Source organism: Lathyrus oleraceus, chromosome 7, assembly GCF_024323335.1.
Source record: "Lathyrus oleraceus cultivar Zhongwan6 chromosome 7, CAAS_Psat_ZW6_1.0, whole genome shotgun sequence".
NCBI lineage: Eukaryota > Viridiplantae > Streptophyta > Magnoliopsida > Fabales > Fabaceae > Lathyrus > Lathyrus oleraceus.
In genome coordinates, this window is record NC_066585.1 from 231,358,046 (window position 1) to 231,430,134 (window position 72,089).

General features: G+C 37.2%; 3 protein-coding genes across 5 annotated transcripts; 1 reads left to right on the forward strand and 2 right to left on the reverse strand.

Moving 5' to 3' along the window:
• Positions 1-6,778: 6,778 nt before the first annotated feature.
• LOC127103107 (uncharacterized) lies at positions 6,779-31,616 on the reverse strand. The gene is made up of 2 exons (XM_051040394.1): positions 30,963-31,616; positions 6,779-7,048 (listed from the first exon to the last, which is right to left on the reverse strand). The coding sequence occupies exons 1-2, from the start codon at positions 31,614-31,616 to the stop codon at positions 6,779-6,781; spliced, it is 924 nt and encodes a 307-aa protein (XP_050896351.1).
• A 12,133-nt stretch (positions 31,617-43,749) lies between these two features.
• On the forward strand, positions 43,750-47,332 carry LOC127100782 (LOB domain-containing protein 4). Its single transcript, XM_051038056.1, has 2 exons — positions 43,750-44,074; positions 46,412-47,332. The coding sequence occupies exons 1-2, from the start codon at positions 43,901-43,903 to the stop codon at positions 46,748-46,750; spliced, it is 513 nt and encodes a 170-aa protein (XP_050894013.1). The 5' UTR covers positions 43,750-43,900; the 3' UTR covers positions 46,751-47,332.
• An 828-nt stretch (positions 47,333-48,160) lies between these two features.
• LOC127100783 (cyclin-T1-3) lies at positions 48,161-55,089 on the reverse strand. Of its 3 annotated transcripts, none has more exons than XM_051038057.1 (7): positions 54,897-55,089; positions 52,796-53,067; positions 52,272-52,353; positions 50,804-50,938; positions 50,161-50,336; positions 49,919-50,070; positions 48,161-49,635 (listed from the first exon to the last, which is right to left on the reverse strand). In XM_051038057.1, the coding sequence occupies exons 2-7, from the start codon at positions 52,996-52,998 to the stop codon at positions 48,575-48,577; spliced, it is 1,809 nt and encodes a 602-aa protein (XP_050894014.1). In that variant the 5' UTR covers positions 52,999-53,067; positions 54,897-55,089; the 3' UTR covers positions 48,161-48,574. The 3 variants fall into 3 exon arrangements, with proteins under 3 accessions (XP_050894014.1, XP_050894015.1, XP_050894016.1); XM_051038058.1 differs by having other exon boundaries at positions 54,918-55,068; XM_051038059.1 differs by lacking the exon at positions 50,804-50,938.
• Positions 55,090-72,089: the final 17,000 nt, after the last annotated feature.

A 72,089-nucleotide genomic window follows, 5' to 3' on the forward strand; every position in this document is an offset into this window, starting at 1 on the left:
TGGATCCTGCGCCACCATCTTCACGTTAGTTGACACTGGATCTTTTTCGAACCCCAGAGGTTCGTCATCATAAATGGCGTCAAGCTTTTGGTGTTGCCATTCGCCCATCTGGTTGTTATCATAATCTTCTGCAACGTCTCTTTGCGGACATTGTTCGTTGGAATTTTCTTTGTTGGCTTCGACAGCCATATATTTTACTTTGGCCTCAAGGGCCTCTTTGAGTTTGTTTTCGGCTATGTAAGCCGTGATTCTTTCGAGCGCTGATTCTTTACTCGTCATCATCAAATTCGCTTCCCCATCCTGTTGGCGCTATATGAGTAGTTCCCCACATGTAAGATTCGCCAATTACTTCTTTGTCCCACTGAAAACCATGTGTAGGATGAAGGTACATGGAGCAGTAGGGGTTGTCTGTTGCTTTTAGGTCGAACTCGGATGGGCTGCACGGAGGTATGTGAGCCAGGTTCTTGTCGAAACTTCCACTGTTGACATTGTTCACTTCTATCATGAAATAACTTTGATCAACTTCAATGTTTTCGACAATCCCGTCTGGTCTCCAAATAGCTATTCGCTGATGCATTGAAGAAGGTACGGCTCCTACACCATGAATCCACTCCTTTCCAAGTAGTAAGTTGTAATTCGCCCTTGAAGCAATGACCATGAACATTGTTGGCCTTGTTATGGTTCCAACAGTCAAATCCACTTGGATAACGCCCATAGTGGTTCCTACTTTTCCTTCATAGTTCGACAACACCATGTTGTGAGGTTTTGCGTCTGAATCATCCTTCCCAATCTTCTTTAGCATGAAATGAGGCATCAAATTTACTGCTGCTCCGCCATCTACCAGTATCTTGTTTACACCAACATTATCAACCTTTCCTTTTATGAATAAAGGCTTTAAATGTGCCTTCATGGAATCATCTGGCCTTTCGAAGAAAGCATTATGTTATTCGACGCAACCATTGTTCATGACGTAGTAGCAAACGGGCCTATGTACCATTGTTTCCTCTTCCATCTCATCTTCCTCGTCTTCGACCTCCATGATTCTATCATAATCTTTAGGGAGGACAGAAACCACGTTGCAAATCACATTAAAGGACGCTTCTGAGTCAGATTCGAAGTTGCCAGTTATTTCGTCGTCTTCTTGCACCTTCTCTTTGGACACCACTGGTTCGACCCCCGCTGCCAGAATTGATCTGGTGGGAGGGCTCCTCTCTGTTCACTATCTGAGCATTGTCGCTGGATTCTGCTTTATCTTTGCTGTCAGCACCTTTTCCAATCACGCTTTTTTATGCAGTTTCTTTTTTTGTCCTCTTCTGCCTCTGGAATCTTCTCCATTGGGATCTTGACATAGGGTTTTTTCCTTTGTAGTTTTCTGAAGGATATGGTCTTAGCTTGTGCTTCTCCACCTCCTTCTTACCTTCCATCGAAGTGCCTCTCTGAACTTCAAAATTTCTCCATTTTTTTTATCCTTGAGCATCTCTAATGGGTTGAACCCATTTGTCATCCGTTGCTTTGTTGGATGGTTTGTAAGTGTTTTGGTGTCTTTCTCCACGCCTCCATTGGTGATGATCACTTTTTCTTGGGTCATATCCTGTTGTCCCCCAATTTTCTTTTCTCTTGGCTTTATCCACCGCTTCCAGATTGGTTGCTGCCTTCCTGTCGAAGATTGCACTGCAACGTGGGCATAACATCACTTCAGTTCCCATCTTTTGGCACCTCTTGATGAATTCCACTAGATTTTCCTCTTCTTTAGGATATTCCAGCCTTTGATACTCCTTTTGACGGCGATCTTCATCCACTTCTGCCTGGTTTCTCTGAGATATTTCCACCATGTTCACCTTAACATTCCATCCGTCAGCAATGCTTAATTTGTTCATTTTTTTAATAAGTCTTTCTTCTTCGACTTTGACATCTCTTGGTATCTGGTCAAACTCCTTTTCTGGGCAGCAACACCAAGATATGTTCCTGGGACCATGTTTGCAGCAACATTTGTTCGAATTTCTTTTGGGGTCCTCCATTACCCTACGTAGGATTCCAGCGGTCACAGGCTTCATAGGACCATCGACAGCTTCTGCTTTGATTCTTGCGACCTCTTTATTGAAAGGTCCCATAGTGTTGACGCAGTTTGCGACATCACCTATCCTCATTTGGTCAGGATCAAGGCCTTCAGTAGCCTTGTTTCCAATAGTGAGGTCTTCAGTAACCTTCTTTTTGATGATAGGGAGATTGTCAGTTGTCTCAGTTGTTTTTTCATTGTTGCTCGAAGGTAAATCCCCCCACCCGGTTGGTTCGATTGAGTTGATGTCGAAATGAGAACTTGCAGGCGCAGTGTATTTCGCGAGATAATCGTACTTCCCACTTTGCTGTCCCAAGCAATCCCAATTTGCTCCTTGTCGATCTACAACATCTTCAGCAATATTGTCATTGTCCTTTTTGTCGAAACCTTCAGTAGTTTCCATCTTTTTTTGGTCGTCAAAGCCTTCAGTAACTTCAACTTTGTTCTGGTTTGTAAGATCATCAGCAATCTCAACCATGTTGATATTGGTGTCGAAACCTCCAGCAGCTTCCACCATTTCCAAATTGCCGTCAGGAGCAACTTCGACCTCCACCATATTCACAATGGACGGTTCGGTATAATGGGCTTCGACTGGCTGCATGGGATTCGAATCAATCCTCATCTGTTGTTTTGGCTTATCACCAAACTTCAGCCTTCCGTCACGGATAGCATTTTGAACGAGATCCCTGAAAAGGAAACAACGAGACGTTTTATGGCCCAGAAAGTTATGGTATTTACAAAAACCTCTCTTTTTCTGTTGTTCCACAGGCGGTTCTTTAGCGCCTGGTGGTTTTATTAATTGACCATCTTTAACCAATAAGTCAAAAATCTCGTCACATTTGGTGATGTCGAATGTATAAGTTCTTTTAGGAAACTTATCATTGGTTTCGACTGGATTTCCGTTCGACGGAGTTAGTACTTTACACGAATATGATGGGCCTTGCTTCAGTTCTGCTAGGTCAATCTCTTGTTCGTCGAAGTTACTTGGTTCGTTTTCGTCATATTCATCATCTTGACATACCCCTACATAGGCCACCCTTTCTTTCTTTTTTTATTTGCTCTAAATTTTTCATCCCTTAACCTTTCGACTTGTCTCACCCTATCTGCTAATTGCGCCATATCCCTTAAATACTGAGTGTCCAGTTTCTTTCTTATAGAATAATCTAGACCCCCTGCGGCCATTTCGACTAACTCATGTTCTGGCACCCGAGTGAAACATCTAGCCTTTAGCAACCTGAACCTATTTAAATAATCATCTATTGGTTCTGAGTGTTTTCTCTTAACACTGGCTAATTCCTTCAGACTTATTTTGGTTTGTACCATGTAAAATTGTTCATGGAATAACCTCTCTAATTGGGTCCACGTATACACTGAGTTTGCAGGCAAGGATGTGAACCAAGTAAACGCGTTTTTCGTCAAGGAACTAGGAAAGTATTTTAGTTTCAAATTTTCATTACGGGCTATCTCTCCTGCTTCGATTAGATAATGTGCTACATGTTCTATGGTGGATTCACTAGTATCCCCTGAGAACTTGGTGAACTTAGGAACTTTCCATCTTGGGGGCAATTCTTCTTGCAGAATATATTTCGACAGTGAGGAAGCGTAACCGGGCCTTTGTAATCCTACGTTTACCCCATTTTATGTCATTATCGTTTCGACCATGGCTGCTAAATTGTTTTCGGCAGGCAAGTTATTATATCGGACTCGCTGTTGCAACACAGCATCAGCGTCTTGGCCTCTCTGGATTACTATCCTTCTAGGCTCTTGTGGAACAGGAATTTCGACACGAGGCTGTTCTACTACTTCCTCTTGGTTTCTGACGTTTTCCTGGGGATTATCTGAAGGTATTTGATTTATTGTAGGCTCTTCTTGGACCGCCACCACTGGGTCCTAAACCACTTGTTCTCTGTGTCGAGTTTGAGGGACCCCAAAAAAATCAGCAATGCGCGTCATCTATGCTGCCAACAATTGGTTTGTTTGGGTGGTGTTTTGTATTAGAGGATTAAACACCGCCCTCATTTGTTGTGTCAACATCTGGACCATATCATGATTACTTTCGTCCATTTGTTGTCTAATTACTTGCGCATAATTATTTGTTATTGCTGGCATGTAAAGTGGTTGTTGGTTTAGCCTACTCATGTTTCCCCCATATCCTGCCCCTTGTAATGGTGAAGACATATTGGCCATAGAATCAGAATATAATACCGGCGAATTGTGTAAATTTGCCATTACCGAAGTTGGCATTCCAAATGGTTATTCCCTACCAGGCAGAGGCATGGTGAAATTTGTCACAAAAGGCCTAGAAGTGTTTCCTATAGGAGGAGGTGTCCCAACAGGCATTTGTTGCGCCCTAATGGATGAACTAGGCGCATTTTGCGAAATTGAAACCGCTGGTATTGACCCTGTTGATGAACGCACAGCCTCTGAGACAGGGATTGATCCCACATTTCCTCCTGTCGAAGGGATAGGGTTGGATACTGGGATGACTTCATTTGGATTAGGATTATTTGGATTATTTGGCTGACTCGCCATTTTCCTTACTCTCGTTCTTTTAGGTCTTTCTACATCAGATACGGCTAATTTACCGCTTCTTAGTCTCATACAACGAAGAAGAAACCTTGGCTAAGGATTGTTTAAGTTTTATATTTTTGCACTAGTCCCACTGGGCATGCCAATTTGTTCGCTGTTGATTTTGGCGAACAACCTCTAGTTTTCCAAAACTTGTCGAATTGGGTTACTTGCAGGATCAACCATACAAATCCTAGGACATGTGAAAATTTAAACAACTTTGTAAATCTTTAGAACCACCTTTGTGTCTTTTATTTGGTTTACTAAGTCTTTCATGTACGAAAGATAACTGGCGAAAAGTAAATGTAAACTTAACAAGACTAAGATAAATGGCGAAAAGTAAATGGCGAAGAATAAACTGCATAAAGTAAATGCAAAGGATAAACGACTGGTAAATGTAAAGGAAAATTGGTAAAGAATTTTGAAATTTATAAGATAAAACGTTAAAGAAATGGTGTTTGTTCACACATACATTTTCCAGATAAGACTCTTTTCTCTCACACGGGTACTTTGAGTATTTTGCAGGAATTTTTGTACAAGTTTTTCACCCACTATTCTGGTAACAACTATCCTATTTATATACAAACAAAATAACTGTCACTAACGAATAAATCCTAAAACTATGACACTTGGCTCTCTGCATAACTTCCTTTCGCCAGGTGCTTCCACGCGTCCTCTGCCAATATGTCACAACTCTTTTAAATTTGAATTTTCACTTTACGTCGAAACGACGCGTCTCCTCAGACTTGTCGAATTGTGGAAATACCACAACATCATCCATACTTGTCAAAGACGTCTTTTCATCTGCAGACCTCTTCTCTTGTCGAAATGTCGAACCAATTATCTGTCGAAGTGTCGAACAAGCATCTCCATTTGTCGAAAACACTATTCTGCTGTTGATTTCATGGCGTCAAAAATACAAATCCTCAACCACATGCTCTCTTTGTTTCAACCATATCAGACTGTCTTGATGAAAGGCTTCAAGTTTATCCTTCCAATGTTAAGCATATTCTCTGGAATCCTCTGTCTCTTGACATTTCTCGACTCATATTCTAGGTGTGACTCGGGAAGCTTATGTGACTCTTTCCTTAAGTCGGCGCTCTTGCTCCACTTGGGCCTCGGAGTTGTGAAGTGAGATAGTGAGGTCATGTATTTTAGCTTCTAATGCCTCTCTCACTTCTTTCTTCTCTTATAATGCACGTAGCCACCAACGCTTATTCTTTTGGCATTCTTTCTCAACCTGTTTTAATTGCTCTTTGATAGTTTCTAAGTAGAGGTCATCTTGTTCCATGCCTATTTTTACTTTCGTCCTCTTATGCTCTTCTTTATCGACCCTTTCCTCATTTGCCTCGAGTTGGGTCTTTTTCCGCTCTAGTTCTCACTTCACCCAATTCCTTTCATTTGTGACTTGCTGAAGGCTTAGCTGCAACTTTTTGTTTTCTCCTCCAAGTCTTGCTATAGTAGCCCTTAGTGCTTCCACCTCTTCAATGGAGATAGGAACAGGTTCTGGTGGTGGAGGTTGGGTAGGAGGATCAAGGATGAATGGCAACTTAACCTCTTGACTTCTCTTCGTGACCCACTGGTAATATGGTTCCTTATCCCCTATAATACTTTTCCTTTGTCTTGTCTTCTGAAGTGAACATCTCCCCAAGCTCGGATGATCTTCTTCATCATAATGGGGTCTTATATATATCATGAAACACAAAGCCTTCCAACAACTGATCATCTGATATGTACGTTATAGGATGGCCTAATTTCCTCATTGCTAGGACTGGATTATAGTTAATGCAACCCTTCGACTCTATCAATGGTACATTCGAAAAATTTCCACAACTAGTTATCACATTCCCAAAGTTTAACCCTTGGGGGTTCCAAATAATTACCTTTTTTGTGAGTCCTACCAGCTTCTGAGACCAATCGTATCCATCCATCTTTTCAATCATATCAGTATCTTTGAACACATGAGAGACAAACCATTTATAAAGGAGTAGAGTGCAACACAACATCAATCCCCCCTTCTTCTCAAAGCGTAAGTGCAAGGTATAATAAACATCTGCAAAAGTGCGGGTACATGATCTTCATCTTTAACCTTAATGGCCCAAAACACACTAATAGCTTCTACGTCCATCAATTTTTACATATTAGGAAATAATACTAGTCCCAAATGAGTAAGGCCATAATTGTATCATAGGCTTCCCATTTTTGGGCTCTAGCAAAAACCTGAGCAGTCTTCTCCAAGTATTCCTGAGGAATTCCTTGTACCTTTCCCCAAACCTTGATGTTAGGAACTAAATCTTCAACCGGAATGTCCAATACTTCTGCAAGCTCCTTGGGTTTTGGGAATTGACCCAATCCCTTATAAGGTCTTTTCTTCTCTTTAGCAGAATCCAATATTTTTCCAAATTCCTCCGATGTTAGGGCCAACTGGAAGTCTCATAAGAGGAAACTTCTGAGTGGTGGATCATAAAACTGGGCTAGTGCGGTAATATCATCCTTTTGTACAAGCATAGACAACAAGCTTAAAATCTTCCCATACTTGAGCGTGAATGCATCTAGACGGACATTAGTCAACCCATCTCTGAATGTAATGAAGTCCCTTACACATGGTACTTTGGCTTTAATTTGGAATGTTTTTATCTTTCTTGGCTCCATCTACTCTTGAATGCTTAATCAATGGAAAATTATGAAATTTCCTGAAAATGAAAAATGTATAAATGATTTTTCTATGTGAATAATGAATGCAATATGATGTTTATGCAATAACAGGGATCCAGGTTTCATATACATCAAATGGTACATCCTATACGTAGGTTCTACGTTCTCTACCCCACACACAAAAGATGGATCCTAAGGTTATACTTTCCAAGAAAGAACATAGAGTCATGGATTATGTTTAGAATCTCATCGCAATACTGGGCTAGTTACATCATGATGAAAGTTCTGAACTAATATACTCTAAGTGGGACCTTTATATTGTTCGAACGGAATGTAGACCCCTAAGTTCAATACTACACAATCATCGACCTTACTAACAGGCTTCCGGTTAAGGAGAGATTCCTAGAGTCACAGATCATATTTAAAATTTCCTCACAATAATGGGCTAGCCACATCATGATGGAAATTCAAAACAGATCTACTCTAGGTGGAGTCTTCATATTGTTCCAACGGGGTGTAGACCCCTCGGTTCAATACTACACAACTTAAGATTCTAATTTTTTTTCTCAAAGCTCAGGTACAGATTTTATCTCATAACATGCATCAACCCATAGACCACCCATCATAGTATCAGAGTAAATCACATATAGCATAAATAATACAAAAGATACAGAGAAACAACATGGAAAAAAGAAACAACATTTTAACATTCATTACAAATTAAACATAATTAGTCTTGACTCTCTCTTGCTTAGATCATAGTCCCCAACAGAGTCTCCAGCTGTCGCATCTTAAAAAATATGATCCCTCGCGATGGTCGCGGAAAAAAAATGATTCGAACAGAGTCGCCACCGAACTTTATTTATTCCGATGAAGGAATGTGAAAATATCGACCTTTAAATAGAATGATGGTCGTCGCAACCATATTCGGGTTCAAGAGTCGATTACGCAAGGGGAAGGTACTAGCACCCCTCACGTCCGTTGTACTCAACGGGAACCTTTTAGTTAAAATTGCGATTTGAATGTTAGTGAATTTTATTTATTTTCTTCAAGTGAATATAAGATTGAGAAGAGAAATGAAATGATATCCTCAAAAGGGGAAAATGGGAGGTTTTTTATTAGTGTGCCTGCTAAGATCTTGCAATCTCGTGCCTATGTATCCTTATAGTATAATAAGGAAATCAAAGCATTCGTAGTTTGGGGAACTACGGTTTGTTGGTGTCTTTTAATGAATGAGTGTTTAGACCACGTTCTAAGGATTAAACATTAGCTTGTTCACTCGCGGTGGAGACTTAAGCGCTAGTTTGTATACGCATTAGAAAGGGCTAAACAATGTTCTTTCTGAAAAGAGTTAAGTTATTGGTTGCACGGGGGCAAAAAATTAATTTTAGTGTATTTGGTATTTTCAAGAACGACAAAAATTAAGCAATATGGTTGACATCAATCATTCAATTATTCGAGGAATAGTAAGGTGAACGTCTCATACTCCCTTTTCGTTCAAATTATTATTGAAAATTGTTTGTGGAAATCGAATATGTGCGGTGGTGAGGCGAGCGCCTCCCACTTTCTTATTCAAGGAATAATGAGGCGAGCGACACTCATTCCTTTATCCAAGTTTATTTAAAGTATTTTAATCGGAAGACAAAAATTTGAGCAATATGGCGAGCGCCAATTATTCAAATATTTGAGAAATAGTAAAGCGAACGCCTCTCATTCCCCTTTTCATCCGAAGTTTTAAATAAAAAAATAAAGTTCTTAAAAATGTTTGATTTGGCAAATTAATAGAATTAATCAGGTTTAGATGATAATGCTTGGTGTTGGACCAAGATAAATCACCATTACAATCATTTCAATATTTAACTTGATTATGATGATGATCGAAAGACAAAATTAAGGACATGATTAATTAGTATAGGAACACATGATTATGAATATAAAATAAGTGAGTAATGAAACTAATCAAATAATTTTGGTTAAATCAATTACTTAGACTATTCAAAATTAATCATTTTAGTCAATTGATTGAAGTGTTAACCCAATTATTTAATTAAAAATTATAATAAGAAAAATAATTAGTAAAATAAATTAATAGATAAAATTAGGATTAACTAGTTATAACATAAAACAAAGTGGAGGAAAAGAATGGGCCAGCAAGGTGGAGGTGCAAATAGTATGGGCGAAGGGGCCCAATAGCCATAGGCCCACATAAACTCTAAGAAGTCAAACAAAAAAGAGAAAAAGAAAAGCGAAAGGTTCGCCTCTTTTCTCCCCTTGTTGGCCGCGTAGGATATTGACAGACTCAAAGAATTAATTCACATTTATATCTCCCATGGCCATCTCTTAAAAATCATGAAAATAAATAATCATCATTTAAAAAAAATCAATTCAAAAATACTGCCATGACCAATTGACTGATTCAACAATTAATGGATAGGGAGATAAATCAACCACGTGGGCGCCACCTCCAAAGTAATAGACCAATTGAAAATAAATTATCACCAATTCCAAACACTGATTAAATGTTGTAATTATTATAATAAACAAAAAATGAATAATAAAAATAAAAAATCATAAGGTGAATCGTTAAAGCATAAACATCAATCAAACAATATCAGACACACTCTCTCTGCTCATGAATTCTCTCTCTCTCTCTCTCTCTCTCTCTCTCTCTCTCTCTCTCTCTCTCTCTCTCTCTCTCTCTCTCTCTCTCTCTCTCTCTCTCTGCTACATTCACTCAAAAAAAAATTCTCCTACTTTAATCTTCCTCTCTAAAAACTGCATCACCCATCAACAACCATTAATCCACAACAAATAGAAAAACCATCTACAAAATCAAACAAACATGTGATCCAAACAAAAATCTCAAATTAACAAAACCGAAAATGAACATCAAGAATCCTAAGCATGGAAATAAGGATTTTCAGTATAAATTGAAGTAACACACACGGGGGAAGATTTTACACAAGTGCAACAACAAGGACCAAATGAGTAAATGCAAAAAGATTGATGAAAACTACCTGATCAGACTTCTCACAAATTTTAGAATTCTACGACTTTATGAATTTTTTGGCAAAAATATTCCAGATTCCGGCAACCCCCCCCCCCCCCCTAGGTACAAACGCTTTTTTTTATTTTTATTTTAGCTTCTAATTTCCGCTTTGAATCCTTCTCTTACTTAATCTTCTTCTGAAACCGTATATGTGTTTTCGATTATTCCTTGGCTTGCGTGGGTCTAGCTCAAATGATTCAAATTTTTGGTTAGAAACTCTGAATATTCTGGATTTGGAGTTTTAATGAATGGATGTCGGGAAGAAAAATCAACAGAGTAACATTACCAATTTCTTCCCCCCTTTTGCTCGTGAATCAGTAACCTTATTTATAGATAGTGAAATAGAGTTTCTGAGAAAATAAGATACATGTGAGAAAAATGTTTACTCGTGTGAATTTCAATGAAATTTTGTCATCTGTATGAAAACTGTGATGAGGTGTCTTTAGAGAGAATCAATCTGTTGTGAAAGTTTTTTGTGAATCCCCGATTTTGTGGGATTACTTGTGAGTGGAATTGAAACCAATTTCCATTGCTGACAAATACTTTTGTTGTGATTGCTTGTACGTTTTTTTGCTTTTTTTTTGTTTCAACCTTGGTCCCCTCTTGTACACTATGTATGTCCTGCTACAATTCTATGTATACCCTCTTGTACGTGTATTTTTATATTAAGATATGATGATGTTTGATTAAGTTATTGGAGTTGATTTTTCTTCTTCTTCAAACGGGTTCTTTGACGAATTTTCTAGAGATTTTTATACTTTTACGATCATCTCTTCTTGTTTTAATAGTTTGTATCAACTTATTTAGTTTCTCTATGATTTCTTCCTTCTTGGATTTTTCCTAAAAATTATAAACATTATCGCCTCTTGATTTAAGAGTTAGATCAGATTTCAGATTCCAGTTCTTAACTCTTAGATATTTGTTAGCGATGAATGTTCTCACATGGATTTCAAAATTTCTAAAGGTTCAAAAACATTTATGAACTAAACATTCACATTCATTTTATTTTCCTCGTGTGTTCATTCACTCTTGTTCGATACTTGAAGATACTCCATAAATCATTTCAAGATTATCCCACATTTCCTTGGCAGAATTACAATTAAGGTCATAAAGAATTTTATTTTCATCTAAATACATAACTAAAAATTTTTTTGTTTTAAAATCAATTTCAAACTTTCTCTTTTCCTCTTCGGTCTAAAGAAAATTAGGTTTCTCTACTACTTCATCATTAATACAGTGGGCAGGGATAAATAGACCATTGACTATTGTTTCCCAAAATTCAAGATCAAAACTTTGAATTAATATTTTAAATCTATCTTTCCATAATTCAAATACATCACCATTAAATAGTGGAGGTGTGTTTAGCAAAGTTCTCTGGTAAAAAGAAGCGTTGGAAGTCATCTTCCTTCTGAGACGGTTAGTCTTTAAACAGGAGTTAGGATCTAATACACAAGAGAGGGATGAGTATTGGAGGTTTGAAAAACGATGATTCAAAACAAATTCATTTGAAGAACCAGAGTTTAAAAACCATTTTATAAAATAACTGAGAATGCAATGAAAATGATCTTGAGAGTATCCAATATGCTTAATAGCTTTTAAAAGGTTATGCTCATGAACCCCCTTATACAAGGAAATGAAGTTTCAGGCTAACTTCTAACCAAACAACGAACGAGGATTGAAGAAGTTCATCTTCACACCAAACAATATTTTGCATAGGTTGGTCTTGAACCAAGACTGAGTTTTGAGTTGGCTATCCTATAGACCGAACCAGTGTTTTATACATGTTGACCACTAACAAAACCGAGATTTTTATCGGGTTGGTCTTGAACCTACTGAGTTTTTACACTAGCTTGAACTCTGAAGTCAAGTGAAATTTTACACCGGGTTGATCTAGGGCCAATTAAGCTTTTAATTGGGCTAAGCTCAAAAACCATTGTGGAGATTTTCACTAGATAATTTTCATGAAAAAAAAGAGAGATTTTTCTTCAATGGCAGATCTCACAAAACAAATAGGACACAAAGATAAATCCCCAAATACAAATAAGAGATTTTAAAATGGTTTAGCTCCCAGCCAAAATAATGACTTCCTGAGGAAGAATTATTTACTTAATATAAAAATATACTCATGGTAAATTTATCGTTTTGCCCTCATCCAGAACAATATTTTCACTATACTCAAGAGTACTCTCAAAGCATTATGGCTAAAATATTTAAGAAATTAAGAAATATTTAGATAGGTAGTGATAGAAATTAAATGTGATATTTTTCCCGTTTTCTAGATGTGAAAAAGTGGTAGATAAACTTTATATTTATAGGCAAAGGCATGGTAAATTTGGAAACAATCCATGGGCCAAATAAATGCTCTAATCTATTAGGATCATTGATTAGGAAGTGCAAATAATCGATTGTAGAGGCCCAAAATGTAATATTTTGATATATAGTCATTATCAATCATTAAGATATTATCTCAATTAATTATAGACTCAATTATCCATCATTTAATCAATTGGGCCAAAGATCTAATTGACTAGATAGTTATAAAAAGTCCTCTAATCAATTGAACACTCCCCTAATTAACTGGCTAGGCCTAAAAAAACATTTTTTGTGATATTATTAAAAGACGAGAGGCCTCTCAAGGGTTTTTAATGTGTGTGTGTGTGTGTGTGTGTGTGTGTTTGTGTGTGTGTGTGTGTGTGTGTGTATGTGTGTGTGTGTGTGTGTGAGAGTGTGTGATTTATCCATAATATTTCCATAAATTCCCTTGAGTCTTTACAATATATTTATTGCTCAAACAGACACGATCAGATGAGCTTTCATGCTTCCTGTCTTTTACACTTTGCAGCTTTAGGTATTGGTATCATTATCTTCGACTTTAGAATCACAAAAGAATCTTGAGTCTTCTTGATGAGGCTTAATTTATCTCCATGTTGTTTATCATCATTTGAAAGTTGAGAGATCAAACCATCGGTGATCCTTGATATCAGAGTCTTCACTTGAATTTTGTTGGACTATAATGTTGACTTTAAACAAATATCTTGATCAACCATCTTGTGTATATTTGACCTCTTGATCTATCTTCAGTGGTTGCTTGAATTTAAGTGTTTTCATCATCAAAAATAAGTAGTTATTGACTTGTATCTTTGTTATCCATAAGTCTCACCATCTTGGATCATTTCTTGACTATACCTATAAGAACTTGGTTAAAAAATAAGAAGTTATTAGTCGCTTGTGCTTGCTTAGCGCTCCCGTGAACATGTCCTAGCAAGCCTTGCTTGTAGAAAGTTGGTCTTGGTAAGGTATTTATGTGTTGCTTGGTGGTTTTTCAGTCCTTTTCACTTATTTTTGATAAATATGCAAGTAGAAAGTCTAAACAAGTGTTTTAACACTTTTCATAGATAAATCAGGGGGTTTTGTATTTATTTCTTGTAAAATAAGTCAATAAGTGCCTATAAATTTTAGTAATTATGGCACTTATAAGAATCCATTAAGGATGAATAACTAGTCCCCTTAGATTAGGTTTCATATAGATGATTCTATCCTAAACATGTGATTTTATATATTTTTTGTGGTTGTTTGTGTAATGACTCTATGATATTAGCTATATAGTTCCATTGATGTTTAATGTTATCTCTTGTCTTTAGAATTGGGAGAATTGATCTAGAGGGGAATGAGACTGAGCGATAATTTGTCTATCTGGTTGGTAGGATAATGAGATTATAATGATCGTTTTAATTACAACGAGGATAATCTTCATTTGTATAGTTTTACGCGCTATTAAACTTTATTCTTAGAAATTGGAGACTCCAAGTACCTAGGATGTTTCTTTGATGAAGCATGTATCCTTGCAATTGTATACTCCTAATAATACCTGGGAGGTTTTTAAATATAGTTTTTTTATTTGTAAAACTAACTTCTTATTTATGTCCTATAAAACCTCCGTCTTAGCGACTAGATACTCCCATTACGTGGGAGGTTTCTTTAAGGAAGTGGGTTGCCTTATGATTGGAGACTCCTGGTACCTAGAAGATTGTTGGGACTTAATTTTGTGTTTTGTACAAGTTCATACATAAATAAATCAAAGTTGTTATAGGAGTAATCGTAGGAATTCTCATATGTATGGATAGAAAATTCGAAAGGGAAGTTTGATGTTTTTAATTATATTTTTTAAACATAGTCATTATTCTCTAGTTTACTATTAGCAACAACAGATCAAATGTTCTTAGCACAATCCACCCCCCCCCCCCCTTTTCATTACTCACTTATCTCGTTATCATCACAAGTGTATTAATCTTGTACTTGTGTAAGGATATACACAATCTTTGTGGAAACGATGATAAAACTCATAACCTTTTGGTTTTTGTGGACACAATTACTACGACACTATTTTCCTCCCAAACGTATATAATCAGATGACTATAAAGGTGGTTGGTGGGTACTTCATAAATCATGATGTGAGGCATAAACAAATGTCTAAGGGCCTAATATTGAACCAGACAAGGGTGATATTGTATATGCCTTGTGTTCAATATAGGCGTGATGGAAAAAGGGTAATTGTACATATAATAATTGTCACCAGAAATTTGTCATATCACATAACATTTTCAGAACTTGGCTAGAAGTGATGTGTTGCTAGATATCATTCATTATTTATTATATTAAATGTGTGTGGTCCTATCATGATTAAAGTACGAACGTCGTAGGAAATTGAACACCGATTGAGAGATGAGATACACATGGCCAAAAGGGGTGTGAGTATCACTATGGAAAATATAGGTTCTAGGAAAGCCACCACAAGAAGTCTAGAGGGAGTCAATCATGTCCCTAGCCCTAGGTTCACATATGGCGAGCAGTGGCAAAATCGTAAAATCCAGGAGAAACACTTGTCATTAATAACAAGGTCTAATAACACTGAAGGGAAGAGTAAAAGAAAAAAGAAGTGAAGGCATATCCATTGTAATCACTGCAAAAGCACATAATGTAAATATTTATAAGCCCTAGCCTGATTTCATCAAACCAAGCTTGGGGGGCAACTGTTCTTACCGGGATTAATGGCAAAAATAAAATCGGCCCATTATCTTACAAGCCTCTGGATTTGGATCATGGAAATCCCTGGAGATTTTATCCAACCACCCCTCTAGTTAAACTTGGCACTCTCCTCCCACCCCCCCCCCCCCCCCAATTATTTTTTCATGATGACAAAAATGTCGTTATCATTATTTACCCCATCTCAAATTTGCATTTGTCGGAAAAAATTCACTCTCAAAGAAACTATAAAAAGCAAAATATCCAGAATATTTAAAAAATCATATTGTGTTTTTGACTGATACAGTTCAAGTTTTGCATTTTTAGCAGAATCTTAAAAACTCAATATGAGTTATTATCAGATTTTTAAAAATCAAGTATGTTTTTTTACCGAAATATTTTTTAAAAAATCCAGTAAAATGCAAATATCTCATATATTTGTAAACTTTCAGTGACATCCCGGATATTTAGAAAGTTTGGTATACCGGATTTTTACTTAAACCCTAAAAAATCGGGCAGTTCAATTTAACATACAGTCCTTATGCGCGCCTAAGATGGATGGTTTTGCTATAGATTTTACCCAGTTCTTCACTACTGATTTTGTATGTTTGTATTGCATATTATTTTATATCTTATGACAAATTCAATTGACCTTTGGTATCTCTAGCATAAATCATTCATTCATTATATATTTTAATTAACGGATGTTTCCCATCTGGGCCAATGTGTTATTGTGGGCATAGTATATTGATAAACATCATGGTATTATTGTTGTTAATGTTTGTTTTGATACAACAAATGGGCTCAAATGGAGGAAAGATAAATTTATTATGGGTTGTGAGAGAGATGGAAACTACAAAAGCCAAAATTCCTCTCAAGTCACTTTTAGTAGAAAATTTAAATGTCCATTTATGTTGAGATATGTGTCAAGTGATAGTGATTGGAAGGTAACTGTTAGATGTGGTGTTAACAATCATGAACTAGCTATGGATTTAGTGGGTTGTGATATATTAGATCGATTAAAACCTCATGAAATACAATTTTTGAATGAAATTAGAAAATACAATTTGGCACCCAGGTACATAGTTGTCTCTTTGGAAGATAGAGATCGAGATAACTTGATGAGCATTACACATATCTATAAGGCAAGATATATATATCAGACAAGCAAGAGAGGTCATTCACGAAAATGCAACATTTTCTGAAACTAATTTATGATGAGAAATACATGTACTGAACCTAAAACAGGGAGGAATCAAATGTTATTGCTGATATATTTTGGACACATCTTAATTCTAAGAGGTTGCTGAACATGTTTCATTTGGTATTGATTTTTGATTATACATATAAAACAAACAAGTATCAGCTTCCTCAAATATGTAACTTTTCCTTTATATTCACTAATGTTATTGTTGATATATTGTGGACACGTTCTAATTTTGTGAAGTTGTTGAACATGTTTCATATTGTTTTGATTTTTTACTATACATGCAAAACAAACACGTATCGACTCCTACTACTTGAGATCATTAGTGTTACGTCAACGAAGTTGACAATTTAGTTTGGATTTTCCTATTTGTAATACGAAAGGGAGGAAAAGTTGACACGGGCACTAGAGAAGTTGAAGGATTTATTCACATCTAAGAAGTTGATTCCCAATGAATTGGTAACAAATCGGGAACTTGCCCTGATGGATGTCATGGAATTTGTGTTCTCATCCTCAATTCATATGTTATGTGTGTTCCATATTACAAAAAATGTTAGCATGAAGTTCAAGGAGTATGTTGAATCTAATAGGCAGGAACATGTTATGGATTTATCGGGGGGAAAGTCATGTATTCAAATAGTGAGTCTGAGTTTAAGGAACACTTGAAACATTTTTAGGTTGTATGAGTAGATATCCCTTTATTTCTTGATTATCTGCACCAAACATGGTTGACACTCTATATAGAAAAGCTTGTTAGTGCATAGACTAATTGAGTATTGCATTTAGGGAACACGACAACAAAGAGGAACATTCTTGTCAATTTGATTTTATTACATAAATATTTATCGACTTAGTTATTACATATTTCTATATTCTTGTTTTATAGGGTTCAGACTACTCATCGGATACTCAAAAACATGTTGAGAACTAGTCAAGGATATTTGTGCAGAAGTTGGGATGTTGTGAACACAATGTTGAAGTTGGAAATAGGTGCAATTAAAGTATCATTTCAAAATAAATGTTGCTAACATTTAGCATCAATGTAACACTTCATTTTACTCGAGATTGAATAGCTTTGAATCAAGACAGTGTATGCAATACATTGCAAAGGAGATGGAAATGATAATATTTGTTGGTTCTAACAAAGTTGTATGTGGTTGCTTCATTAGGACAATGCATGGGTTACCTTGTATGTGTGAACTTACAGGTCTTCAAATACAAGGCTACATTGTTCCATTAGAATCTGAAATTCTAGTTATCAGACTTTAGATGTCACACGGGTTGTTATGACATCCAATTCTGCACAGACAGGAATTATGCAGAACTTAAACGTAAGTGCAGTAAATAACACAAGTAATTGTTTACCCAGTTCAGTCCAACATGACCTACATCTGGGGGCTACCAAGCCAGGGAGGAAATCCACTATTAGTAGTATCAATTCAAAGCTAAACTCACCCGTTTACAACTTATCACTTAATCCCTACCCAATGCAATTTCAATCTTACACTAAGATCAGAGTTCCTACTCACTCCCCCTCAATCACCTCAGTGATTACTACCTTTAATCAATATTAAAGACAATTTGAAGTCACACTTCAAACAACTCTTGATTGTGCTTCACAGCTTTAATCGAGATACACAGCACTCACGCTTAAAAGCTTTGAGCGACACAACACTTACAACTCAATGAACACCCTATGCCACAGCAATCATCTACTTGATAATGGCTTGGCTTACAAGATACGTCTAATACAAGACTCACAAAAATACAGCAGTGAAGTATGATGGACACACAAAATCTTCACGCCTCAAAATCCCCGAAACTGAATGAAGGAACGCCTTCCTTTTATATTGCAGTACCTGGGCTTTTGCACCTGTATTCTCCTGAATTTAAGGTCACGCGAGTTCCCATAAATTCAACATTTAGGTTACTAACAAATAGGCTATTTGTTAGGTTCATTAAATGTAGCTTGGTTGTTGATTTCCTGGATTTTCTCTCAGCTGTTGAATCCCTGAAGAATAGCCTGAGAAAAAGCTGAAACAGAAAACTGAACATCCTACAATATAGCATATGCTGTCAGGAATGAATGTCACGAGATTCAGCTTGACATCAAGGTCCATATGCTGAGTCTGTTTTTCCAGAAAACAGACTGTACAATTTTGCTGACCTGTACATGATCAAAATGACCATACTACAGTAACAGCTTACATTAATAAATGTCAAAGTGTCCAATTTAACATTTACACATTTTGCCTTAAGTTAGTTCTGTTATTCTCTTGAAGAACAGACTAAGTAACATGCTGAAGTATAGCAGAACACCACTCTGTCTAATGTTCAGTAGCTGCTGTCAATGATGAATGTCATAACATCCAGTTTAACATTCAGTCAGTAGGCCTTATGCCAGGTCTGGTCTTCCCTTGATAACCAGACTGGAAATAAATACTAAGTTCTAACAGAACACCAGCTGTTCTATTCCTTAGTATCTGCTGACAGGTATGAATGTCACAGCATCCAGTTTGACATTCCATAAATCCTGTGTTAGCTAATCCTGCAGTAACTACTTAAGTGTGTCATGACTTCAGTCAAGACATCAGAGTACAGTTAGATATTCTAACCTACAATGTAGTCACACATACATACCATGTCATGACATCAGTCAAGACATTAGTAACCAGCTAGTGTTTTACCATATAATGCAGCCAATTAAGCACCTACAAACTCCCCCTTTGGCAAATTTTTGGCTAAAACACTTTGATCCCCATAACAGAGTTCATAGCAGCGGAATCACACACCTAGCAGGAAATAAGCCTAGCTAATACACTCAGAGTGGCAGCACACTCACACACATGGAAGTTAAATAAAAACTTCACAAAGCAGCACACATGAGCTGCTGCAGGGGGGAAGTTAAATAAAAACTTCACACACAGCAGCATACAAACAGAAGCTAAATACACACTTCATCACACATCAGCTACAGTAGAGGAAAACTTCAATCTGTCATGAATGAGAACCTGTTTTAACAAAGTTTAACAAAGTAAACTTCTGTTGTCCTGGGGTATCAGTTATCACTCCCCCTTTTTGTCCAAAAATATTGCCAAAGCAACACTTTAAATTACAAATCCATAAATAGTAAGTAGAATTACACAAATGACAGAAAACACACAAATACAAGTACTTAATCCTCAGCCTCATCATCAGCCTCCTCTTCAGAGCTGGCCTCCTCCTCATCCTCAGAACTTTGCCTATCAGTTCCATCCGTGTCCTCAGCAGAAGTCTCCAATTGCAAGATGAGCTTTTCCAAAGCATGTTGTCATACGGTGAACTGACTTTTATTGGATTTGTAATCGCAATGTCGCGGTTAGCAAGAGTCGCCACCGACTTTTCTTTTATCCCTTAAGGAAAGGTGGAAAAGAACAGGAAAGACCTTAATTTTAAATTCTTAGGTTCGGGAGGTACTTTATACAAAGGGAAGGTATTAGCACCCTTTGTATCCATGGTTATCCATGGGCTCTTAATTGCTCAATCATTTATGTTTTCTTTGTTTGAAAAAAAAAGTGGTTGAGAAATGTATGAAAAATGTTTTGAAAAGGAGAATTTAACTTTGTAATGATTCTTGCATGAATGTATACAAAGTGGTTATCTCATTTAGTTTTTTGAAAGTAGTTTAGAAAAATATAACTTGGCAATGATCCTAGTACGGATGTATGCTAAGTGGTGATTTTCCAAAAGAAGACGTTTGAAAGGCGTGGGGTGTGAAAAGCATTTTTTTGTTAAGAATGAGCAATTAAGGTTATACCTGTCCGAGGTCTTTCTGGGCATTTCCCATCCTTATGAGGGTAAAACTGTCCTTACTATTGAGAAGTAAGTAGTTTTATCCTGGGGATGTATAAGGGTCATCGTAGGGTCATCGATAGGTCATTGAAGGCAACAGTTGTGAAGATACCTTAGCATTCGAAGGGACTATCATCATTTAACCGTAGGCTACACCGAAGGGTCATCGAGGGACAGAATGGTATTTTCGAAGGCAACATCCGAGGGACTATGATGATTTTACCGAAGGGTCTTTGCTAAGGATATCCCCATATTCGAGGGACATGACCGTAATATTGTAATCGTGGGGTAATAGAGAGAGGTCCGATATCATTAATTTAAAGTCCATGTTTTAAGTTCATTAGGTAATTATGGTGAATTTCCACATTAAAACCAATTAAAACCAACACATTAAAATCAATCAATACATTAAAAATCGACACATTAAAATTAATTGGTAATCAATATGAATCTTCACATTAAAGTGAAGTAATTTGGACTCCATCTCCACGAAAGTCTCTCGCACGTAAGGGTACCTAGCCGGCCACTTCATTGGGGATATGGAAGCTTTTACATCATTCAACGCACGGGTTAGAGCATAAGGATAAAATATGATTTAATTAATACCATACAATGCCATAAAATAACAGTTAGAGTTCAGGCCAAATGATGCAACAATAATGAAATACACATAAAATGGAACAGCAAAGGGACAAAGCAGCCACTGTCCCGTTCGCTGCTGCCTCGCCTAGCGAAGGCTCAGCGAAGGCTCGCTGCAGACTCGCCTAGCGATGAGCTAGCGAGCGACCACGGGTTTGGAATTTCAGAACAGCATGACTCCAGCATATTACATATCTTATCACATTCAATTACAGCAATAACAGGGTCCAATATTCATGATGTTCAGACACATTTAAGCTTGCATGCAAAGTATGAACTCGTATCCAAAAATTCAATATATCATGCGGTGTTATGCATTTAGAGCTTATGGAATGAAGACATAAAACGGTAATGATACACAAACCTGTTAGCAACCTAGGGATGATGCTGAATTGACGGATCCTTGCTGGTGTCGGGTTGCGTTGGGCAGTGGTAACTCCGGTGCGGATACGTGGCCGTCAAAGTTCCCGTGCTAGGGTTTCCGTCCGTCTTTCTCTGCTTTTCCGTGTTGGTTCTCCGTTTTTCGTCCGCCTCTCCGTTGTCTTTTTCGTGGCAGAAGAGCATGTATTTATAGTAGTGGCAATAGTGACCTAATGGGCTTGAAATGAGGTCCAAAATTTCCAATTTTCGCAAGCTTCGCTAGGCGAAGGAATTACTCGCCTAGCGAGCAAATTAGGTTTGGGCTTTTTCTGGACCTGACGCTTCGCTGGGCGAGTGGCATGCTGAGATACTCGCTAGGCGAAGGAGCTGCTCGCCTAGCGAGCAAGCTACTTTGGACCGCCTGTGGATTGGGCCTGTAGTGAGCTGGGCTTTTGTCCGTTTGGCATCAGTGCCTTGCGGAACAAGTCAGAGGGTCTAGGAAAATGCTTTGTAATACCAACGGGCAAATTTTGGGGTATGACAGCTGCCCCTGTTCAATATTCTTGAACCGAGAGAGTAGAATGGTAGGTGTCGTTCGTGGTCTGGAGGTGAAAGATTATTGAACACTTAGAATGCCCCAAAAATTTGCACATGTTCATTTGTCTTGACGGAGATGGGCTTAAAGATGCCATCCAAGAAACTTGCTGAGGAGATTTCCAGATTGTGTCGTACGTTAGACGATACCTAGAGACATGGGTGTCACACCGGGTCATAAATCAGACCGTATAGTGAACCATCCATTATGCTGTTGACTTCGTTGGGGAGTCAGAGTATGCTATACTGCTGGGGATGAGGGATCAGAATGGATCGTACGCTAGATCGTATCTGAGTTGCAGAATGAGCCGTTCATTAGGCAGATGACTTTGCTGGAAAGGGAGTAGTCGTATACTAGACTACCATTCAGGAATGTACCTGTCCGAAGGTAGCACCTGAGAAAGGGAGTAGCCGTATACTCGACTACCATTCAGGAATGTACCTGTCCGAAGGTAGCACCTGAGAAAGGGAGTAGCCATATACTAGACTACCATTCAGGAATGTACCTGTCCGAAGGTAGCACCTGAGAAAAGGAGTAGCCGTATACTAGACTACCATTCAGGAATGTACCTGTCCGAAGGTAGCACCTGAGAAAGGGAGTAGCCGTATACTAGACTACCATTCAGGAATGTACCTGTCCGAAGGTAGCACCTGAGAAAGGGAGTAGCCATATACTAGACTACCATTCAGGAATGTACCTGTCCGAAGGTAGCACCTGAGAAAAGGAGTAGCCGTATACTAGACTACCATTCAGGAATGTACCTGTCCGAAGGTAGCACCTGAGGAAAGGAGTAGCCGTATACTAGACTACCATTCAGGAATGTACCTGTCCGAAGGTAGCACCCGAGAAAGGGAGTAGCCGTATACTAGACTACCATTCAGGAATGTACCTGTCCGAAGGTAGCACCTGAGAAAGGGAGTAGCCGTATACTAGACTACCATTCAGGAATGTACCTGTCCGAAGGTAGCACCTGAGAAAGATGAAGGTTTAACTTGGTCGTACATTAAACCGTATTTGAGCAGCATCTGGTCTAACTTGATCGTACATTAGACTGTATCTGATGCCTGGAAGGTCTAACTTGGTCGTACATTAGACTGTATTTGAGTTGTTGAAGGAGTCATATGTTGAGATGAATCCGGATGAACCGTATGTTAGGTTGTATCTGTATACATTGTATTTGCAATAAATGTTTGGGATGGGCTTAAAGATGCCATCGCTAGGAGGATATCGAAGTGTTGTCAGAATGAATGTTCCCATGAATCGCATCTGGAATGTGTATCTGAATCTTGTCTGTGATTGATAAAGGCGTCTACCTGAATGAGCCTTTTACTTTGACTATATCAGGAGGATAATTAACCTGCAAAGAAAGGTTAGCTTTATGCCATGTCATGATGCATGAGATGTTTTATGCTTTCGAAAATAAATGCGAATGTTGTATGCATGCGTATGTTGTGAAACGATGTAATGAATGAGTTATGCGTATGAGAAGTTCTGCTTGGGGACTCTACTGGGGAAAATAAATCCCCATCTACTGATTGGAGATATTCGTGTGGAGGACCCTCTCTCGGCTGGGGGTTCTGATTTCTGTCTGATGGTAGAGATATTCAACAGAGCCTGGCTAGGGATGGGTGAGATGATCAATCTGCCTGGTGAGGCCGACCTCTGTTGGGGAATAGCTGGCTGTGCCGGGGAATACCGCCAATTTCTTCTGGGAAAAACAGGCTTGCTGGGGAAGAGAATTGGTAGCGGATTCATTGGAAGCATGGTTAGACCTTATCCTCGATCCTGAAGTCTTGTAGTAATTGCTATTGCTATTCTATGCATGTATTTTTGGTAAACATCAGTCATATTCAAATGCACATATTAATTCAAATTAAATCAATGGACATTTACGCAACCAAAACAGAAAAGTAAAAACAAAAGCATCTTTTTTTTTGAAAGAGGGTTGTATTGATTTTGAAAGGAGGCCTATAAACAGGCAATTTGTGTACAAGGAGACAGAAATCCTAGTAAGAGGAAATTGTCGAAAACAAAGAGAAAGCTATGTGGAAAAAGTCCTATTGATTTTAAGTCTACTACCGCCATTATGTCTTCAAGCATCTCATCCCCTGCTGTCGGATAGAAGTGATTGGCTTGGTCAGTCCCTGGAACTTGGATGAAAGTTGATTGAGAACGGGACATAGTCATGCGCTTAAATCCCTAATTTTTGCCTGGACCGCCTTTTCAGGTTTTCAGTCCACCAGGATACCCTTTTTTGCCCAAGCCGCCTTTTCAGGTTTTCGACTTGCCGGGTGTACATTTTTATATGTTTATCCCTAATTTTTGCCCGAACCCTTTTGGTTCGCCGGGATGCCCTTACTTTTGCCTAGGTACGTCGACCTAGCGGGTCTCTTTTATGCGTAGTATTTTTTTAACTATGTCCGCGTTCACAGGATGCGGGAAATCTTCGCCATCCATTGTAGCAAGTATCATGGCTCCACCCGAGAATACCTTCTTAACCACAAATGGCCCTTCGTATGTGGGAGTCCACTTGCCTCTGGGGTCACCTTGTGGTAGAATGATACGCTTGATCACCAAGTCGCCTACCTGATATACCTATCTCTTGACTCTTTTGTTGAATGCTTGGGTCATGCGCTTCTGATATATCTGCCCGTGACAAACAGCCGCAAGTCTCTTCTCGTCCATCAAGTTTATTTGATCGAGTCGAGTCTGAATCCATTCATCTTCGTCTAAGCCCGCCTCTTTCATGATTCTTAGAGAGGGAATCTGAACTTCCACTGGTAAAACGGCTTCCATTCCATAGACTAAAGAGAAAGGGGTTGCCCCTGTCGAAGTGCGGTAACCATGAAGAGCAAGAGGTAACATCTCCTGCCGGTCTTTGTATGTTACTGTTATATTCTTGATATTGTTAGCAGCCTCCACGGCGCCGTTCGTCTTTGGCCGGTACGGAGAAGAGTTATGGTGCTTTATTTTGAACTGCGTGTAGAGTTCAGCTTAGTACCATTATCAGTGATAACTCTCTCCGGAGACAGCAGGTTTCTCAAGTAGATATTTGATAGAATCCATCTTAGAAATCAATAAAGTGGTATGATTCAACATATACTGTCTTAGTCGGCGAGCAGCCTAAGCCAAAGCACAGTAAGCTTTCTCGAGCTGTGAGTATCTTGTTTCACAGTCGGTGCCTTTTGCTAAGGCAGTGTATGGCATGCTCTTTTCGACCAGACTCGTCATGTTGCCTCAGCACACCCTATTGAATTTTCTAACACGGTCAAATACATGATTAGAGGTCTTCCTTCAACTGGTAGCATTAGAATTGGAGGTTCTTGGAGATATTTCTTGATTTTGTCATTCATCATTCCATACCATCTCTTGATTTTTCTTTTTTGGTTATTTGAAGATGGGTTTGCAGGTAGCAGTCAAATGTGGGATGAATCGGGCAATGTAATTCGAGTGCCCCAAGAAACCTCTGACTTCTTTCTTGTCTATTTCAGTACCCATTGCAATTTCAATTGATTCCTCCTGCGGCTGTATGGTCTTTTCTTCTTGTAGTAACAGTCTGACAAGTTCACCAGGGACTTCACAATCTTCCTCGCTTCCATCCCCGGCTTGGTAGATCGGATTTTCAAAGTCATACTGAACAAAAGCAGAACTATTATCAACAGGATCCAGAGTGGATATGGGTCGGAAAACTGTTACGTGCGTGTGTGCAAGAAAACATAGCTTGTTTTGAAAAAAATGACAGGAAAGATAAAGAGCGCAATATTTGAATGCAAAAAGTCCATTGATTTATTGAATATGAATATGCTTATGAAATGACAAAACCCTTGAAAAATTAGCTATTATGCCCCGGGTATAGACACAATGCTTTGAAACACAAAAATAGCAATAACAATTACTCCTGACTAAAGGAAATCGGGATAGTGTCTTCAGCCTTCCAATTATTGGGTCCGTCACCAATTGTTGGGAAAATCCAGCTATCCAAGTCATAATCGTTATCAGTATCTTCCACAGCATTGACAGTCTCGTCATGATTAGGCAGAGGGGCAGTGATGCCATTAGGAGTCTCCGGAGGATCAAAGATAGTCGCCTGTATCTTCCCACTTCGAATGCCACTTTCAACATGTTCACCTGTTAATATAAGTTCAGTGAAACCCAATGAGGAACTCCTCAATAGATGGCTGTAGAATGGGCCAGTCAGTGTGCTCATGAACATGTCCACTAATTCTCGATCAGTCATAGGGGGTTTGACTCTGCCAGCCAAATCTCTCCACTTTTGAGCATATTCTTTGAAACTTTCTTTAGATCCCATAGTCATATTCTGCAACTGTAGCCGAGTAGGCGCTAGTTCAGAATTATACTGGTACTGTTTATAGAAAGCAGTTGCTAAATCAGTCCATGTGTGGATGTCAGAGCTCTCGAGCTGATAATACCACTCCAATTGTGTGCCAGACAGACTCTCTTGGAAGAAATGGATCCAGAGCTTCTTATTAGTGGTATACGGCTGAATCTTTCTCACGTAAGCTCTCAGATGCATCTGAGGACAAGATGCCCCATCATACTGAGTGAAAGCGGGGACCTTGAATTTGCGAGGAATGATCACATCGGAGACTAGACCCAAACTTTCAAAATCCAGATCGGGCGCCTTCTGACCTTCCATAGCTAGCATGCGTTCTTCCAGCAACTTGTACTTGCCATCTTTTGGAGAGTACTGTTCATTCTCGTAATCTTCATCGTCATCCTCAGGGTTGAAAGGATCAGCATTCTCATCTTCTGAATCTGTCTCTGTTTCCTCTTCTTGATCCTTCGGAATTCTGATTTTGATTCCCGCAGCCTGTCCTTTAAGCCTTCTTCCCGGGTTAATGTAACTCACAGCTTTCTTGTCTTTCTTCTTCTCGACCAAAAGAGCCTTCAGTTCCTCCTGCCCCTTGGATAAGCTTAGCATCATCTCCTTGAATTGAGCATTCTGAGTCTGGAGATCTTTGACAGTTTGTTCGAGATCCATTTTTCTGTTTGGAGGAAAACCGTGAGAACACTGATCCCTTTAGAGTACCTGTTATGCAATGTTATGTTATGCTATGCAATGTATGAAATGTTTTCAAGGCCTTTTGGAATTTAACTTTGTATAGACTACCAAAAAAGGAAACTTTTTTTTGTTTTTTTTTTTTTTGTTTTTTTTGTTTTTTTTTGTTTTTTTTTTTTGTTTTTTTTTTTTGTTTGTACAAAACAGAGCAAAGTTAAATCCCTAAGTCCTTGAAATGGTTAGTACAATGTTATGATGTCATGATGTTATGATGTTAAGATGTTATGATGTTATGCAAGCGCAAACATGTCACACAACAATTATTCCTAGGTTTTAAGGCTTGCATGAGTTCCATAGGTAAGTACCCTCCCCACTGAAGTTTGGTTGGTTCAACCTGTCCTAGAATAGTAACCGGGTTCTAGAAGGATCTCAGATCATCGACCTTTCTTTAAGTCCACTTCAGTGCAACGCCAAGTGGTTGACCGAAGCTTCCCTAAAGTCCAATCTCAAAGAGCGTAGTATCGAGTATCGACCAACCTCAGTCGGAACCGAAGCCAGTTATCTCACTACTTTCTAATGGCTAGGATGAGTTAATTAGGGTTCTAAAGGTCAGGTTAATGCTTTGATGACACCACGCGGAAGCCAAATTTTTTCTCAAGTAACATGAGGAACATCAGGACAACCAAAGTGTCGCATTAACCGTAGCTATCATTTTAACCATTCCAGTATACGCCGGATAGTCGCGATGATCTATTGCTACTTACCTAAGGTACACTAGATCCGGGTGTAGGATCTTTCACTCAAAAGCCCCCTTAAAAGAAGGAACAATAAAACATAAATGATTTTTTTTTTTTAGGTGGACCTCTCTTTAACGCGTCCCCAGCAGAGTCGCCAGTTCTGTCATACGGTGAACTGACTTTTATTGGATTTGTAATCGCAATGTCGCGGTTAGCAAGAGTCGCCACCGACTTTTCTTTTATCCCTTAAGGAAAGGTGGAAAAGAACAGGAAAGACCTTAATTTTAAATTCTTAGGTTCGGGAGGTACTTTATACAAAGGGAAGGTATTAGCACCCTTTGTATCCATGGTTATCCATGGGCTCTTAATTGCTCAATCATTTATGTTTTCTTTGTTTGAAAAAAAAAGTGGTTGAGAAATGTATGAAAAATGTTTTGAAAAGGAGAATTTAACTTTGTAATGATTCTTGCATGAATGTATACAAAGTGGTTATCTCATTTAGTTTTTTGAAAGTAGTTTAGAAAAATATAACTTGGCAATGATCCTAGTACGGATGTATGCTAAGTGGTGATTTCCAAAAGAAGACGTTTGAAAGGCGTGGGGTGTGAAAAGCATTTTTTTGTTAAGAATGAGCAATTAAGGTTATACCTGTCCGAGGTCTTTCTGGGCATTTCCCATCCTTATGAGGGTAAAACTGTCCTTACTATTGAGAAGTAAGTAGTTTTATCCTGGGGATGTATAAGGGTCATCGTAGGGTCATCGATAGGTCATTGAAGGCAACAGTTGTGAAGATACCTTAGCATTCGAAGGGACTATCATCATTTAACCGTAGGCTACACCGAAGGGTCATCGAGGGACAGAATGGTATTTTCGAAGGCAACATCCGAGGGACTATGATGATTTTACCGAAGGGTCTTTGCTAAGGATATCCCCATATTCGAGGGACATGACCGTAATATTGTAATCGTGGGGTAATAGAGAGAGGTCCGATATCATTAATTTAAAGTCCATGTTTTAAGTTCATTAGGTAATTATGGTGAATTTCCACATTAAAACCAATTAAAACCAACACATTAAAATCAATCAATACATTAAAAATCGACACATTAAAATTAATTGGTAATCAATATGAATCTTCACATTAAAGTGAAGTAATTTGGACTCCATCTCCACGAAAGTCTCTCGCACGTAAGGGTACCTAGCCGGCCACTTCATTGGGGATATGGAAGCTTTTACATCATTCAACGCACGGGTTAGAGCATAAGGATAAAATATGATTTAATTAATACCATACAATGCCATAAAATAACAGTTAGAGTTCAGGCCAAATGATGCAACAATAATGAAATACACATAAAATGGAACAGCAAAGGGACAAAGCAGCCACTGTCCCGTTCGCTGCTGCCTCGCCTAGCGAAGGCTCAGCGAAGGCTCGCTGCAGACTCGCCTAGCGATGAGCTAGCGAGCGACCACGGGTTTGGAATTTCAGAACAGCATGACTCCAGCATATTACATATCTTATCACATTCAATTACAGCAATAACAGGGTCCAATATTCATGATGTTCAGACACATTTAAGCTTGCATGCAAAGTATGAACTCGTATCCAAAAATTCAATATATCATGCGGTGTTATGCATTTAGAGCTTATGGAATGAAGACATAAAACGGTAATGATACACAAACCTGTTAGCAACCTAGGGATGATGCTGAATTGACGGATCCTTGCTGGTGTCGGGTTGCGTTGGGCAGTGGTAACTCCGGTGCGGATACGTGGCCGTCAAAGTTCCCGTGCTAGGGTTTCCGTCCGTCTTTCTCTGCTTTTCCGTGTTGGTTCTCCGTTTTTTCGTCCGCCTCTCCGTTGTCTTTTTCGTGGCAGAAGAGCATGTATTTATAGTAGTGGCAATGGTGACCTAATGGGCTTGAAATGAGGTCCAAAATTTCCAATTTTCGCAAGCTTCGCTAGGCGAAGGAATTACTCGCCTAGCGAGCAAATTAGGTTTGGGCTTTTTCTGGACCTGACGCTTCGCTGGGCGAGTGGCATGCTGAGATACTCGCTAGGCGAAGGAGCTGCTCGCCTAGCGAGCAAGCTACTTTGGACCGCCTGTGGATTGGGCCTGTAGTGAGCTGGGCTTTTGTCCGTTTGGCATCAGTGCCTTGCGGAACAAGTCAGAGGGTCTAGGAAAATGCTTTGTAATACCAACGGGCAAATTTTGGGGTATGACACATGTTTTCTAGTCTCCAGCTCTTTGCAGGTCTCTCTGAGAACTGCCATAACAGCAGCTTTGTCTGGTTGGTTGCCAGCTTTGGATGTTTCTCCCGATGTCAAGACAATATCAGGGACATGCTTGCCCAGGAACAGTTTGTAGCTGAAGGCCAAAGGACTCTCTCTTCTTTTCACAAAGTCATTATCCGTCAGGATGTGTGGAAATTGATTCAGCACAATGCCACATATGAGAGATGGAAAGGCAATAGGTCCCTTCACACTAAAACTCCCAGCATGTTTCATTGTCTGATCAAAGATGTACGTACCATAGTCCACCTTTGCCTTGGTTCCCACTGCATAGATGAACTTTCCTAACATCACAGACACAGTTGACTTGTGATTTGTGGGTACCCAGTTGGCTGCTCCAACTTTGTGTAACATTGCATACTTTACACTTAGTTGACTGGTCACCAGCTTCCCTTTGAGAGGCCATTTCCGGACTTGCTTTGCTGTGATGACTTGACAGATTGTATTGTCAGTCACTTCAAGCTCTGGTTGCACTTCATCTGCTCTTCCCAAATACAGATTTATCACTGAGGGGGAAAAGGTCACACACTTGCCACGCACATAGACCTTTCTGAATTCTCTGGATTTCCCATCAGCACACTCCTCGGATAGATTTACAATGAACTCCTTCACTAAGGTCTCATAGCATTTAGGGAGTTGAGTCACAGTTCTCATCAACCCTGCCTCTTTGATGAGATCCACAATCTCTTTGCATTCCAATGCATTCTGAGCCAGTTCTCTCTCCAAGGCCAGCCTTTTGTGGTAGACATACTTCCACCTGTTAACACTGGAGGCAAAGTGGAAGGACACATTGTCAATGGGAACTTCTGGGACACTAGCAGCCAACTTGCTAGAACACGGCTTCTTCCTGGACATGGATGTTGTGACATCACATGGGACATCAGATTCAGACTCCACCACCACAGCCTTGGTCTTCAACTTCTTGGGCACCTCTTTGCTCCAAGATTTGGAAGGTCCATGACCTTTCCTTTTGCGAGCACTCTCTGTCCCTGTTTGCTTGTGAGGAGTTGTCTCATCAACTTCCTTGGATGGAGACCTTTGCATCACTGTCTTTTTCCCTCTCCTAGTTCTGACCCTCTTGGCTATGCTAGGGATAACCGAAGCCAACAGTTCGTTATCAGAGAACTCATCCAGGTTGACTGTGTCAGCTCTAGGGTTGGCCTCAACATCTTGAGGGACACTTACCTTCTCACCTCTCACCTTGCTTACATGTTTATCATTCTTAGGACCCTCTTCAGGTAATCCAGACACATTCTCCCTTAACACTACTGCGGTTTCACGACATGCAACATCATCGGGAACGATAGTGTTCAAGGGAACGGAAACCCCAGGAACATTCCGATCACCGGACAGAATCTTAGTGACCATAGAGGCAATGGCATTGTGCACATACCTCGATCCTTCCTTGGAAGGGTTGTCCAGAGCGATAGCTGAGGAGATTCTGGAGACCGTTTCTTTTGGTCTTCTTGCATGGGGAGACGTTGCAGCGTTGGCACTAACTTCCTCCCGGTTGGGGTTGCCAAACTCCGTGCTGTGAGAATCGGACACGGTAGTGAAGGGGGTGGTATCGGATTGGTGTGCCATGCTGAATATCTCAGAGGGAAGTTGAACCGTTTCTTTGGATGAGGGTTTGCACGAATGGTGATTGAAGCGACGGAATGTGAAACGCTTTATGCAAGAGTAAGGTCTATTAGCTTTTGACCACTCATAGCTCACTATTTGTTGTTTAATAATTTGACTTACTAAACAGTAGCTAACTAACTTCATTAGTTGCTATAAATTTTCAGACGTACGCATTCCCTCTTTGCCCTTACTATTGTCACACTTAGCAGCGTACAATGTCATGACATTACGGGTGACATTATACTCTGTCTGCATCAGGTTCCTCCATGCTAGGGTTGACCACCTGCCACCACACGCTAGGTGTTGAGATTCTGCAGACGACAATAATACACACCTCTGTCTATCCCTTGCTGTCATATCCTTTGTATGATGACCAATAGGTGCCAATGGCTCATTACTTTCAATCAGGCATTTTCCACAGTCTGTCTTTTTATCTAAAGACAGATATGAGACTCTTCTCATAGTTCTCTTGGAACTGCTTTTCTTCATTCCTTGTACCTGAAGGTGATCAAGTCTTCCAAGTCCCAACTTCCCTTCCTGATCTCCCTTGGCTAAAGGACACTTGGGAAAGTTGAGAGAGTCTTTAGATTTCCATAGATAGCAATTATCTCTGGATCTGTCTCCTCTCATCACTTCTTGATTGCATCCATTCAACACCACACATCCTCCCTTGGTAAATTCCACCTTGCATCCTTGGCCACATAGCTGGCTTATGCTTATGAGGTTCACAGTTAGTCCTTTTACTAACAATACACCACTCAATTTTGGAGCTTCAGGACAGTCCAGCTTACCAACACCCTTGACTTCTCTTTTAGTTCCATCACCAAATGTTACAAACTTGGTGGTAGGAGGATGTAGATTCACTACTAGGTTGCTCATCCCAGTCATATGCCTTGAGCAGCCACTATCAAGGTACCAGTCTTGTCTGATATGTGCCCTTGAAGATGTGTGAGCAAGGTTAGCAACACACTGTTGATTCTCAGGAGAGAAGCGAAGCTTAGGTGCCTGCTGCTTAGGATTGACCTGAGGTGTCTGCTTAGCTGCCCATGTTTGTTTCTTAATGGGGACATTATGCGTAGACACCTTCTTCTTAGGCCTACCTTGTGGGGTCTGGTTTGGGTAACCATGCAGCCTATAGCAGAAGGGTTTTATGTGACCGAATCTACCACAGTAATGACATCTCCATCTCTTGAATTTCTTCTTCTGATGATTGCTCATTCTGGTTCCTCGATGTTGAGACATTGTATGTGACTTCCCTTTGGATTTCTGAACTTTAGCCTTTGGGCGTGTGCGTTCAGCTGATGATCTTTTCCCAAGGCCTAAACCAGAAGTGGTTCCAGACTTCTGTCCTATCTTCAGGATCTCTTCCAAGGTGTCAGATCCCTTATCCAACATTTTGATGGATTTGGTCATTTGGTCTAGCTTAGAGGTCAACAAAGAGATCTCACCCTTCAGACCCTCTATGACTTTCAGCTGCTCTAGTTTCTCAGCTTCTAGCTCTTTGATGAGTTTCTTATGCTTTTCTCCTTGGATACACACTTCTGCACTTTTAACACATAGTTCTTTATATGAGGTAGCAAGTTCATCCAAGGTGAGCTCATCTCCACTTGAGTTATCTTCTGAGGTACAGACACTGGTCAGAGCAGTGACATGTTTGGCAGATTCTCCTTCAGATTCACTCTCAGTGTCTTCTTCTGACCAGGTGACAGATAGCCCTTTCCTTTGCCTCATAAGGAAGGTAGGGCAGTCAGCCTTAATATGACCATATCCTTCACACCCATGGCACTGGATTCCCTTGCCTTGGTTGAACTTTTCTTCAGAAGTTGATCTTTTCCTTATGTCAGACGGGATGTTCTTGACATTAGGTCTACCCTGTTGATCAAATTTCTTTATGAGCTTGTTAAACTGTCTCCCAAGCATGGCTAAGGCTTCTGATATACTTTCATCACCTTCAGTATATCCTGCTTCTGACTCCTCTTCAGCATTAGATACAAAAGCTACGCTTTTGTCCTTCTTTTCAGCCTTCTCACACAAGCCCATTTCAAAGGTTTGAAGAGAACCAATGAGCTCATCCACCTTCATATTGCAGATGTCCTGTGCCTCCTCTATGGTTGTGACCTTCATAGCAAATCTCTTAGGCAAGGACCTGAGAATTTTTCTTACAAGTTTCTCTTCAGCCATTTTCTCACCTAGTGCACCAGAGGTGTTTGCAATTTCAAGAATATTCATGTGAAAGTCATGAATAGTCTCATCCTCTTTCATGCTCAGATTTTCAAACTTGGTGGTCAGCATCTGAAGTTTGGACATCTTCACCTTGGAAGTACCTTCATGAGTTACCTTGAGGGTATCCCAAACTTCCTTAGCTAGTTCACAGTGGTGCACCAGCCTGAAGATGTTCTTACTGATTCCATTGAACAATGCATTCAAGGCCTTGGAATTTCCAAGAGCTAATGCCTCTTGCTCCTTGTCCCACTCTTCTTCAGGAACCTGCACACTGACTTCATCTTCACCTGTCCTTGTTGGATGTTCCCATCCTTTGTTGACAGCTCTCCAGACTTTGCTGTCTAGAGACCTTAAGAAGGCTATCATACGAGGCTTCCAGTCATCATAATTAGAGCCATCCAACATGGGTGGTCTATTTGAGTGTCCTATATCCTTGTCCATGGTACTAGAAAGTAACTTCCCTAGATCTCACCCAGAAATTCACAGGCAGGGTGTCTGCTCTGATGCCAATTAAAATTCTAGTTATCAGACTTTAGATGTCACACGGGTTGTTATGACATCCAATTCTGCACATACAGGAATTATGCAGAACTTAAACGTAAGTGCAGTAAATAACACAAGTAATTGTTTACCCAGTTCAGTCCAACATGACCTACATCTGGGGGCTACCAAGCCAGGGAGGAAATCCACTATTAGTAGTATCAATTCAAAGCTAAACTCACCCGTTTACAACTTATCACTTAATCCCTACCCAATGCAATTTCAATCTTACACTAAGATCAGAGTTCCTACTCACTCCCCCTCAATCACCTCAGTGATTACTACCTTTAATCAATATTAAAGACAATTTGAAGTCACACTTCAAACAACTCTTGATTGTGCTTCACAGCTTTAATCGAGATACACAGCACTCACGCTTAAAAGCTTTGAGCGACACAACACTTACAACTCAATGAACACCCTATGCCACAGCAATCATCTACTTGATAATGGCTTGGCTTACAAGATACGTCTAATACAAGACTCACAAAAATACAGCAGTGAAGTATGATGGACACACAAAATCTTCACGCCTCAAAATCCCCGAAACTGAATGAAGGAACGCCTTCCTTTTATATTGCAGTACCTGGGCTTTTGCACCTGTATTCTCCTGAATTTAAGGTCACGCGAGTTCCCATAAATTCAACATTTAGGTTACTAACAAATAGGCTATTTGTTAGGTTCATTAATTGTAGCTTGGTTGTTGATTTCCTGGATTTTCTCTCAGCTGTTGAATCCCTGAAGAATAGCCTGAGAAAAGGCTGAAACAGAAAACTGAACAACCTACAATATAGCATATGCTGTCAGGAATGAATGTCACGACATTCAGCTTGACATCAAGGTCCATATGTTGAGTCTGTTTTTCCAGAAAACAGACTGTACAATTTTGCTGACCTGTACATGATCAAAATGACCATACTACAGTAACAGCTTACATTAATAAATGTCAAAGTGTCCAATTTAACATTTACACATTTTGCCTTAAGTTAGTTCTGTTATTCTCTTGAAGAACAGACTAAGTAACATGCTGAAGTATAGCAGAACACCACTCTGTCTAATGTTCAGTAGCTGCTGTCAATGATGAATGTCATAACATCCAGTTTGACATTCAGTCAGTAGGCCTTATGCCAGGTCTGGTCTTCCCTTGATAACCAGACTGGAAATAAATACTAAGTTCTAACAGAACACCAGCTGTTCTATTCCTTAGTATCTGCTGACAGGTATGAATGTCACAGCATCCAGTTTGACATTCCATAAATCCTGTGTTAGCTAATCCTGCAGTAACTACTTAAGTGTGTCATGACTTCAGTCAAGACATCAGAGTACAGTTAGATATTCTAACCTACAATGTAGTCACACATACATACCATGTCATGACATCAGTCAAGACATTAGTAACCAGCTAGTGTTTTACCATATAATGCAGCCAATTAAGCACCTACAGAATCCATTCATGTGTTTTGGAAGAAACTATAAATTGAAGAGCATGAAGTCACTAGAGAAGAGAGTGGGACATACTTGGACTTAGAAAAAGAATTTGAAGAGTTGAAGAGGTATTTTAGTATCTTGGATATTGTTGGTCAAAGGTCAATGAAGAAAAAAGTTTGGGAGCTAACATATTCATGCACAACTTACATGTGTCCTCCACCAATGAAGTATAAGCCAAAATAGGGAGTCAAAAGAGTAAAAATGAGCAAGAGAGTAATGTGCATCATGATCCTTCACATTGAGAGTATGTTAAGGCCTCGCATGGAAGTCATACGACAAAGAGATCATCTAGTTAAGCTTCATCAAATCAACTATCTAGCAAGTCTTGCAAATATCTTTACTTGTCTCAGTTTCCAATTTTCTTACATAACTACATTGAAGATATTATATAAGTGCATCCAAATGGAAATTGTGGTTTCCGTGATATTGTAGCTTTACTTGGATGGGTTGAAGAGTTATGGTCATTTGTTCGGACGCAATTAGGTAGTGAAATTTATCTAAACAATCAGATGTATTCCAAGGTGTTCTATGACACTATCTTTGAAGTTATGATTTTATTGTGAGTATCTAGTTTGGGTGCTCAAGATCGTGAGAAGTGGGTGATGATTCCTGATATAGGTTATTCTTTTTCTTCTAAATATAGTGTGGTTTTGATCTCGTTGTCTCGTAACCTTAACATCACTTTCTTCCTACTTGTGGTATCTTCATCTATGTCTGGGAGTAGACATTAGCTTATTGCAGTTGGTTTTATTAACAATAGTCGTTGGGTTCAAGTTGAAACCTAATTTTCCATTGTCTCTCGTCACTGACCGTTGGAGACAAAATTGTAGTGAAGGTGCAAGAGCATGGGAAATGTAACACCCTAAACCCAAAATAATTTTTTTCATTTTATTTATAAAACATTGCGGAATATAATAGGATGCGATAAGGGAATCACATAACAAAGTACTCAACTTTTATTTAAAAATGGAAAATTAAATCCAAAACATAATAATTCGGTTCGTGCCAAAATAAAGAAAATGATAAAAGATCCCAGCCTGATGTTACAGTATCAGATCTACTATTCATAAAATAAAACATCTAGTTGACTTAAGGTCCGAAGAACATGAAATTAAACATATGCAACTCGAAAAGGCCATCCACGGCATTCTCCATAAATAATCAGCCATTATCGTTCCTTAGACACAACTTGAGAATCATATACCTAAGTTCACGTATATGGAAACATAGAAAAAAATAAGGGGTGAGAATACATTATATAATTAAATGGTGTGAAAACATCAAGGATAGTATACAATACATCATTTATAGTCAATAACAGTTACACGATTTCACAAACACATACAAGATTAAATATGGAATGCTCATTTTGTTTACTCCCGTGTATGTGGTACCATCATCGAATTTTAGAGTCATTTTATTGAAAATCCTAAAACGTTGGACCAAAGTCCTAAACACCATACCAAAGTCTTAAACACCAGATCAAAGTCCTGACATTGGACCAAAGTCCTAACCTAACTCCGATATACATGATGCATGAGTGCTTTCAAACAAATGTAAATCTTCCATCCAAACCTCCATCGCCAAATTTTAACACCACAGGTTAAGGCTAACACCAGTTCTTGTAAACCTAATAACATCACCAAATAGGCTAAACACCATTTCTCGTGAACCTTATAACACCTCCTAAGGACTAAACACTAGTTCTTGCGAACCTTAAGATAAGCAACACCAGTTCTTACAGAACCTAACATAAACAACATTGGTTCTTACCGAACCTAAATACATATGACACTAGTTCATAACGAACCACAAGGCATTTACAAATCTTTCATATACACTATTCATAAACCGCAATAACACCTGATTTGCATCCAACTTACAACTTGAATCATATACAAATTATCATAATGATACTCATAATTACGGCATTTACAAATTAAGTACACTTATATTCATTTCAACACTAAACTCACGTCATATACGCAAATTACTCACTTTTTCCCAAAAAAATCGGACTAAACACGAAACATAGCTGACGGACTGACCGTCGTGGTCATGACGGTCGTGGCCCCCTAGGGTTACCCGACACTCACTAACGGTCTGAAAAGGACTGGTGCCCGGCATCATACACTGACAGTCTGGTTACGCGCTCATCATCAGCACTAACGTATGTCAGTTGGGTGAGACACATCTTCTTCCTCAACGCAATGACGGTCAGCCCATCAACAAGGGTGATGGTTGTCATCGCGTATCAGTACACGGTTTTTTGCATTTTCACGCCGAACTAGTCCCAAAATCCCAATTTTTGACTTCAGGGCAGCCTCATTACACAACAATTAACACATATGCAACTTAGCATGAATTAGCAGGTTAGTAATCATGAAACTCAACATATAAAGTGAATTAATCATCATCAATCATCATAAGTCATCATCATCCTGGTTTTTCATCAATTTATTATATTCTTATATGAATATCATTATTCAATTTTAGCATCTCTCAATTACATATTCAACACCATATAAGTACAACAATTGCACGGATAATTCACAATATAGCGACAGCATAATTTATTAACATACATAAATCATAAACATAGAGGTTTTGTACAAAATCTCACAATTCAAGGGTTACAAAATTTAAGGAGTTAAGAGGAAACCCCCCTAACCCAATGCTCAAACACCAAATATAGAACAAGCTCCCCATTTACCTCGATTATGCATAAATTCTTTAGTTATTGGTGATGGAAGATCCTACTCTTTACACATGTTTCTCCTTGAGTTCTTGGTGATGGAAGATCCTACTCTTTGCACAGGTTTCTCCTTGCCTATTTTCCTTTTATTCCTCAAAGATACGTGTTTCTGTTTTTCCTTTTCTCCCTTTCTCATTCTCCCCTTTTTATAATGACTGGTTCTAATTTATTTTATTCCAATTAACTCTCTTATTTTGTATTAATTCTCCACTAACCCCCTTAACTTCTTAAATAATTACAACCCTTCATAATCCTATTATTTTTAATATTTTCTCACAAACAATTCAGTATCTATATTAATATTTCTCTATATAATAACACATTATAAGCATGAAACACACCAAAATCGAATTTAAGGAATAAAATTAAAAATATATATTTTGGGGTTTTACAGGAAGAAGTTAAAAAGTCACTAGCAAAAAGAAGTTAAAAATAATTTTTTTTGTATTGATATTGTAGTATCCTTGTGATTATATGTATATACTTTGTCGGGTTGTGATTGTGCTGACAGTTTTGAATGTTAATTCATGTTATGAAACTTTAGTTCATGATAAGTTAGGTTAAGATATGTTAATGTATGTTTATATTGTATTATTCTTATGTTAATAATGTCAAAAACTTAATTAAAAAGCCACACACACACAAAATTAAAAATCCTACTGCCTACCGTATTTTTAAAAATTCTAAAAACTAATCTTCAAATATCGAATTTTTAATATATCTTGTATCTAATGTTTGTTACCGGATTTCTTAAATATCTAGTATATCTTTTAAACGGATTTCTTATAAATCCTGAATAAGTTATCTAAAACAATTGGTTTAATTTGGATTTTTCCAAAAAAAAAATGATAAAAATTCAGAATAAATTATCCTGAACAAATGGTTTAAACCAGATTTTCCAAAAAAAATCTTATAAATATTCACGAATTTCTCAAAAATTCGATAAAAACTCAAATAAAATACCAGAATACAAAAATTTTGAAAAAAAAAATTGTTATACCTATCTAAATATCTGAAAAATCAAATTAGTTCTTTAAAAGTTCAAAAAAAAATATTTTATTGGTTAAGGGATATTTTGGTAAAAGTGTACACATTAGAGGGGTCAAGTAAAAGAAAATGGATGCATGACAAATTCTCCAATCCCATATTGGTCCTAACCCCATTAGAGAAGAACTGTGTAAACTATAAAAGTATAAAAATTGGCGATAAAGGTGACGTTAAGACAAGGACGTCGCGGGTATCTCATCAATTGGAACGTTCTAGGACCTGGAGAGCACACGTGAACATGATCTAAAGGAGCACCAGATCTGAGCATAAAGTATGATATAGACCGTTGGATCATATAACGAGTCATATATTGATATTTAGAAACATTAATAGTTTGAATCGAGACTAACGTATAAGGGTGAACAAAAACCATAATGGAATCTCTATAAAAGGGAATGACATGCATCAAATCAAGTACACACTCATAAAACCTAAAAACACTCATTTACCTATCTCAATTCACTACTGACTTGAGCATCAACGTGTCTTTGGTAAGTATCCCCCTCCCCATTTATCTTTTTAGTCGTGTATTCAAACTGAGAAGAGAACTGAGCAATCAAGAGAAAACCCTTTTAACATGGTGAAATTCATCTAAATTTCCAACACATCATTGGAATATTCTGGTCTGGACAAATTAGTGTGATTTAATATAATTTTCAATGTTATAAAAACCCAGAGAATCACACGCATAAGAATGGTGAGAGATTAAATAAATAAGTGAAACTTATTTGGTAGTGAGGATTTGCAATGCACTAACAGCAATTAGAAAAACTTAGTACACTATAGGTTACAATGTGTTTAAGTACAATACATTATATCATAAGGTACAATGTGCTTAAGTGGGCTTGTTCAGCTCGCATCCCACATAAGTGGTTCTATAAATATAACCTTTGTGCTGAAGTAAATCAATTTTGAACAAATTCATTTTAAAAATCCTAGTCTTTTGAAATCTAAAATTGCACCCTCTCTCTTTCTCTTTAAGTCATCATTTGAATCCGACAGCACTATGAGTAAAAATATTTTATTTGTGTGGACTAAACAAAGGTTATGTTGTTTATGCAGTGCTCGTGATCACTCTCTCAATTTGACTTCGAAGGTTAATCACTCCAAGAGGTAAGCATTCGATCTTTAGTCAAGATCATTCGTAAGGATACACCAAAGAAACAAAATTTGTTTATCCGAAGTGTTTTTCTCGTAATTTCACATCAACTTCTTAACACATAACCTTAATGCATTAGATATATCAATTTTGTAACTTATCAAGTAATCAACTTCAACTATTTCACTGAATATAAGATTCTAAGTCACATTTGACACATCAAAATTCTACACGGTATTAGAACAATTATGACTATTGTCTTTGGGCCCACTTTAAGCTAGAGATTAAGAAAAGAACATTACTTTTATCCACCTCATGTGGTGAGGGTGAACACACTGAAATCCTAATTTTTGTTAGACCCTGGAAAATTCGATTAATTTCTTTAATTAAATTTTGTCACTTTTATTTAATTATTTAAGTTATTTAAAATGTTTTAAATTATTTATTTTGGTGATAATGTGTGTTATATGGCTATTTGGTAATTGTGAGTATTTTTTGGGAGATTTATGGAGAGTGGTAGGAATCGATTAGAATTATTAGTTGATTTTAAGTGATTTAAATAATAGAACAATAATTAAAATAATAGAAAATAACAAGTTGTGAGGGAGTGGGTGGAAATTTGAATTAATAAAAAGGTGGGGTAAAGTGATGATAATTAGAAAGGAGTTTGGTCTAAAGTGTAATTACTTAATTCAGAAATTATGTTAAATGTATAGAAAAGGTGAGGGGGCATTTTTGTCTAATACGTTGAAGTTTGGAAATTGAGGAAAAGGGGCAAACCTAGGAAGATCTTAAAGGGGAGGAACACCATAGCCAAAGACCTTGATTGTTTGCTGATGGAAATTCAAGTAGGGGGACTACTCCAATATAAGTGTATTGCATGAAGGGTTGAGAGGGATCCTCATCCTTCTCTAGGTTTTACTCATTGTTGTTGTGTTTTATGAGTCTGATGATGATTATGTGAAAATATGCTATTTGCCATGTTTGATGTATAAATTCGTGCTTTGAGTATTATTGAATTTTGTGTATGTTAAATGAGTATGAATATGGATGTTATCCCTACCATGGTTGTATAATTGGTTTATGAACATATTCTTGAATTCATGATTAATTGGTGAAATTGGATGTTAATTGATGAGTATGTAGCAATTTGATCCCTATATAATATGTATCAATTGATTTATGTGCGATTTAGGGTACTAGGGGTCGAAATTGAAGTTTCGAATGAGCTTCCATGGCTAAAAACGCAGAAACTACTTTCTGCATTAGTGTGACAGGTTGCCTTTCATGCTTCTAGGTTAGCTGACGATCGTCATTAGGGTGGCGGGGAGACCGTCATGGTCTCCAGGAGGGATTTCTTATGTCGGTAATCACAGAGGTGACGGATTATGAATGGGGGTTGTGACGGGTTTGATGACGGTCGTCACCTAGATGATGACCTTATCGTCATGGCTTCCATAGATCATTTTTAAGCGACCAGTCCAGTTTTTTATGTTGTTTTCTCGTGTGGTCGATGTTTGACTGTTGTTTTGGGGTATTTGGTGTAATTAATTAATTAATTAAGGTGAATTATTATAATGATGAAGTAATAGTTGGATTAACTTACATAATTATATGTGGTGAATTATAATTATGTGTATGAGTTGTTGTGAATACGATTATGTGTCGTGAATGTAATTGTATGTGCTATGTTGAGTTGTGTAGTTCAGAAGTGGGGAGTAATATTGAATGATATATTGCATGTTATTTATGGTTAAAATGGAACCATAATTGTCGTTGTTGCATTACTTGTATGTCATGCATCTTATTGTGTCGATGTGTTGAAAGAGGCGAGTCATGGATTCAGAGTGGGGATCTGTGATCATATGGGATTCAGAAATCGGAACCCATGGTTCAAAAGTGGGGACCCGATTCGAATGAGGAACCATTGTTGAGTGGACGAGATCAGTAACAAATCTCTGATGTCCAAATTGGTACCCATGCATAGAGTCGAGTTATGAGTCACATTGCATACATAAAGGCGATGTGAATTGAATGGTTGTGTTGTTGTAAATTGAATGGGTATGTTGTTGATTGTGCGATTTTAACTACCTTTGCATTCTTTTATGTCGTTAATATATTTTAGCGTATTCTCACTCCTTTCTTTTTTGTTTTGTGTTGCTCTAACATTGTCATACAGATACTTAGGAGGAGTAAGTGTTGTTGTGGGTTGGAAGATGGTCTTGAAAAGGTGTTGCGAGTGAGTCACACCCCGTTTATGTCAAAACTAATCCATTGATGCATCTTCAGAAACACCATTGTATGTCATTTCATCGTCGATTAACAACGAAAGGAAGATTCGATTCAACAAGTTTGAGCTGGAGACAAATGAAGATTTAAGGATTGTGGAGTACATTTCATTGTTACAAAACAAATGGTCTTAGTGAAGTGGATGCGACAATTGCAACATCGACCGAAGATATTCTAATGATGTTGTAGCGTCTTGATGAAATGTAATGTTAAATTTACGTTGACGATTATCTATGTAATGTTACGTATTTTAATGTTAATTTATGTTTTCTTCAACTTTCTATATTTGTTACTGGTTTGTGGTTTAAGCTAAGATAGTGAATTTCGAAAATACATATCCATAAAATTTATTAAATTCTAAAATAAAGATTATTACGGGGATGCCCCTCCAATTAATCTTAATATAAATACGGAAATATATCTTCGAACATTTTTTTTTACTTTTCAGCGTTGTGGAATAACTCCTCAAAATGAATAAAGTAATGCCATAAGAGACTATAAACTTCTTCTTTTTTAATTTTGGACGGGGTATGTACCACATGAGGGAAAGGGATTTGAGTAGGGATATGGGACCCACATGAAGCAGTAATGCCATGCCGTTTTGGTCTTTTAGATCCAAAATTATTATATAATGCAGGCCACTCTTCCTAGTCCCTACATTGCTCTCCATTTTCCCCACACGCCCTTTCGCCTCTTAATTCCCTTTCACTTTTGTTTTTCTTTCTTTCCATATATATAAATACCTCCCTCTTCCACTGAGATTTTTCATATGTCTTATTAGATATTGATAGTTAATTTGAAAGAATGAAAGAAGGTAGGAAACAAGGTGCAGCCTCACCCTGTGCTGCATGCAAACTTCTAAGAAGAAGATGTGCTCAAGATTGTGTCTTTGCTCCTTATTTCCCTGCCGACGAACCCCACAAGTTTGCTAATGTCCATAAAGTCTTTGGCGCTAGCAATGTCAACAAGATGCTTCAGGTAATAACTATTCACTCCATTCTTAATTTCCCTTTACATGGTGTTGACTAAATTTTATTTGTCCTGTCTCATACATAAACATTAGTCCTACATATACTATGCATTTTCTTATCAGCAATAATAAGGAAACGACATATAGTGCTACTGTTGTTGTGATAAGAATGATGCGATAAAACTTCCATTTTTAGAAAATATTTTTTCTCAATATTACACTAATAAAATATAAACTACTCTAAACATTGAATACATTAATGCTATTAGGCTCACCGACACCTTTTATTAGATGATATAAGTGTGAAATGGTATATTTGAAAGAGAAAGAAAAACTTGACAAAACAAATAATTAATATGGTTGATTTGTTGGTTTAAAATTCCACTTCTAACAAGAAGTGATGCGATTAAGAGAGAATTGGAATCACATGATATCAGAATTGACCTCTGAGCTCTATTGGTCGGTCTAATAGACCGAATATTAGTGATGGAAAAAAAATTGCTGATAATTATAAAATCTAATGTTTAACTAATGAGGTTAACATTTAGAATGAATGCAAACTCTATTTATGTTACTTCGTGCAGACGTTGAAACCTCTAAGTTATAGAATTTATGTATAGGAACATTTGGCATAAAATAGAAAACAAAAGTTGAATGGCCTTGCATAGATGAGTGGCACTTTCCTCTTTCTTTATTTTATTGACTAGTGGCGCTTTCCCTTCTTTGACCATATTCTTCTAACTTCTTTTTAGAAATAAAGGTTTAAACATCATTGATTTTTATTTTGTACTTTATCATATAAAATCTCAACTTTAAATTTTGTTTTTGAAATGCTAAAAAAAAAGTAATTTAATCACATAACTATGTTCTTCGACAAGCTTATTACATGTTTTTGTATTTCTTAAATTCTTACCTACATCTCAGACTATACGTTTATTCAAAATTTTGTGAAGTTATTTGTATTTAAAGACGATTATTATTTTTGTTCCTCCTTTGATAAAATCTCTAGAAAGAAAAAAAATTGGATTTATTGATAAATAATATTAGTTTATATTTGTTATGATATTATTTGTTTTTTATTGTAAAATTTAATATAAAATAAATATGAGATAGGTTGATAAAGAAATATTAATGCGGTTAAAATTTAAAAAAATTTAAAATATATATATTTTTGAAAACAATATTATATTAAGAGAATAAGAACAATTTTTTCTCTAAATCTTATTTATTTTTTCAAATTTTAATTAAGCTAATCCTTATATAACTATATTTTTCTCATTTGTGAGTACACTTTCTTCATTTGAGAAAAAGACAACCTACCTGAAGATAGTTTTCTCAAAAAAAATGAAAGGATGCATCAAAGAAATTCACATTGAAATCCATTTTTTGAATTTTATCGTTTTCTTTAGCCAATATAGTAAAACTAGTTTTGGAGGCAACCAAAAGCCATGTCCACACACACTACACTAGCATGGCTTTTTCCAAGTCATATACAATTTTTTTACTATATAATTTATAATAGCAAGCCTTTGAAAAATTAGAAAAGGTAGAAAAGGTTAAACATTCGGCGCGTTCAAACCTCACATCGTACGTCCTAATCTCTCTGTCTCTTTTCAATTTTTTCATATTCCAACATTAGGTCTGTTTCATCTTTTGGTCTGCCATGTGATCCATAAAATAATGAATAAGACAAGCCAATAAGAATAGGATTGCATTTTTAAAAATTACTATCTTTGAGATTGGCTAACCAATTGCCCCCAAAGTTATGGTGGCAAAACGAATCCGATCTGTCAAGCATGTCTGTTTTGCTCGACTTTTTTGAGAGTATGTCATGTTTCTAAGTTCACATCTTCTAGTATATTTCTTTACTCTATTCCGTTTTATTTTATTTTTTTACGGACTCAGATCGCAATCTTTTAAATTGTACGGATGTAAAATCCGTCAAACATGTCCCGTCTCACCCTCATTTTTTTCCGAACGAGGCACGCACTCTCTACTAAGTCCGCTCTGCCTCATTTATTTCACAAACTATTGCATACAAATTTAAACAAGTTTCTCACCCTTCCCTAAAAGTCAAAGTCAAGCACAAAATCTTAACTACTTAAACAAGCAACGACATTTTGAGATACTACAAACACAAGATCTTCGCTTTCTATTTGGCACCATTAGTACAAATTATTCAAGTAACATTATCCTTCTACACATACACCACGTGAAGTTGTCTCATATATAGTCAATTTTATATCAACTATTGAATAAATTTCCTCATTTCATTGTCAAACTCCATGTCACAATTTCTAACAAATTATTATATCTATAAATTATTTGTCCCTTTTAATTTGCAGGACTTACCTGAACATCAAAGAGGGGATGCAGTGAGTAGCATGGTGTATGAAGCAAATGCAAGAGTGAGAGACCCTGTGTATGGTTGTGTAGGGGCAATTTCGTCACTTCAGCAACAAATTGATGTTCTACAAACCCAATTGGCTGTGGCACAAGCTGAGGCTGTGCACCTGAGGGTGCGCCAAACTGCACCCTCCTTTTGGAACAGTGCAGGACATAGCCCAACAAGTCCAACCTATAGTGGCTCTCCATCATCCAAAATCAATGAATCACAAGCCAAACATATTTTTGATATGGACATGGTGGTGGACCAAGGTGGTTATGCTGATTCAATGTGGTGATGCAATACAATACAACTACTATGGTTAATATATATAATTATATATACACTAGCACTATCTATTTAGACTATACAAGAGGGATACATTATTTTTTAAAGTAATGTTTTCTCCCGTTTCACTTTAAACCTAAAGACCTTAAGACATGCGTAAGTGTCTTTGTTAGACCTGTTTTGATTCTGATGAGTCTCTGAAGTGCAACTCACATAAAACTTTATTTAGTAGAATAGAGATAGAACTCTAGAAGCAGTGGTGGCGGAGGCCGTTCGCCCACTTGATTTAGTTTGGTTACTTGGTTATAGATTTCTTCTCATGATGATTGATAAGATATATATAGTATGGTAGTGTAAATATATATATTACCATTTGACATTGTGTTAAGGGCAAGGTTATATGGTTGGATTGTGGATTTTTCATGGCTAAAAGACAGGATTGAGTTTTGTATTGTTGTTCTTTCTAGTGATGCTTGACTTTATGTTTTGGATTTTACAAGGAAGGTGCACCTATTGGCATTTACTTAGTTTTTCACAAGTATTGCTACTTCTTTGTAATGTTGGGGTATTGCTATACAACTATGAATTATCATGTTGTTTTGTTTTCTTTACCTTTTGTTCTTTTTGGTCTTGTGTTTTCTTCTATGTATAATTTTGTTTTACATCATTGAAAGGTCATTTGAGGATTAAAAAAGAAAACCACTACTTAATGTGCTACACACGCTTATTGATTAGTTCAACTAACTACATCAATACTACCCTTTTTTAACGACAAATATTAGCACTAAAGTTAGTAGTAGTATTTTCTTAGCAGTGAGGATACTATACTTTCCCTAGTCCCTACTTAAAAAATATCTATTGAAAATTAAAATTGAACAAGTATTAAAAAACTTCACAAAAGAATATGATTCATATAAATCCTATATGATTTATAATATAAGTGCCGATATGATTAAATTGAACGGTTTAAATTTAGAATTTGATGTGACGAATTTCAAACTAGCGACTTTCCCCTTATTCACTTTTAAAGAATGAACTCCAATAAACTAATTGACAAAAAAAAATTATAATTCTACATTGTATTATAAGTTACTCAAAAATAGTCATTCCCTCCTTTTCTTTTAAATAAAATTTATTTTTTTAAATGTATTTAAACTATATATATAAACTAGATACATCAATTTTTTAAAGTAAAATTACTTATAAAAATAATAGAGAGAGTATTTTTTTGAAGAACTTAAACTAAACTAAGAGCACCCCTCATAAGAGGAGCTTGCTCTATCATTAAAACTCGTTTCTTAAGTGAAACTCACAAGTCAGATTTAAATTAAAAATCATGACTTATCAATCAAATTAGTGTTAAAGTGTAATGAAGAATTATATACAGAGCTCGTATAGTATATTTCTTAGATATGCTGAATTAAAGGAATTGAAAAATATAAAATGAATGGCTCCCACTTGAATTTTCCACGAACTAATTGGAAATCAAGCTCAATGAGTACATTGAATTTTTACTGCCTTTTAGGATAATTGAAAATTTTGATTTGTTAAGAATTTTATATAAACAAGGTAAGCTATGAAATTGCATTACTACCAAAAATGAGGCACACCCTGGACAACAGCATGAAATTCTCAAAACATCCCCCCCAAAGAAAACATGAGCTATTAATTGCACTACCAAAATTGAGGCATCCTGATCCATAATTAAGAAATGTCTGAGGTAAACAAGAGCATCCAGAGTCATCAATTCCTTATCACAATAAGCAAATAAAGGACAGTAGAATATTCACCTTCCCTGTCTGCATGCATAACCAGCTCTACCCTTCACTTTTCCTTATTCAGAAAGATCATTGTGATAATTAGAATCAAGACGTTTCTTCATCTCTGGTTGACTGCCTGGAGGGCTACTCATCTTTCTCTTGCGATTGTTCAACAAGGATGAAGCATCGTCTATCATATCCCCTTCTTCTGCATTGCATCCATTCCTGTCTTTCTGTAATTTCCCATCTCCAGTTTCATCGACGTCCTCGCAGTGATCTTCACCATCAGGCTTAGACCAACTCCGTCTTCTCTCTCGCTTATTTTTCTCATTCTCGACTGCTAGCTCAACTCCATCTTCAAGCTCCTTCTCAATGAGATCATCCTCATCCATTACATCTTTCTTTATTGTCATTTCACTGCGTACCTTTCTCATTTTTTCTATCGCAGCCTTTACCTTGTCTTTGTCAATCACCTTGTTTGTCATTTCAACTCCATTTTCAAGCTCCCTCTCAATAAGATCATCCTCATCCTCATCCATTGCATCTTCCTTTTTTATCATTTCACCTCGTTCCTTTCTCCTTTTTTCTAGAGCGGCCTTTACCTTGTCTTTGTCAATCATCTTGATTGCTTCTTTGGGTGAAAGTGGGCCTTCCCGTAGCTCCAGATTTCCACCTACATTAAAGCTAGACTTGTATGACGTATCATCACTCCTTCCTAATTCTGCAGCCTCCTCTGTACCAACCATTTTATCTTGGTCGCCAGAAACTACTCGTTCAGCTCCAGAGATGGATCTATTTGCCACTTCTCTCTGGTTATCTTTCTCGGGCAACTTTTCTGAGGTCTGAGAATCCCTGGTTTCCAAGTCTATCTTGTGATCAGTAATGTCACTACCCATTTCTGCACTACCATCATTGCTTTGGTTTTCTGTTCCTGTAAGTGGTGCTGCATTATTTTCTACAGAAGTGTGCTGAGGAGCTGAATGAGATGCAATTTGTTTTGAGACCTGCTCCTCACTCGTCGCAGGAGCCTTTGAGGAAGCTCTCATCCCCCCTGCAGTAGCCCCTTCTGCTTCATTTCCTTGTGATTGTGGAAGTCTATTCTGCTCATAGAGTTCCAACATTTGATTGCTAACTTCTGCAAGAAAAAATCAACAAGGACTCAGAAGAATATACAAAAGCAATCAGAGATAAAAACAAAAGGATAGCCCCTTGGTTAAATAACAGCAAACTACCCACGGCATAAAAGTGGGCCTGTACTATAACAAAAATGCTTAACTTATCTAAAAACAGGGATAAAACATTATATAGCAAAACCGTACAAGAGATTATTATATTGCATTAAGCCACAAGAACATGCAAGACTATTTAATTGGATCAACTTTCTAAGTATGCAAATGAATTGAGGGGATGACACCCACCCTCCAATTGGCGTGGGGTGACATCAAACTCCTGCCACCAAACCTTCTCACCATCTGACGGAAGCTTCACTTTCAGGAACTTGGCAGCAAGGAAAATAGCACCTGCCGCAATATGATGTGGCTTAAATTGCAGGCAGAGTGATGTCCTCAGCCTGAAAGCCACTTTCCAGTGTGTGAACAAAAAAACTATTAAAATGTATTCAACAGAGTTAAATTAGATCGAGTGGAAACTGGATCCATACCCATCATTAACAAAATTCCATGCAACTTGTGCAAGGGCATTCTTTGCAACATTGAACTTCTTTATGGCCTCGACAAGGGGCTTGTATGGATGTTGGACATTCAAGTCAAAACCTAAAGTGGCAAGTACAACCCTCTCTCCAAGTAAAATTAATTCTTTCTGCTGCTCATATACTTCCTGCATCATTTACAAATTCTTTTTAACAAACAAATATAATAGGGTCGTGGAAACAGGAACAAAACACAAAACGGGGTTAATAAATGAGCGTCCAAAATCTAACAGGGAAATACTTTTAATATATGGAAGTTTGAGTTCATTGGATAGAATCAGAGCAACTAGCCAATAAAATGGTGTCTTGAGAAAAAAGTTTGCTAAATGACAAAATTCCATGCAACCAATTCTATTTATTAATAGGTACTCTCTGGTTTCAAATATAATCGGACCAAAATTTTGAATTTGGCAGTCTAAAATACAAGCAAATTGCAACTAGTTCTACCCTATTTAATGATACCATAGAAAAGAAACGCTGAAGGCAATAGCGGTAGCAATAAAGGCAATAGCTGTAGCAATAATATCTAAATCAAGAAATTGGGACGTCTATACATAGAAAAGAACTGATGAAAACACCATCAGTAATAAAACACCTTCTGTTTTATCCTGTGTGCAGCTGCCGGGTCCTTCTTGTGAATCATCTCATAAGAAATGAGAATAACATCCTTAAGAGGACGAGGAGTCTCCTCAACCTTTCCAGCCAAAAACATGCAAACTGTAGCAATTGTCTGCAAAAAGATATGCATCAATCGGATTATGAGATTTCAATTAAGTACACTTTAAGTTTACACTTATTTTAAATCTATCAATGTCATTATCTTAATATAAACTAGGAACATAACCACAATCAACTTCCACAAATACTTGAACTATGCTTTATCCCAATAAGTAGCGTTGGCTGCATGGATCAGGCTACACCATAATGTTCTATCAAAACCAATGTTTCTATCCAATTTATTAATCTCGAAATCTTTCTTAATAATCTCTCTTATAGCTTTTCTAGGTACTCTCCTCTATCTCAAGCGGTTTGATTACCCTTCATCTGATCTACTCTACTTAAAACAGAATCCATAAATCTTCTCCCTACATGACCAAACCACCAAAGCCTAGTTTCCATTCCACCATTTTTTCTACTATAGGTGCTACCCCAACTCTCTCTTTCTCTCTAATGTTGTCATTTCTAATTATATCTTGTCTAGTCTTGCCACAGCCAATGCAACATTCTCATCTCTGTTACGCTACACTTAGTTAAGAAAAAGGAACAAACTCAGCATAAAAACATTATGCAAAAGAAGCAAGAAATCTATGATTACAAATCCCTATTGAAGAACAACAAATGGCAGTCAGTATTTACATTTTCTAAATAAATCTTTTAACGGTTTTTTAGAATATAAAATAACAACAAAAAAATCAATATTGAGAAAGCATAATACATAAATGCAAGAAATACAAACTAGAGCTTTGCAAGAATAAGTAGCATTAATGCTTTGGCATATTTAAACAACTAAAACTGTAATTAGCATATATACATTGACACAAATTTCTAATATCTTTCAGATTTACTCATCAACCCAAAAGCTAGCTCAAGGTATGAGTTTGACGATAGCCCAGGCCTCATAAAGACTACTTTGGCCATATCTCTAGTTGATGTGGGATTTCACACACATTCTCAAAACTACTCTGACCATCTCTAGAAATCAAGACACAATTTCTAGGTGATCATATCACAAGTCAATTGAAAGACTAATGTGATGAACTTTCATTTGCTAGAAAACTCCAAAACCAAACAGGCTTTTTCAGTTGAAAATGCCAATATTGAAAAACAAAAAACATCCACCACATATCTGCCAAAACAGCATTACCAAACATTGAAAATTAAATTATAAACAACTCACATAAAAGTAATATTATGATAATTAATTTGTTTGTTGCACTCATTGTATGTAGTTCTCCACAATGGTAAACGAACAAACATGCTATACTAAATCAAAATGCAACTCACAAAAAATCAGACGAGGTAAAATGCCTACAAAATATCTAGTTGAAAGCATAACAACCCACCCTTCTGTCGTTCTTTGCATGAGATTGTCTGAGAAAGAATCGATGACAGAATATAACAGCCGTTGCTATAGTTACTTGAGGCCTGCAGGGGATGAAGTTACCGTCAATATGCAAACCCCCAATTGACATTCAAGATTAGGAAATCAATATTTATGGCATAATGACAAAACCAAAGTACATATAAAAGGAAATTGGCATTCGTCTTGCAAAAACTAAAAATATTTTTTTGGTAAGCCAAAGACTGCAAATATAAACATAATATTAGATCAGAAGTACAATGCACAATAGGAAAAATGACAATCAAATTGCAAAAAAAATAAGTTGGTACAAACTTAGTGCTATAAAATTGCATAGTTGGCGCACCATTAAGATACATAGTCGTATGGACATGAGACAAACTTTAAAAACATTAAGATGAAATGAAACATGCAACCCCTCAAAGCAATTCCAAACACATACTAAGTATCTAACTCTGGAAAATAAGAATTAAATATTTATTGTAATTACAATCACATAAAACTCACACTTTAAGTCGCATGCCTAAATCTTGTAAGAATGTGCAGTATGACTTGCGCAGATATGTCTCTTTCTTCAGGTCAATTCCATCCTTTCTTGATGGGGAATTTTCTTCTATGTCTTTTCGAGACATATACCAGCGACCCAGTGCTTCCTCTTGCTTATCTATAGAACCTTTACAAGGGTTTTCATCAGACACAAGTGCTGCCATGTGTGTAAGTTACACTGTTGACTGAGTTAATTCTGTATCACTTGTTCAGCATCAACTAGCAGAAAGATTCTGGAGGATATTTATAAAATAACAGTGAATACCATTGACCAAGAATTTAGAGTATTATAACAGAAAATCTGAAACTGTATGCCCGTGAGAAAATAAACATCATAGGAAAATATCAATGCAGTATGATAAAGAAAGTGAAACAACCATACAAAATTAATAGAAAAAGGCAAAGAGATTTGAACTGATGTTGGATTGAGAGAGAATGTTTGCCCACATCATTACATGTATGCACTCCCTCTTGAAAATGTATTACCATGAGTATTAACATGACTAATTTTCTGAATATTATTTCAAAAGTTATTAGGTTACAATCTCTGAACTGTTTAAATAGACTATGCTATACCTAACGGGACTAGTTAACAGTCCAAATTTAATTTGAACAAAAAATTACATACTCCAAAACTATATTTACAACACTAATTAAAGCTACAAGAATTTTTCTTAGACACAACTAGAATCAACAATACTAATTAAAGCTACAAGAACTCTTCTTAGACACGACTAGAATCTTCAACACTAACTAAACCTACAAGAACTCCTTTTAGAAACGACTAGAATCTTCAACACTAATTAAAGCTACAAGAACTCCTTTTAGACACGACTAGAATCTTCAACACGAATTAAAGCTACAAGAACTCCTTTTAGACACGACAAGTATTTACAACACTAATTAAAGTTGCAAGAACTTCTCTTAGACACAACTAGAATCAACAATACTAATTAAAGCTACAAGAACTCTTCTTAGGCTATGTTTTTTTTACACATTCTTAGACTATGTTTGGATATCATAAAATGAACGGAGCAAAATGTAGCAGAATAGAGCGGAGCGAAATGGGGATTCCATTCCATTATTTGGAAATTTTAGAACGGAACCAGACAAAACAGATTCTTCATTCCATCCAAATCGGAGAGGAAGAAATATGGTGGTAAGTGATGGAATGGAATGGAATCCATACCACTCCATTGTGTTCCTCTCCATTCAATTTTAAATGATCCAAACAATGAAATATCACTACATTCCATCTCTTACCGCTCCGCTCCATTCAATTTTAAATGATCCAAACAATGGAATATCACTACATTCCATCCCTTACCGCTCTACTCCATCCGATTCCACCAATTCAAACAAAGTCTTAGACACAAAGTCCAGTGGCCTACCCAGCCATAGATTGATAGAGGTTAAACTAATACATGCATATTACAAATAGGAAGCAGGGACAGTTTTCGTATCTAATTAACAACAACAACCACCAAGTTCTTCCCCTCTATCAAACTATCAAACTCAATAATCTCAAGCTTTTCTATCTAATTAACAAAAAGAGGAAAAAAGAACACTGCCTTAAATAAATTACCACATGAAAAACGATGATGAGATCACAGAGAGAAGAAAAAAAAGATGCAAAAACATAAATCTGCCTGATGTTCGAAACCGATCGTTCTTAATAGACCAAACCCTAATTTGCATTTCACAACTGGAATAAAATTTGACAAAGGAAAAAAAAAATGCGCCAGCATTCAATATACGAATTCCACTACCCAGATTAAATTATAATAAAAATTAAAAATAAATAAATTCCCGCTTAGATAGTTCTCCAAACGCGTTCAACAGCTCCGATAGGGTTTCAATAAATAAACAAACAAATAGATTGAGAATATTAAAATGAAGAGGGAAAAAGATGAATGACTAACGAACCAATTGAAATTGAAATTGCAATGCATGCATATATGCATATAGAAAAAACGATAGATAGATCGACGAAACGAGAAAGAAAAACGCATCGTGATGAGATAAAAGAAAAGAGAAATCGCAGGGAAAATAACAAACATACCGAAAAGGTGGAGAAGAAAACCTCGTGAATTGCAAGCTTTGTCTTGGTTGTTGTCGTCGCAAGATGCAGCAAAGCTCAACGATCGATCGAATGCCCTCGCTATCGCTACCACGTTATTTGTGTTTCGTTTTTCCTTTTGGTTTTTCACTGTCCACCCAGTTAGTAGTACCCCAAATTAATATTAATATTTTTATATACCACCGCGTCCTCTATTATTTATAAGATTACATTTTTCTTTTTTTCTTTTTGGTAAATTATTAAATTTTTCTCTTGAAGAAATTATATTATTATGAGTTAGTTAAATTAATTCACCGAAGCTATAGATTAGATTTTGCATTATCCTGATTATGAAAAAGATAGCATGATATTTGGACGGAAAAAAAGATTATTCCTAGATATTCTCTCTGTTTTTTCTGATGGTTATGTCGATTTGTTTAGAGAAAAAACAAATTTGTTACTACACATTAAAATAGGTTGATTTTTATTTAAGGTTAAAGGAGACACTGTAGTGAATTTATTTTTTAAAATAATTAATTATTTTAATTTAATTTTTAAAATAACATAATTTCAAGTTATTTATCAAGATAACTATGTTCCATGCACACGTTTAAAATATGCATCAGTTGGATTAACATATGTATTTTATCATTGAGAAGGAACGTCAATATCATTGACGTATGCATGCAATGAAGTCAATCCAATTGGCGCAAATTTACTAAATATCATGTGCATGCGTCATTCCATGTGGCGCAAGCTGTATATATATTTATTTATTTTTAATTTTATATTTTCTACTTATAAATAAATAAAATGAATAGATAAATGAAAAATAATTATTAATATTATGATATAAAATTAAAATACATAAAATTGACAAGAAAATCAATGGCTCGCATCGATTGAAACGCTCATTGTTCCACACCCTGGTGCGGTAGTCTGCTTTCGAGGTCTCTCACGATTTCCCTGAGGTGTTTGGGGTCTTTGAGTGCTAACATGATGCAATGGTGCCTGATGTGAAGGTTCGGTGGAAGGTTCAGCGGTATTTGATAAATTTGTCATCATTTCTCCCTGATAGTTTGCGGTGTTGCCGCCAACGGCGCTGCTGTAATTGAGTTCGGTGTCCATGTTGTCGTAGTTGAGTCGTTGTGGTTGGGTGGTTTGTGGATGGTATGGTTGTCCGAATTAGGACATTGAATCATTTTGGAAATGAAGCAATGGTTTCTGTGGTGTAATAAAGTCAAACAATGGTTGGGTGTTGTGGCGATGAAATGTTTGGGTGTTCATAAGTGGGGGCTATGATGGAATGAGATTGAATTGTATGAATCATTCGGACTATAGACAGATGTGGTGGTTGCGTATGGTTGTTGGTGGTTACGGTTTGGTTCCTGATTTTGAGTTTGGGTGTGTGGCATGAATTGGTTGCGAGGTTGGGTGTTTGGTGGTTAGGTGTATATGATAGGTTGATGGTGTGAGGTTGATCGTTGGGTTTTGGTGGGTTGACATTGTTCTTAGGTGGGGATTTGTTGTTGGACGTTTGATGACGAAGCGCGTTGTCATGGATCAATCAAATACCTTGACTCAGACACAAACTATGGTGATATAACCGACCTAAACCATGTTATATAATGTTGAGTTGGTCTAGCACCATGTATGATTGGTTTGTTTAAGATGTGTTACCGTTGATTCCTCTAATGACAACACATCTCTTTTACGAAGTCTCCAATCGAAATAATCTCATTGACCATCAACTCTTTGTGGATGCCAATCTCCCAAACACGTCGGAGGTTATGGAATTTGTTGTTGTATACCGAACTGCAGCTTTACACGGTCACTCCGGTGCATCTCCAGTGTAGTGAACCAGATGATTGGTGTTTTTGTTGTCCAAACTGCAGTGTCATCATGCTTACAAGAGTTACAAACTCTTACTTAAATATAAGTTGAAAGTGAGAATGACTCTAACAATGTCAAAGGGGAACTAGGGATTGCTAAACTACCTATGACATTAAGTCAATAAAGAGGTATTTCCCTTGGATTTGGGCAAAAATATAAACAAAAGATAAGCAAGATGTTTAAGCATGACATCCACAAAGATAAGCAAATGATAAAGAAAGATGTTCAAGCATGACATCAAAGGTAAACAAATGGTAAAGAAAGATGTTCAAGCATGACATCCACGAAGATAAGCAAATGAAGAAGATGTTCAAACATGACATCAACAAATATAAGCACATGATAAGGAAGATGTTCAAACATGACATCAACAAAGATAAACAAATGGTAATGAAGATGTTCAAGCATGACATCAACAAGGACAAATAAGGATGAAGAAGATGTTCAAACTGACATCCATAAAGATAAACAAATGAAGAAGATGTTCATACATGACATCAACAAATATATGAAAGCATGATCATAACAATATCAAGCATGGTATGTAAACACATATGTACAACATGTGAACATTAACAAAGATACAACAACATCAATCAAAGATGTATAAAGTTAACATGAAGATGAATGACATGGATATATCATCATGAAGAAACAAAGATGAATGATATAATAATGCATGAACATGTATATGGATGTCATAATAAGTACGAATGAACATGCATATGCATGAAGTGAGACATGGTTTGGACATAACATCAACTTAATCATGAAAATAAGTTAAGATATTAAAGACATGCATGTTAAGCTTCAACAAGACATGAAAGAATGACATGTGAATCATGGATCAATGGCAAAATAAACACGCAAAAGTTCATGGCATAGTAACAAAGTTCAAAGCACATAAACATGTAATCATACATTAAAGTAAGTCAAAATTAGGTCAAAATCAAGAGTCACATATTAACAAAATTAAACAAAGTTCATATATGATGCACAATATTCATACAAGTCATGGTGATCAAGAAAAATTAAAGTATTAACCAAAGAATGTCATTTGAAACCCTAAAGCAATCCTAAAAATGTGCTAACTTTAGACAAGTATAAGTATATGAAAAATAAATCAATTCTAGAAATTATTTTTACCATCATAAAATAGACAAAATTATGAACATATAGCAAAAAGAGTGGCTCAAAAATGCTTAAGGATCATCAAGTTATGAGCCTTTGAAGTTATAAAAAATAACAAAAATAAATAGGCAAAAAATTAATGAAAAAAATAGGTCTAGGGTGAGGGGGGTTTGAACCCTAAACCTCTTGCACACACAAAGCCTTAGCACACACATTCTAACCACTAGGACAGTGATACATCCATTAATTAATTGACAAACATTAATATATATAATAAAAAGATTCTAGAAATTGGAAAATGACACCAACTAATCATCTTCATCGTCGTGTTCTTGCATGTTTGTACCAATTTCTTTTCATTTTTTTTTGCAAACTTCCAACAACCATAACTCTCTCAGTTTTCCATGAAATTAAAAGGTGTAAGAACCTAAATTGCTCTATTTTTTGCAAGGAACCTAATGGTATCATTATCTCATCTTAAAACTCAATGTACAAAGCGTGTCATGGCAAAAACCAGAACTACACTTTTAATTTTCAAACAATAAAATCTCAATGCATGAGCATGGTATAATGCATATAGTAGCAAACATACAATAAACATATTATGTACTACATTTTTACTTCAATAAATATTCAAGAATGATGCATGCACCATAGTTTTCAAATGTAAGTTCACTTACCTATTGGAGAAAGTCCAATGCTTCTTCTTAGCTACTACAAAGATAAGAGAGAGATTCTGTAACACCCTTCTAAATACCCCAAAATATTTAATTAAAATAGCAACATATCAATCAGAGTAATTATGCCCCGAAGGGTGTCACACAATAATTTCACACCAATCATCAGATTATCCTGTCATGCTCATTTATTTAATTCAAATTATAAAGTATCTGCATAATACGCAGCGGATAGAAATCAATTCGATTATTCCAATCATGTAACATATTACATGCAAAATAGTTCACAACCAATCAATAAAATATTCAAACATCCCCTCCCGATGTTACATCTACCAGAGCATGACCACTAATGACGACACTAGACTCCAAGCACTAGCTCCTACTCAACTCACTGCTCGTTACCTGAAAAATAGGTGTAAGGGTGAGTTCCTCAATCAATATAATAAGCATTATACAACATTATGTAATGTTAAGTAAATAACGCATTAAATCACCCTAACCAGACTACACACTCAATAACGGCAGTGTCAATTCAAACATCATACTCAACAATAACATATAACATATGTATAATCTCCAACCATACTCAACATCAACAACACAACACACCACACACATATAATACTGGAATACATCCAATCATATTATATGCCATACATTCATTATGCAATGAGACTCCACATATGCGGTACCGACTATCCTTGAACATACAGTTCAAGCTCACCGATCCCTCCAGATACGGCTACTGAGCCCACTAGTCCCACTCATTGAGATCTAATGACTCACTCACTAATTCCTCACTATGGGAATTAGCTACAGCCCCAAAGGCTAGACTATGCACACTACTCATCTAGTATGCAAACATCAACAACAATTCCACAAGGATTCCCTCACTAATTCCTCACCATGGGAATTAGCTACAGCCCCACAGGCTATGCCATGCATGCTAATCATCTAGCAATGCAGCAACAACAACAACTCAAGAATAGACAATATACGCACACTATAAGTCACACAACAGTCTATTCACAATGCATACATAACTGATACATTCACAGTATAATGCACACCATCACATATCATCAACACATTTATCACGAAAGCATATCATATCATACCATACAATCAATCATAGTATTAGCACACCTTACTAATACCTATGCCACTCAAAACAACGGGAAATGATCCCTATTACATCAGTCCTCAGCTAAGTCACATCACTCAGCCTAAACAGCCAAAAACTGCACCACCACAGCACAGAATCACCATCCAATATCAACTCCTGCACAGCACAGTTCGCGCCGCGCAGCAGGTTTCGCGCCGCGAACGGTGCGTTACAGAACCCCTCTGGATTTGCCAGTTCGCGCCGCGAACGGGGCTTCGCGCCGCGAATCGCGCGCGAACAGAACCCTCTGCTACAGAAACCAGATTTCAGATCTACAATGGTTTTCCCTATTACGAAACCTATCCGATCCAACCTTCCACAGTCCAATTTACATCAAATAATCGTCCATATTCTCAACACAATTCCTATCTTATTCGATTACACAAAACCTAACACTTTTACATCAAATTCCTACGAATCCCTCTCAATTCTACTCCAATTTCGTTCATCAATTATTTTCACAAGTTCATCATAATCATCCAATTCAGAGGTAAATCAAAGGTCTATCACTACCCATGACATATTATCATATAATACCCGTTAATCAACGATAAACCCCCTTACCTGAGTTAATCCGGCAAATTCTGCACCTTCAAGCTTTTCCTCTTCTCTTGCTCTGCCGTTTGCCCTTTCTCTCTTTCAGCCGCTTCTCCTTTCCTTTTCACGTGAAACCCTTTTTCCAAAATTGGGACTTTTCTAACTTCCAACTTATATATTCCAATAAATAATTATTCCAATAATTATTATTCCAAAATAATAATAATCCAAAATTCCAATTATTCAATTAAATTAATAAATAAAATATTAATTTAAATCAAATAATTATCTTATTTTAATTGGGGTGTTACAACTCTCCCCCACTAAAAGAGTTTTCGTCCTCGAAAACATACCTCAAGCGAACAACTCCGGATAAGACTCCTTCATCTGACTCTCCAGTTCCCAAGTCACATTGCCACCTGCTGGTCCTCCCCAAGCTACCTTCACTAAGGCAATCTCTTTACCCCGCAACTGCTTCAACTCTCGATCCTCGATCCTCATAGGTGATGTTTCAACAGTCAGGTTATCTCTCACCTGTACATCATCTATTTGAACAACATGCGACGGATCATGAATGTACCTCCTCAACTGAGACACATGAAAAACGTCATGCAAATTCGCAAGCGACGGCGGTAAAGCGATACGATAGGCTACCTCCCCTATCCTCTCCAAAATCTGATAAGGACCAATAAATCGAGGTGTCAACTTCTTCGACTTCAAAGCTCGACCAACACCAGTTATCGGAGTAACACGAAGAAACACATGATCTCCCTCTTGGAACTCAAGTGACTTCCTCCTCTTATCATGATAACTCTTCTGACGACTCTGAGCAACTCTCATCTTCTCCTGAATCATCTTAATCTTTTCCGTAGTCTGTTGAACAATCTCCGGTCCAACCACCGCACTCTCACCGGACTCATACCAACATAAAGGTGTCCGACATCTCCTACCATACAAAGCTTCAAACGGTGCCATACCAATGCTCGAATGAAAACTATTGTTGTAGGTAAACTCAATCAAAGGTAAATAACAATCCCAAGCACCTCCTTTTTCCAAAACACAAGCTCTCAAAAGGTCCTCTAACGACTGAATCGTCCTCTCAGTCTGACCATCAGTCTGCGGATGATATGCAGAACTCAACCTCAGCTTAGTTCCCAAAGCCTTCTGCAAACCTTCCCAGAACTTCGATGTAAATCTAGGATCTCTGTCCGAAACAATACTTGACGGAATACCATGCAAGCTTACAATCTTCTCAATATACAACTCAGCTAGCCTCTCTAACGGATAATCCATTCTAATCGGAATGAAATGAGCCGACTTCGTCAATCTATCAACAATCACCCAAAAAGCCTCAAAATTCTTACTTGTCCTCGGCAAACCAGAAACAAAATCCATACTGATACTATCCCACTTCCACTCTGGAATAGCCAACGGTTGCATTAGCCCAGACGGCTTCTGATGTTCAATCTTCGACTTCTGACAAGTCAAACAGGAATACACAAAACTTGCAATTTCTCTTTTCATTCCCGGCCACCAAAATAGCTTTTTCAAATCATGATACATCTTTGTAGCTCCAGGATGAATACTCAAGCCACTACGATGTCCTTCTTCCAGAATACTCTTCTTAAGCTCAGTAACATCCGGAATACACACTCGACTACCAAATTTCAAAATACCATTCTCATCAACTCTGAATTCGCCACCTTGACCTTGATTCACTAAAGTCAATTTATCAACCAAAAGCATATCGGATTTCTGACCCTCTCTGATCTCATCCAGAATACCACTCGTTAACTTCAGCATACCCAATTTAACACTATTGTGAGTACTCTCACACACCAAACTCAAGTCTCTAAACTGCTCAATTAAATCCAATTCCTTAACCATTAGCATAGACATATGCAATGATTTCCGACTCAGCGCATCAGCCACTACATTTGCTTTACCCGGATGGTAATTCAAACCAAAGTCATAATCCTTCAAAAACTCTAACCATCTCCTCTGTCTCATATTCAGCTCTTTCTGATCAAACAAATACTTTAAACTTTTATGGTCACTGAAAACCTCAAATCTTGATCCAAACAGATAATGCCTCCATAACTTCAGAACAAATACCACAGCTGCCAACTCTAAATCATGTGTCGGATAGTTCCTTTCATGAATCCTCAGTTGTCTCGAAGCATAAGCTATAACCTGCTTATTCTGCATCAACACACCACCTAAACCCAACAATGAAGCATCACAGTAAACCTCAAATGGTTCCGACGAACTCGGTAATATCAGAATAGGAGCAGTAGTCAACCTTCTCTTTAACTCCTGGAAACCTTCTTCACATTTTGAGTCCCAAACAAACGCTTGCCCCTTTCTGGTCAACATCGTCAACGGTAACGCCAACTTGGAAAATCCCTCAATGAACTTCCTATAATAACCAGCCAAACCAAGGAAACTTCGAATCTCAGCAACAGACTTCGGAGCTTCCCACTTAGATACCGCTTCTATCTTAGAAGGATCAACAGCAACACCACCTCTTGAAATCACATGGCCAAGAAAACTAACCTCTTCTAACCAAAATTCACACTTGGATAGTTTAGCAAATAGCTTCTTTTCTCGTAGAACTTCCAAAACCACTCTCAAATGCTCAGCATGTTCTTCTTCAGACTTCGAATACACCAAGATGTCATCAATAAACACCACAACAAACTGATCTAGATACGGATGGAAAATCCTATTCATATACTCCATGAATACTCCAGGCGCATTAGTCACACCAAAAGGCATCACGGAATACTCATAATGTCCATACCTTGTTCTGAAAGCAGTCTTCTGAATATCCTCAGTTTTCACACGTATCTGATGATACCCAGATCTCAAATCTATCTTGCTGAACACACTCGCACCAACCAACTGATCCATCAAATCATCAATCCTCGGCAAAGGATACCGATTCTTGATCGTCACTTTATTCAGTTGCCTGTAGTCCACACACAACCTCATAGTACCTTCCTTCTTCTTAACCAACAACACTGGTGCACCCCACGGTGACACACTTGGACGAATAAACTTCTTATCCAACAAATCTTCCAACTGACTTTTCAATTCAGCTAACTCAACGGCAGACATACGGTACGGAGCCATCGATATCGGTCTAGTACCAGGTACCAATTCAATCGAGAACTCAACTTCACGCTCTGGCGGTAACTCATTCACTTCTTCCGGAAACACATCAGGAAAGTCACACACCACTGCTAGATCACGAATCACCAGTTTATCTTTAGCCTCTAAAGTTGCCAACAGCATAAACAACTCTGCTCCATCTGCCACTTCCTCATTCACCTGCCTTGCTGATAGAAACAAATCCTTCCCTTCCTCAATCTCAGGAAAAATCACAGTCTTATCAAAACAATTGATAGAAACTCGGTTAAACACCAACCAGTTCATACCCAAGATAACGTCAATCTGCACTAATGGAAGACACACAAGGTCTATCCCAAAATCTCTACCAAAAATATTCAAAGGACAACTCAAACAAACCGAAGTAGTAGTCACTGAACCCTTTGCAGGAGTGTCAATCACCATACTTCCACGCATCTCAGATATCTCTAACTTAAGCTTCACAGCACAATCCACAGATATAAAAGAATGAGTAGCACCTGTGTCAATAATAGCTATAAGAGGAAAGCCATTAATATAACACGTACCTCTGATCAAACGATCATCTGCAGAAGTCTCAGAACCTGATAGAGCAAAAACCTTGCCTCCTGACTGATTCTCCTTCTTCGGCTTAGGACACTGGGGACTGATATGACCCAACTCTCCACAGTTGAAACAAGTTACAGTCTTCAATCGGCACTCTGCAGCCAAGTGACCACCTTTCCCACACTTGAAACACTTCATCTCAGCACTGGTACACTCATGAACACGATGTCCAGCCCGACCACATCTATAACACTTAGCAGGGGCACTAGAGTCTCCCCCACTAGGCCTCTTCATCCCACTCTGCTTCTGAAAACCTTTGCCAGCTGCATACGGTTTTCCACGATCCATCTGATTCTTACCCTTCCTATCAACCCTCTGCTGATAGCTCTCTGCTCTAGCCTTGGAATCCTGTTCAAAAATTCTGCAACAGTCAACCAAGTCAGAAAACACCCTGATCCTCTGATATCCAATAGCCTGTTTGATCTCAGGACGCAACCCGTTCTCAAACTTCACACATTTCGAAAATTCTCCAGCAGCCTCATTATAGGGAGTATAGTACTTTGACAGCTCGGTGAACTTCGCAGCATACTCAGTAACCGACCTGTTACCCTGCTTCAATTCCAAAAACTCTATCTCCTTCTTTCCTCTGACATCTTCTGGGAAATACTTTCTCAGGAACCTTTCCCTGAACACAGCCCAAGTGATCTCAGTATTCCCAGCAGATTCCAACTCAGTGCGGGTAGCAACCCACCAATCATCAGCCTCCTCTGACAGCATATGTGTACCGAACCTGACCTTCTGGTTATCAGCACACTCAGTTACTCTGAAGATCCTCTCGATCTCCTTCAACCACTTCTGAGCACCATCTGGATCGTATGCTCCCTTGAACATTGGAGGATGGTTCTTCTGGAACTCACTCAGTTGACGAGCAGCTCCCATTCCTACAACATTCTGATTTCCTCCAAGCACTCCAGCTAGCATACCCAGAGCCTCAGCAATTGCAGCATCATCTATACCTCTTCCAGCCATCTCTATTCTGAGTTAATCCAAACAAACTAAAACAATAAGTACTGATAGGTTACTCAACACCTATACCGTACAGGGAAACAGAACAATTACAACTCGACTCGACCGACTATGCTCTGATACCACTAATGTAACACCCTTCTAAATACCCCAAAATATTTAATTAAAATAGCAACATATCAATCAGAGTAATTATGCCCCGAAGGGTGTCACACAATAATTTCACACCAATCATCAGATTATCCTGTCATGCTCATTTATTTAATTCAAATTATAAAGTATCTGCATAATACGCAGCGGATAGAAATCAATTCGATTATTCCAATCATGTAACATATTACATGCAAAATAGTTCACAACCAATCAATAAAATATTCAAACATCCCCTCCCGATGTTACATCTACCAGAGCATGACCACTAATGACGACACTAGACTCCAAGCACTAGCTCCTACTCAACTCACTGCTCGTTACCTGAAAAATAGGTGTAAGGGTGAGTTCCTCAATCAATATAATAAGCATTATACAACATTATGTAATGTTAAGTAAATAACGCATTAAATCACCCTAACCAGACTACACACTCAATAACGGCAGTGTCAATTCAAACATCATACTCAACAATAACATATAACATATGTATAATCTCCAACCATACTCAACATCAACAACACAACACACCACACACATATAATACTGGAATACATCCAATCATATTATATGCCATACATTCATTATGCAATGAGACTCCACATATGCGGTACCGACTATCCTTGAACATACAGTTCAAGCTCACCGATCCCTCCAGATACGGCTACTGAGCCCACTAGTCCCACTCATTGAGATCTAATGACTCACTCACTAATTCCTCACTATGGGAATTAGCTACAGCCCCAAAGGCTAGACTATGCACACTACTCATCTAGTATGCAAACATCAACAACAATTCCACAAGGATTCCCTCACTAATTCCTCACCATGGGAATTAGCTACAGCCCCACAGGCTATGCCATGCATGCTAATCATCTAGCAATGCAGCAACAACAACAACTCAAGAATAGACAATATACGCACACTATAAGTCACACAACAGTCTATTCACAATGCATACATAACTGATACATTCACAGTATAATGCACACCATCACATATCATCAACACATTTATCACGAAAGCATATCATATCATACCATACAATCAATCATAGTATTAGCACACCTTACTAATACCTATGCCACTCAAAACAACGGGAAATGATCCCTATTACATCAGTCCTCAGCTAAGTCACATCACTCAGCCTAAACAGCCAAAAACTGCACCACCACAGCACAGAATCACCATCCAATATCAACTCCTGCACAGCACAGTTCGCGCCGCGCAGCAGGTTTCGCGCCGCGAACGGTGCGTTACAGAACCCCTCTGGATTTGCCAGTTCGCGCCGCGAACGGGGCTTCGCGCCGCGAATCGCGCGCGAACAGAACCCTCTGCTACAGAAACCAGATTTCAGATCTACAATGGTTTTCCCTATTACGAAACCTATCCGATCCAACCTTCCACAGTCCAATTTACATCAAATAATCGTCCATATTCTCAACACAATTCCTATCTTATTCGATTACACAAAACCTAACACTTTTACATCAAATTCCTACGAATCCCTCTCAATTCTACTCCAATTTCGTTCATCAATTATTTTCACAAGTTCATCATAATCATCCAATTCAGAGGTAAATCAAAGGTCTATCACTACCCATGACATATTATCATATAATACCCGTTAATCAACGATAAACCCCCCTTACCTGAGTTAATCCGGCAAATTCTGCACCTTCAAGCTTTTCCTCTTCTCTTGCTCTGCCGTTTGCCCTTTCTCTCTTTCAGCCGCTTCTCCTTTCCTTTTCACGTGAAACCCTTTTTCCAAAATTGGGACTTTTCTAACTTCCAACTTATATATTCCAATAAATAATTATTCCAATAATTATTATTCCAAAATAATAATAATCCAAAATTCCAATTATTCAATTAAATTAATAAATAAAATATTAATTTAAATCAAATAATTATCTTATTTTAATTGGGGTGTTACAGATTCTACCAGCCTTGTTGATCCTTGAGGATAGTGTTTGAATAATGAGAATGGTCGGAAACAATTTGTATTATCTCACACAAATGCTTTTGAAAAATGAAGAAGTGAAATGGTGAATGATAAAATAGAGGATACAGAACTTGTTCAAGTGATAAACACAAGCTCTAAATGGTGTTTAGAGATAGCTCTAAATGGTGTTTAGAGATGATTTGTGGTGTTTGTTTGGAAGATACACGTGGAGAATAAGTTTGGTTAGAGAACTTGCAAACATAGTGTGTTTTTGCAAATTGTAATGGAATAGGAGTTTGATGAAGTGTTGAGGGGTAATTGTTGTGTGTTTTGAGGCTTAAGGGGTCCCTCTATTTATAGGGAAAAAATGGAGATTGGAACTGGTTAGAAACGAAAGTTGTGAAGTTATGGTTTTGGTTGAGAATGAATGAGAAGTTTGCATGAATTGTGGAGTTTCAAGGAGTTTGTCATGTTTCCCTAGCCTCTACAAGGTTGCTTCTGATCACTTAAGATTGTTTGTGATCTTTAGGGAAAATCTTCAAGGGTGAAAGAATGAGTTGTTGGCATAAAGCTTTCTTTATCAAAGTAGTAATGTGACTTTTTGCAAATTCATCCATAAATGGTATGATGCAATGGACAAAACCTCAAATCTTTGTGTAATGCACTTAGGATTCATATAAACATCTGATTATGAAGAGATTTATACACAAGAGGACCTGCAATCAAGAGATTTTCACATTTGAAATGGTTTTCCTCCAAGAATTCACCATGAAAATGACTTGAAATTCAAGTTTGGAACCCTAACTTCCCATTTTCGAAACTCATAGCTCATGCATGGGGAAAAATGTACTTGTACTTTTTGAAAAGCCCCAGACATGCTCTACAATTTTAATGTTTTGAGTGTTTTCTGATCGTTCTTAATAGACCAAACCCTAATTTGCATTTCACAACTGGAATAAAATTTGACAAAGGAAAAAAAAAGCGCCAGCATTCAATATACGAATCCCACTACCCAGATTAAATTATTAAAAAATAAATAAAAATAAAAAATCCCCGCTTAGATAGTTCTCCCAAACGCGTTCAATAGCTCCGATAGGGCTTCAATAAATAAACAAACAAATAGATTGAGAATATTAAAATGAAGAGGGAAAAAGATGAATGACTAACGAACCAATTGAAATTGCAATGCATGCATATATGCATATAGAAAAAACGATAGATAGATCGATGAAACGAGAAAGAAAAACGCATCGTGATGAGATAAAAGAAAAGAGAAATCGCAGGGAAAATAACAAACATGCCGAAAAGGTGGAGAAGAAAACCTCGTGAATTGCAAGTTTTGTCTTGGTTGTTGTCGTCGCAAGATGCAGCAAAGCTCAACGAACGATCGAATGCCCTCGCTATCGCTACCACGTTATTTGTGTTTCGTTTTTCCTTTTGGTTTTTCACTGTCCACCCAGTTAGTAGTACCCCAAATTAATATTAATATTTTTATATACCACCGCGTCCTTTATTATTTATAAGATTACATTTTTCTTTTTTGCTTTTTGGTAAATTATTAAGTTTTTCTCTTGAAGAAATTATATTATTATGAGTTAGTTAAATTAATTCGCCGAAGCTATAAATTAGATTTTGCATTATCCTGATTATGAAAAAGATAGCATGATATTTGGATGGAAAAAAGATTTCTCCTAGATATTCTCTCCGCTTTTTTCTGATGGTTATGTCGATTTGTTTAGAGAAAAAACAAATTTGTTACTTCACATTAAAATAGGTTGATTTTTATTTAAGGTTAAAGGAGACACTGTAGTGAATTTATTTTTTAAAATAATTAATTATTTTAATTTAATTTTTAAAATAACATAATTTCAAGTTATTTATCAAGATAATTATGTTCCATGCACACGTTTAAAATATGCATTAGTTGGATTAGCATATGTATTTGATCATTGAGAAGGGACGTCAATATCATTGACGTATGCATGCAATGAAGTCAATGTAATTGGCGCAAATTTACTAAATATCATGTGCATGCGTCATTGCATGTGGCGCAAGCTATATATATATATATATATATATATATATATATATATATATATATATATATATATATATATATATATATATATATATATATATATATATATTTAATTTTATATTTTCTACTTATAAATAAATAAAATAAATAGATAAATGAAAAATAATTATTAATATTATGATATAAAATTAAAATACATAAAATTGACAAGAAAATCAATGACCTGCGCCGATTAAAACGCCCCTTGTTCCACATCCTGGTGCGTTAGCCTGCTTTCGAGGTCTCTCACAATTTCTCTTAGGTGTTTTGGGTCTTTGAGTGCTGATATGATGCAATGGTGCTTGATGTGAAGGTTTGGTGGAAGGTTCAGCGGTATTTGATAAATTTGTCATCATTTCTCCCCAATAGTTTGGGGTGTTGCTGCAAACGGCGCTGTTGTAATTGAGTTCGGTGTCCATGTTGTCGTAGTTGGGTCGTTGTGGTTGGGTGGTTTGTGGATGGTATGGTTGCCCGAATTGGGACATTGAATTATTTTGGAAATGAAGCAATGGTTTATGTGGTGTAATAATGGTTGGGTGTTGTGGCGATGAAATGTCTGGGTGTTCATAAGTGGAGGCTATGATGGAATGAGATTGAATTGTATGAATCATTCGGACTATAGACAGATGTGGTGGTTGTGTATGGTTGTTGGTGGTTAGGGTTTGGTTCCTAATTTTGAGTTTGGGTGTGTGGCGTGAATTGGTTGTGAGGTTGGGTGTTTGGTGGTTGGGTGTATATGATAGGTCGATGGTGTGAGGTTGGTCGTTGGGTTTTGGTGGGTTGACATTATTCTTGGGCGCGGATTTGTTGTTGGACGTTTGATGGCGAAGCTCGTTGCCATGGATCAATCAAATAGCTTGACTCAGACACAAACTATGGTGATGTAACCGACCTAAACCATGTCATATAATGTTGAGTTGGTCTAGCACCATGTATGATTGGTTTGTTTAAGATGTGTTATCGTTGATTCCTCTAATGACGACACTTCTCTTTTGTGAAGTCTCCAATCGGAATAATCCCATTGACCATCAACTCTTTGTTGATGCCAATCTCCCAAACACGTCGGAGGTTATGGAATTTGTTGTTGCATACCGAACTGCAGCTTTACACTGTCACTCTGGTGCATCTCCAGTGTGGTGAACCAGATTATTGGTGTTTTTGTTGTCCAAACTGCAGCAGCATCATGGTTAACCTGATGATCAAGACCTAGATATGGTCTTCAGATAAACTGTATAAGAATTTGACATGATTAGAGGATATATGTCGCGGTGAGAATCGGATATCAAGCTATTGTATTAACTTAAATCATAAAACATTAAATGTTCACCATCTAACTTTAATTTATCCAAGGGAAAAGGGAAAATATCGAATAAAATCCTAATTGTGGAATGTAAAAATAATGCAAAGAGATCTAAAGTTCGGGGGTTGGTTATACTAGAGGAATGTATTAGCATCCTAAGTATTTATGGTATCCTATAGGAACCTTTTGAAAGTATTTGTGTTATGTTATTGTTTGGATTCTATTGTTTGGAAATGTTTTATTGGGAAGGACCTAAAGGTTTTATTAAGTTTGCTCGCCAAAACTTCGCGGCCATGTGCCTACGTATCCTTATAAGGATGGAATCAGAGCAACCGTAGTTCACCTAACTAAGGGTGAAAGAACACTTGATAGTGATCAAGGTTCCAAATGGGTAAGTAAGTGTTCATAACAAACATGCTTACATGAGTTACAAACTCTTACTTAAATCTAAGTTGAAAGTAAGAATGACTCTAACAAGGTCAAATGGGAACTAGGGATTGCTAAACTACATATGACATTAAGTCAATAAAGAGGTATTTCCCTTGGATTTGGGCAAAAAGATAAGCAAGATGTTCAAGCATGACATCCACAAAGATAAGCAAATAATGAAGAAAGATGTTCAAGCATGACATCAAAGATAAACAAATGGTAAAGAAAGATGTTCAAGCATGACATCCATGAAGATAAGCAAATGAAGAAGATGTTCAAACATGACATCAACAAATATAAGCACATGATAAAGAAGATGTTCAAGCATGACATCAACAAAGATAAATAAATGGTAAAGAAGATGTTCAAGCATGACATTAACAAGGACAAACAAGGATGAAGAAGATGTTCAAACATGAAATCCACAAAGATAAGCAAATGAAGAAGATGTTCATACATGACATCAACAAATATATGGAAGCATGATCATAACAATATCACGCATGGTATGTAAACACATATGTACAACATGTGAACATGAACAAAGATATAACAACATTAATCAAAGATTTATAAAGTTAACATAAATATGAATGACATGGATATATTATCATGAAGAAACAAAGATGAATGACATAACAATGTATGAACATGTATATGGATGTCATAATAAGTATGAATGAATATGTATATGCATGAAGTAAAACATAGTTTGGACATAACATCAACTTAATCATGAAAACAAGTTAAGGTATTCAAGACATGCATGTTAAGGTTCAATAAGACATGAAAGAATGACATGTGAATCATGGATCAATGGCAAAATAAACACACAAAAGTTCATGACAGAGTAACAAAGTTTAAAGTACATAAACATGTAAACATACATTAAAGTAAGTCAAAATTAGGTCAAAACCAAGAGTCTCATATTAACAACATTAAACAGAGTTCATATGTGATGCACAATATTCATACAAGTCATGGTGATCAAGAAAAATTAAAGTATCAACCCAAGAATGTCATTTGAAACCCTAAAGCAATCCTAAAAAGGTACCAACTTTAGATAAGTATAAGTATGTGAAAAATAAATCAATTCTGAAATTTCTTTTTACCATCATAAAATAGACAAAATTATGAATATATAGCAAAACGAGTGGCTCAAAAAGG

Excerpts from the sequence above, each read along its gene's own strand:
- LOC127103107 (XM_051040394.1), bottom strand. The coding sequence starts at position 31,616 with ATGGCACACCAATCCGATACCACCCCCTTCACTACCGTGTCCGATTCT. Across the intron at positions 7,049-30,962 it reads CCAAATCTTGGAGCAAAGAG|TTGGCCCTAACATCGGAGGA; the intron begins GTGCCCAAGAAG and ends TGAGACTTCCAG.
- LOC127100782 (XM_051038056.1), top strand. The coding sequence starts at position 43,901 with ATGAAAGAAGGTAGGAAACAAGGTGCAGCCTCACCCTGTGCTGCATGC. Across the intron at positions 44,075-46,411 it reads ATGTCAACAAGATGCTTCAG|GACTTACCTGAACATCAAAG; the intron begins GTAATAACTATT and ends TTTAATTTGCAG.
- LOC127100783 (XM_051038057.1), bottom strand. The coding sequence starts at position 52,998 with ATGGCAGCACTTGTGTCTGATGAAAACCCTTGTAAAGGTTCTATAGAT. Across the intron at positions 52,354-52,795 it reads TTAGGCATGCGACTTAAAGT|GCCTCAAGTAACTATAGCAA; the intron begins GTGAGTTTTATG and ends CATCCCCTGCAG. Across the intron at positions 50,337-50,803 it reads CACACAGGATAAAACAGAAG|GAAGTATATGAGCAGCAGAA; the intron begins GTGTTTTATTAC and ends TAAATGATGCAG.